This window comes from Lissotriton vulgaris, chromosome 6, assembly GCF_964263255.1.
Source record: "Lissotriton vulgaris chromosome 6, aLisVul1.2, whole genome shotgun sequence".
NCBI classification, from domain to species: domain Eukaryota; kingdom Metazoa; phylum Chordata; class Amphibia; order Caudata; family Salamandridae; genus Lissotriton; species Lissotriton vulgaris.
In genome coordinates this window covers 1,431,943,017-1,432,015,105 of record NC_141694.1, presented here as the reverse complement: position 1 = coordinate 1,432,015,105, position 72,089 = coordinate 1,431,943,017, and positions in this window count along the sequence as shown.

Below are 72,089 nucleotides of genomic sequence, written 5' to 3'. Positions count from 1 at the left end.
AGTTTTATTGGTGCCCCCGTCAAGTCAAAGGGAAATTGGTAGTTGCACTTGAGGTACGCCTCAGTGCTGTCGCCCCTCACAAGTGGGGGGGGTATTGGTGGTTAGGGATCTTGACACCGGTTACGACCTTGCCGTTGGCCCTTAAACGTTAGGATGTACAATTTCATAATTTCAAGTAAATGTTTGTAGGATGTTAGTTCGGCTAGGAGAACCTCTGTATTAGAGAATCTGTTAAGGTTAGCCAACATCGCAATGTGGTAATGAAATTGTACATAATATGAAAATGTTGATTTAATGTTTTAATTTTGTTTTAATAAATACGGCCGGGAGGGTCACTCCCTCCCTCTTCCAAAAACTTCAAGAACTGTTTCCGGTTTCCCTCCTTTGGGGATTGTGTTGAGAGGGGGTGGCGGGTATCTCAGCCATAAGAGATAGAGGCAGAGACAGACAGAGATAGAGAGACAGAGAGGGAGGCAGAGGGAGGAAGACAGGGACAGATAGAGATAAAAATAGAGGGTGACAGACAGAAGGAGGGAAACAGATAGAGGGAGGGAGACAGAGAAAGCTGAAAACTATAGGAGACAAACAGAAAGGGAGAATGAGGGAGACAAATGGAGGGAGGCACAGGAATATAGACCTGGAAATAAAAACTATAAAACACAACTTTGCCAGTGCATAGAAGCAGTACATGTTCTAAGGTTCACTTTCCACCATGAGTACTTAGATACTACCTGAATGATTACAATTCTACAAGAAGAGTCTCTCAAACCATTCTTAATTTTAAATCATAAATGTATTCCTCTAACATTTCATAATTTAATAGAACTTCTAACATCATTTCGTCTGAAATTTCATTTTCTGGATCATCAATTTCAAAAGTAATTTCATGAAACTCAATGTTGTCTAATACTTGAACAAAATCATCATCCAATGTTTTGTCTAAAGAATTGCAGGTGACATCTCCAGCAGCAATACCTTCATTTTCATTCTTGCTCCCCATGAAAGGTATTTTTAGTTCCTCAATCAAAATGTTACTCGTTTCAAAATGAATTTCCGTATTGATCTGTTCTTCTTCCATAGTGATTTTTTTAATGTTGTTATTCCTTGTAGTAAAACATAAACACTTCATTTTATCATTTTTCCTAAACCATAATACAAAACTAGGTTTATCAACTATTTTTCCATTTGAAAAATATTATGCAAAAACCATTCTCAACAACTTTATATGATTATACCAGTGAAATTGCTTATATGAATTTTTAGTTTTACATTTTTCTTACATTTTCAAACCAGTCACTTTTTATCACTATAGAGAAAAACTAGGGCTATTACAATCAAATGCAGTACTAAAATAATTACAAAATATATATACAGCTTACCAGTTTCAAAGGAATTGATGTGTTGTCGTTAAATGCAAAAAATACAGGTACACTCTGTACATATATGTTTTTTATTTTCTTGAAAAATGTTTAAAAGATACAAACCATCTTTTCAAACTAATGTACACCTTGGACGTTCTCTTACTTCAGCTCTGTAGAAGTACATCCCAACGATCATTTTTAACACTTAGTTATAATTACCTTCAAAATAATATATATATATATATGTTTTTTTAATAAATTTAGCATCTGTACAAGACAAAAAAAATACAATTACAATTCATCTTTTACAACACAAAATCATTTGTGAAGCATTTCAGATGCCTTTTTTGCTGTTCTCAGACTATATTGAAATTCACTAGAAACAGTGAGTTCAATAGTACTCATCACATAACAGTGGGCAAAAAAAGACAATCAAGAAGATTATCTAAAATACAAACAAACAACAATCGCAATAACTATCTCAAATATTTTTTTGTAAGACAAATTTCTTACGTAACTATGAGATATGGCAAACAATCTTGAAAAAACAAAACACCATCATTAATTTTGTGCCATTATAAATAATGTTACTTACAAATATATGCTGACAAAATTTATAACAAAAAGTCATTAAGAGTTTCATGAACTTTTCCCCATGGTCAAATAGTATGTGTGAAATTCTTAGTTTAAAAGTTGTTCAAAAGAAACTTTGAACGTCGGCCTCCCAGCGTTTAGATCCAAAACCACTGACATCATTTGCACCGTCTTCCACTGCTCATTCTTCAGTCCAACGCTATTCAACATCTATATGGCCACCCTTACACAAATGGCCCACCAACTGAACTACAATATTATCTCCTACCTCAAAGACACCCAGCTCATCTTCTTCCTCACCAAGGAGCCACAAACCACCAAAAAAAACTTCCACGACACAATTAAGCACCCCACCAAGTGGATAAGGAGCAGCTCTTTAAATATGATCTCACACAACATGAAGATGCTCTTTCTCAAACTCACCCCATTAACTTCAGATAACTCCTGCTGATCAACTACACTATAAACACTACCAACATCTACTGACCATGTACACAACCTATGATTCATATTAAACTCCTCCCTCTACAAATGTAAACAAGTCTACAGCATTTCCTCATACTGCTATAATACCCTCAACATTCTCCACAACATTTACAAGTACATCCTAAAAAAACAAGAAGAAACAGACTACATTGTTGCAACACACTCTACACAAGAATTACAGCCAAACACCTATAACGACTACAACCAATCCAAAGCACCTCCACCTGATTGATCTTTAATGTCCCCTGCTACAACCACATCACCCACGACATGATAAACTTACTCTGCCTCAACATCAACAAGAGGATTACCTTCAAGCTCCTCACCCTCACTTACAAAAGATTGTACAACACCAGACAAATCTACCTTAATGGCAGTAATTCTGAAAGGCCAACTTTTTAGATTAAAATTTTGGCTTTAAAAATATTAGGTAAGAATTTGGTAACTCTTTAGGCAAACGTTGCTTAAAAACTAATTGAGTATCATTACAATGTAACCAACCTTTCAGACATTTTAAATAAACAGTGTAATGTCCAGATGTTGTCGAAGGTCCATCATGAAAAATAATTGAAACAGCTCCAAAAGTTCTTCCTGATATTGAAACTTGACCAGCTACAACATTTTTAATTAAAGTTTCCAATTTTCTTCCATCAGCCCTACAACGTTGCAGCATTAAAATAACATATTGTCCATATCTTTGTATGAATATTGTTGATGAGATTTCTGATTTACATTTGCTACACTCCATTTTTTGCCTTGCTCCTCTAATTAGATTGTTAAAGGACACTGATTCACTGTCTGGTAAAGTCAAACATATGAATCTTTCACTGTCTATGTTAGTGTTACAAGTAAACAAACAATTTTGACATTCATGTTGCCATTTATAGGAACGGCCCAAAAAATGTTCTATACCTTCATCTTCCAGTACACCAAGCATAAACATTAACACCTTGGCTGCTTGAGATCATCTTCTGCTGTGCTGGGCCATAATGTTAATGGGTGTGGTCATGACGAGCTCAGCTCATCATGAGCACACGAGCACCGTTCAAAACATTTAGAATATCAGAAACATTTTGTATTTTACTTTTATAACTACTACATTTCTTATAAACAGAATACAACAATGAGCAGAATCTTTCGTCCCGATTTTCAAATATTTGCTGTTGCAAACTTTCAAGAAATAAAACAACATTAACTACTACATTAGCATAGCACTTGACACCACGACTATTTACAAACTGATAACCAACATTCTCTTCAAAACTGTCCTTTTTCTTTTTGCTTGCAGGCGAAACTTCATCTTGTTTTTTTCTTTCTCTACAGTTTCATTACAGATATTCTCAAATCTTTTTTTTCTAACTACCACACACTTTTCAAATACTGGATATTGACCTAAATTGGGAGCATATTCTCTTCTTAACCTATCATACTTTCACACAATTTGCATCTGCACTAACCTTTGTCTCATCAAAATCAATCAAGTACAAACCAGATACAGTTCTGACTCGGGACAAAGCAACATATGCCATTCCCTCTTTAAACACTGTACTTCCAATATTCACTAAAGCACTATCTACACATAAACCTTGCTTAAACCTTGAGATTTATGAATGGTCACCGCATATGCCAAACAAATAGGAAACTGTTTTCTACATACATACAAATCTTTCACAAGCCCGAACCGAGATAAACGACTTGTTGTATTTCAGAAATGTCATCAAATTTGATCTTTAAAAAATCTATTCCATCTCTATTTACATAATTAACAAAATCAACAATTTTACCCATTGCTCCATTTACTAAACCTTTTTCAACATTCAAATTACAGCGTAAAATTACCCTACAGTTTACACATGCATATAAATTATTTTCTAAACCAGCAGTTTTACATATCGACTTCTCCAAAGAATCCAATTTCCTCTTCAACTTTTCAGTCAAAATAATAGTGATTCTTTCATGCTCTATTTTATCAGTTTTATAATTTCTTATTTTTCCAACATTAACATTTCTTCATTGAATACAGAACATTCACGCAGTGTTGGCATTAAGCAGATAACAGACTTGTTTTTTGCAATTTTCATATATGTTTTTCTGGAACAATATTTTCATTTGGAAACAAATTGGGAAATAATCGTCTCAGTAAAGCTTATTAGACATGTTCTGTCACTTTTACAATTCTTACATCTTGAAGAATTTTTCCATAATCTGCATCATTTGCCTGACGCATATTTGTAATAAGTTCCTTATTCTCAAAATATGACCAAATATTAACATTTCCAATGCTCCCCAAAGACTTTCTGGTATCTTCATTTGCCAGTGTTTTAAACACTGGTTGTCCTTTTACAGGAGTAAGTTGTAGTAGATCTCCAAAAACTATAACGTGTTTTCCTCCAAATAATACATCATAGTCTGTTTTAAGAATTTGCAGCATTCTTAAATGTACAAAGGCAAGCATTACGTTTGATACCATGCTTACCTCATCAATAATGAGAACTTTAATTTTCTTCAAGACTCTTGCAACTTCAAAACAAGCTTCTACAGATAGCTTGTAGTATTCTAATTTGTTATCATGCTCTACTGGTAACATTAATAAACAATGTAAAGTAACTCCTTTAATATTGTGTGCTGCCAACCCAGTTGGAGCAGTGACAACACAAGACAAATACGAGTCAGTTGTTTTGTGTAAATAAGTTGAAATTACTTTAATTAAAAAACTTTTTCCCGTTCCAGCTTGTCCACTCACATACAATCGGATAGGTTGAAATAAAGAGCAAGAGCACTCTTACTTTTCATGAAGTAATCCATGGTTAATCTGTTCTCTCACTTGCTCATATATTTGTTTCTGCTCAACATTAAGTTCTTCTTCCAAATTTCCTAAATTTCTTACATCTTCTTGAGCTTGATATATTGCTGTTTCCACCTCTTCCATAGCAGTTGCTGCTTCATTTTGAATAATTGGTTCTCCTAATGGATCCTGACTTAACAGAGCAGAAGTTTGACTGTCTTGAGAACTGCCTCTAGCAATCTCAGCTGCAATTGTAGCTTCTTGCTCAATTTCATTGTTCAACATTTTCACATAATTAGAAAAAACAGGACATTCTACACTATATTTAGTTGCATTGAAAGAATCTTCATAGCTGTCAAAATCTTCAAGTAATTCCAATTCTGAACGCCATGGCTTGAAAGTTGCAAAAGAGCTAAGTAGTAAAATTCCCTTTTGTCAGGAGTGGCGCAACTCAGTTTACCGTGATTAATCAAATGTCCTTATCTTTGTTTTACCAAACATCCTTCAGAACCAGTCACAGCATATATACCATTATTGATGTTTTCTTTAATATTCCATTTAAAAATATAGTTTTGCAGCACTTCATAGAGACAAATGTTCTCCAGATAGTGACTTCTGTTTGGATAATATGTATCCAACATATTTGTTTTCACAATATCTGTACTTTCTGGCTCATTTTCAGCTAAATATTCAATTTCTTGAACAGATTTAAGTACTCGGTTTTGTGTTGCAGCAAGACGTAGACTCACCCAAATGATTCTTCTAGATTTGGAGAATAGACTTGGAGATGATAAGCGATCCGAGCATTCATATGCTTCAATCTCTCGATGAGATAACATCTTCAAACTGTAAGTATATAATTTCTTACTTAAACTCTTCTCGTGGGAAATCTCTTCCCGCATTTCATTCAATTCTGTCTTTTCTAATTTCATTATGTTTGAAGTTGCATATCGAGCAACAGCAATGTAATTCTCTGCAACATATTGAATATCCATGTTAGTATTACACATAGACAAAATGACTGGGTTGTAGCCATTTATATATTTTGAGTCTTCATTTCTTCTTAAATTGTAGGTATTTTTAGGAGACTTTCTTGTGATAGTATGTTGCAAAGATGACATAAAACTGTTCACTCATCCTTTCAATATGACTGGTCGTGGAAATCCAGAATGGCATTTGGTGTAGAATTTGTCTTTAGATTTGTACTTTCGACAACAGTATTTCCCACAACCATGGATTTGGAATCGTAAGAACTGTTGTCTTAAGTCCTTATCCTGTGTGTTTATGGGTATATCACATGTAGCGTATTCTTCAATAAAAGACATCACAGTATCATCTGACTCTGTTCCAAATTTTGGAACATCTTTGATCCATAGTAGCATGTGAATGTGAGGAGCACCTCTTGCTTGATACTCCTTTCTCCAAAAGAAATCCACAACCTTTCCAAGAGGAGGTTTTTTTTTTATTGGTGATAAAAGACATCATAGCTTCAAATCTATGCTTGAAATACCTGCATACATTTACTGAATCCAAATAGCACAATTCTCCAGGTGTCTGGTATTCAATATTTATTATATTTGGATTTGCCTCTCGAAGAAATGGAAGTAAATCAACCCAAACATATTCAGCACAGCTTAGGGTAAGGAACCATGTAGGAGTTCCTAAGTTCCTTTACATACATTTAAGTTCTCCATGACGACGGTACCAGTACTCATTAGTACCACGCTGACATGCCATGAGATTAATTAACTGAGATTCATTATCTTTCTGGTGTACTTTATCCATAAATTCCTTTGCCGAAATATTTTTCAGATGTACACCTGTTTCAAAATATGGTTAACTGCATAGGAAAGTCCAGACAAATCACTCTCAAACAAAGATGAAACAAATATGGAATACATTGTTGAAATCATGGATCTTCTGCATACAATCTTAATGTCCGGTAATCAGATGCAGGAATCTGCACAGGTCGGTCAACATATCGTCTTCCTTTTCCTGTAGGAAACAAATGAGGGAAACAACAAGCTTCCAAGCTTTTTTCCCATACACTACTGGGACTTCGATTTGCTTCTTTCATTTGGAATAACTCTATAGAATTCCCCATCACTTCTTTGGAATGCAATGGATGAACACTGTAATGTTCATATATTTCTTCAGTTCTGGACACATCCACTTTTTCAATTTGTCCAGATGGCAAGTCACTATCTTCTTCTACAGTACATAACTCTTCCCTTTAATCCTCTCTGTAAATTAGAAGGAGGCAATTTTCCTGTCTTAGGCTCCATACGAACATAGCCTGAAAAGGATGCACACATTGAATACAAATAGATTCATAAGTATTTAAATCCACCAGTTCAGAAGGAAATTTTATCAACTCAAAATTATTATGCACAGCTCTAGCAGGCATTTTATTTTTGTCTAATTTGTTACAACAATATTTACAAATACACTGATCACAACCCAAATCAAAAGTATTCTCTACCAACAAATAAGTTACAAATTCCATCTACTCCTTATTATTTTCCTTTTCACATTTTAACACCTTGGCTGCTAGGGGTTTTCACGCTGTACGCTGGAACTTGAGATATTCCATTGTTCATGACAAAGCCAGCTCGTCATAAGCACAGCGCAGGTAACACTCATGACGAGCTGGCTTTGTCATCAGCACTGAAGGGGTTAAATACAATTCAACAATTCTAGTCTGATTTTTATAATGAGTACGTCGACAACAAATACAAAAATAATTTGGTGTTTCACCTGAAATCACCTTGAACTTTGTAATTTCTTGCTCAAATTTTTCTGTACTGCAATGTTGTACATTCTCTTCTACATTTCCTTCTACTAACGTATCAATTTCTGCACTATCTTCTTCTGCACCAATGCAACTAACCTGAATTTCATCACAAACGTTCTTTACATCTGACACAGATTCATGCAAAAGAGCACTGTTAAACTTCTTTAACATTAGAGCTGGAATTTTTGCATAATACAACGTTCTGACTAATTTTCTCATTTCAGTATGATGTGTTGCCAACATCCTGAAATGGTGAAAAACACTTCTACATACTTTTTTAGGAAGACAAGCCAAAGAATGTCCTTGCAAACCAATATTTTCTCTCACTCTGAAAGGGTCTAACCCTTGCAACATCTTAATTTTTTGTTTAACACTTTTCTTAGTATAGTTACATAAGAAATTGCGTAAAAAATCAATAGATTCCTGCCGGACACTACAAATACTACTGCAATTCCAAGTGTACACTGGAGCTTTAGGCCTTCTCCCTAATACTTCCTCAGCTAATACCTCTTCTACATTTCTAGGAACAATTGTCTCTTTCTCAATAGGACAATCATTTTTAACCTTATAAGCACACCCTGTAGTGACAAATGCATGCTCCGAACTTGAACTATGTTTCCATTCACCCAAAACAACTTCAGAAAAATTACTTCTACTAATTACTCTTCTCCACTTACTTTTACTCTTTATTAAATGGATTGGCTTATCAAGTGATCAAATTCTATTGATTACTAAAACAAAATTGATTTTTTTAATTCAAAAGCTTTCTCAACTACATTTTCAATAAATTTTCTCTTCCTATAAAATGCGGTTTTCTTCTTACAATTCTTTATTAACTTAGTCAAATTAAACAAAATTCTATTATAAAACATCTTCTTCCTTATTTCCTGAAATTGGTTTTGCCTCCTTTTACTATATCCATTTTTTTACACGTTTTTCCATGGTTCTTGTCTTTTCTCTTAGTTGCAGAAACAGTCACAGTCTTTTTTACTTTGCCCACACTACTGTTACTGGTTGACAATCTTCGCAGAAAAGTCTTAGTTTTCTTACCATGACTTTTTTCTTTATGTTAACACATTGTTCTTCAGGTAAATGTTGTACATGAGATCTCTTTAAGTAAACTGCTTTATTTCGTCCTTTCTTCTTTTCAATTTTCGAAGGCATGATGATTTTTTTTTCAGAAAAGAATCTATTATAAAAAATATATATCACTTTAGAAAAATAAATATATCAAATAGACTATTATATTACTTATAAGAAGAGAGGAGATATTATGACAACAAACATAAGAGTATGACAATAAAGGACTTACAACAAGCGAAAGAGGACTATGAGACAACAGGAAATATAAATAAAAAAGAGGATATAAGCAGACACTACACTATAAGAGGATAAGTATGAAAACACTGAAAAATATGAAGAGATAATGAGCAGTATGAGGACAAAGATGTCAGTATGAGTAGAGAAGGGAAAGTATAAGAAGAAAAACATAGAGAATAAGGAGACAGGGAGGCAGTATAAAAAGAGGTTAGACCAGGGAGTATAAAAAGAAGTAGGACTAATAGGAGACACCGCCAGACATATTATAATGGGCCTCTATAGATGCCTTTCCGTAGCAGCGATGCCGCCACGGAAAAGCAAGCGGTCTTTACTATGAGGGTCCCCTGCGGGCCCCCGGAGTGAAGGTGTGATTGAGGTGGCAGCAGCATTGTGTGTGCAAATGCATTTATGCATTTTTAGCATTGTGGCAGGCGAACCTGAGAGCACCACCCACCACAATGTTAAAAATGCAGAATTCATCAGCCACTGTCCCAACTACCATGAGGATGGCAGGCGAACTAAGTCCACCCACCATCCTAATGACCCCCTAAGAGTACAGAAGACACTATGACAACAAGCAGTACTATAAGAAAATACAAATGAAAAAGAGGGAAAATATCACAAGAGAGGAAACACTGTAAGCAGAGAGAGGAAGACTGTGAGAATGACAGCAGACATTATGGAAAAAGGTGAAAGAGTAAATCTTGAATTTTCAAAGACGCTCAGTGTGATTCTAGACAAAAAAGTTTAAAGCATACATTTCACCAAAAAATATTTACGACATTAAAACATTTTAGTGACTAAACATATTCCATGTATATAACCACTACATTTCAGTAGACAATACTCTCATTTTGCAAATACATTTCCAATTTGCACTATTACTTTTTTGCCAACATTACATCCAAATATGAAACACAATAGAACAAGAAAGAGGCCCAAGTCGCTTGTAAATCTGTACAAGGATTTATTCAGCAGTCTATGTATACTGACTGAAGAATTATTAAGAGAGAAATATGATGAGAGAGAGAGGAATAAGAGGTCATAGGAGAGACTATAAAAAGAAGGGGCACTATTTGGAGACAGAAGGAGACAATAAAGACACTGAGGGATTAAAAGGATAGGAGGGAGTATGAAAAAAGTGGCACTGTGAAGAAAGACAAATTAAAATAAGAAAAGAAGGGACATATCAGAAGAGAGGGGACACTATGAGCAGAGAGAGTTAGACTGGAAAGAGACAGCGAAGAATATAGAAAAAATGCAAGTGTAAATCTTTAATTTTCACAGACGCTCAGTGTGATTCTAGACAAAAAAATGTAAACCATACATTTCACCAAAACACATTTACCACACTAAAACATTTTAGTAACTGAACACATTCCATGTATATGACCATTACATTTCAGTAGACAGTCCTGATTCATTTTGCAAATATATTTCCAATTTGCACCATTATTTTTTTGCCAACATTACATCCAAATATAAAACACAGTGGAACAAGAAAGAGGCCCAAGGGGCTTGTAAATCAGCATAACAATGTATGCAGCAGTCTATGAGATTCTAGAGAATTCTAGAGAATTATTAAGAGACAGATATGATGAGAGAGAGAGGAATAAGAGGTCAGAGGAGAGACTATAAAAAGAATGGGCACTGGGCTGGTACTTGGGCTCCCCAAGCACTCTCCCTCCGCTGAAGCCCTAAACAATCTTCACTGGCTAATAGTCCATAAAAGGATCTTGTTCAAAATCCTGACTATCACCTATAAAGTCATAAACGAAACAGGCCCAGAATATCTGAGAGACACAATCAGGCCCTACCACACTAAATGAACTCTGCAGTCCACAGAAAATCTACTCACCATCCCCAACTGCAAAATGAAAGCCCGGGGAGGTAAAACCTTGGCAGCCCTTGGTACTAAAGCCTGGAACACCCTGCCTATTCAATTAAGGCACACCCACAACAAACTCACCTTTAGGAAGCTCCTCGAAACATGGATCTTCGGTACTCCAGACCACCTAGTACTGTCACTAATATAATCCTCACCAATAGTTTCTTGATTCCCCCCTTTCTCTCCTTTTCCTCTGTCAAACCTTTTCCTGATGTCCTTAAAAGTGCCAAGATGCTTCCTGGAGTGCACGTTGTGCTATACAAAACCCCTCTCATTCTTTCATTCATTCACTATTAGGAGACAGAAGGAAGCAATGAGGACAGAGGGGGACTAAAAGGACTTGAGGGAGTATGAGAAAAATTGAAACTGTGAACAAAGACAAATTAAAATAAGGAAAGAAGGGAAATATCAGAAGAGAGGGGACACTATAAGCAGAGAGATTTAGACTAGAACAAGACAGTGGAAATTATGGAAAAAGGTGCAAGTATAAATCTTTACTTTTCACAGACGCTCAGTGTGATTCTAGACAAAAAAAATAAACCATGCATTTCACCAAAACACTTTGACCACACTAAAACATTTTAGTGACTAAAGACAATCCATGTATATAACCACTACATTTCAGTGAACAGTCCTGACTCATTTTGCAAATACATTTCCAATTCGCACCATTATTTTTTTCCAACATTACATCCAAATATGAAACACAATAAAACAAGAAAGAGGCCCAAGGGGCTTATAAATAAGCACAAGAATGTATGCAGCAGCCTATGTATACTGAATGGAGAATTATTGAGATACCGATATGATGAGGGAGAGAAGAATAAGAGGTCAGAGGAGAAACTATAACAAGAAGGGGCACTATTAAGAAACAGAAGGAGACAATAAAGACAGAGAGGGATTAAAAGGACAGGAGCAAGTATGACAAAAGTGGCACTGTGAAGAAAGACAAATTAAAATAAGGAAAGAAGGGATATATCACAAGAGAGGGGACACTATAAGCAGAGAGAGGTAGACTGTGAGAGAGACAGCGGATATTATTAAAAAAGGTGCAAGTATGAATCTTTAATTTACAGTGTGATACTAGACTAAAAATGTTAAACCAGACATTTCACCAAGACACATTTACCACACTAAAACATTTTACTGACTAAAGACAATCCATGTATATGACCACTACATTTCGGTGCACAATCCTGACTCATTTTGCAAACACATTTCCAGTTTGCACCATTATTTTTTTGACAACAGTACATGCAATGCCAACATTACATCCAAATATGAAACACAATAGAATAAAAAAAAGAGGCCCAAGGGGCTTGTAAATAAGCACAAGAACGTATGCAGCAGACTATTTATACTGACTGGAGAATTATTAAGAGAGAGATATAATGAGAGAGAGAGAGAGGAATAAGAGGTCAGATGAGACACTATTAAAAAAGGGGCACTATTGAGAGACAGAAGGAGACAATAAAAACAGAGAGGGATTAAAAGGACAAGAGGGAGTATGAGAAAGAGTGGCACTGTCAAGAAAGACAAATTAAAATAAGGAAAGAAGGGACATATCAGAAGAGAGGGGACACTATAAGCAGAGAGAGTTAGACTGGAAAGATATAGCAGAGATTATGGAAAAAGGTGCAAGTATAAATCTTTAATTTTCAAATACGCTCAGTGTGATTCTAGACAAAAAATTTGAAACCATACATTTCACCAAAACACATTGACCACAATAAAACATTTTACTGACTAAAGACAATCCATGTATGTGACCACAACATTTCAGTAGACAATCCTAACTCATTTTGCAAATACATTTCCAATTTGCACAATTATTTTTTTGCCAACATTACATCGAAATATGAAACACAATAGAACAAACTATAGGCCCAAGAGACCGCAAGGTGACTAAATTGCAGGCTGATATCGCAGTGGTAGAACAAGAAATAAAAGATCTTAATATACCCGAAGCGACAATGAAGAACTATGATATCCTTGACGACATTCTCCTTAAACAACAAAATGATATCAAAAGTAGAAAAGCCAGACAGATCAGACGAGATGAGATTGACTATCAACAAGGCAGGGGATTCACCTACGCCAGTAAATATGATTCACTCATCCCCAATACTAAAACAAGAAATACTAACAATCCACCTACAGCAGGAGCAAGCTCCGTTTCATCCAGCAACGCCTCAATTAGTACTGCTGGGATTAGTGATGGAGAACCAGAGACCTCAACCACTGGCAGTGTGGCAACTTTTTCTCAGGAGGTCCAGAGAATAAGAAGAGGCAACAGGTTTACGGTCCAGAGAGATCCACCCGATCCAAAACCCGCAGGGGCAGGAGACCAAAATGTAGGATACAGAAGCAAGCTCAGATCAGGAACGAACAGGAATTGAACACTGTTAACCAGACAGAGGTTCAAGTAATCAATCTTTCTTCCTATGATCTCACCCCGGATATGATCTCACTATTGAGCAAGGGTCTGAGTTTCAATCCTTTTGCTATAGTTGATCTCTGTAAACTTAAAATTGATCTTTTTAAATTTATTAGAAATTTAAAGCTCAAAAAACATTTTTCTGACAAAATTAGTACTGATGTAGGTAGTAGGAATATTCCTGTGTTGACGAATACAGACGATTTTTTGTCAATAAAAGATGTACAAGCAACACATTTATTGTTGTCAATTACTGATATGGAAGATTCCCCACATGACATGAATAGGCTTCTAATGGAACTTGACATAGACCCAGACTACAGTCTCTCTAGTGGTTTAAAGAGTAAATCAAGATGGATACCTACACTTTCAGGGGGTAATGCCATAGATCAATTTCACAAACGGGTGCTAGAAGACATTGATAAACTCAATACTAACAATTTGCTAAAATCGTTTAAGTACCATGACAACCTGACGATAGGAGAACGTGCAGCTCTCACATCTCCCAGTAAAAATGAACACATCATTATCAGAGAGGCCGATAAAGGCGGCAATGTAGTAGTTATGAATCGAACTGACTATGAAGGAGAAATCCACAGCCAACTAGCTGACGCCACCTTCTATGAATCAATATCCTTTAATCCTATAGGTCCTTTAACGACTAAGATCAAGGACAAATTGCTGATTTAGAAACAATCAGGTCTTTTAAATGACCAAGAATACCTTTACCTAAAAAATTTCAGACCAACATATCCCTGGCTGTACACACTCCCCAAGGTACACAAGAATCAGCCCTTCCCACCTGGCAGACCAATAGTCTCAGGTATAGGGGGTCCAACGGAAAGGATGGCAGAATACATTGATCTTTTTCTAGGTCCACTGGTACACAACCTTCCTTCATACATACAAGACTCCAGACACATCCTGAGCATTTTATCAGATTTTCAATGGCAACCTGATACATTTCTTGTTACTATGGACGTTGTGTCATTATACACAAGCATCAACATTGATTTGGGTCTTCTCGCTATGAATAGATTTCTACATAACCGACCAGCTTCACTGTATCAGCATACTGTAATGTTATCAGAAATGATGGAATTGGTTTTGAACAACAACTTTTTTGTTTTTGACAAGAAATGGTATCGCCAAAAGAAGGGGGTGGCGATGGGATCAAAATTTTCCCCATCGTTCGCCAACCTGTTCATGGGTAATCTGGAATCTGATCTTATCTGGGGGGAGAAGGGCTCTCAATACATTAACTCTATAATCTTCTGGGGACGTTATATAGACGACTGCATTCTCCTATGGTCAGGCTCTGAGGAACTACTTACAGAATTTTTCACCTATTTGAATAATAATACGTGGGAAATCAAATTTACAATGACATATAGTCAAACCAGAATTGAATTCCTAGACATTGAGTTGTATGTGGTAAATGACATCTTACACAGTAGACTATTTAGAAAATCTACCTCATGCAACTCCATATTACATGCTGACAGTTCACACCCCCCGCATCAGATAAAGTCTATACCGTATGGGGAATTTTTAAGAGCTAGAAAGCTTTGCAGTGAAGAATCTCAATCCAAAGACTGCGTACATGACATGAAAAACAGGTTCTCTAAAAGAGGATATGCCAGTAAAATTATCAAACAGGCAGAAACAAGAATTAACAAAACTGTGAGAACAGATATTCTGCAGCCCAAAAAACAACCTTTATCCACAGATAACACAATCAGGTTGATTACAGAATTCAATTTCTTTCATCATACTTTGAGAAAAAGCATGAGCAAACATAGGGGAATATTGAAAAATGAGAAATCCTTACTTCCATTTGTCACAGTCAGACCCCAGATCTGTTTCAGGAGAGGTAATTCTCTCAGAAATAGATTAAGTCCTACTGTACCACATGGCCTACATGCAACAGATTGGCTTTCTACACGAAGCAAGGGTTTTTTTAAATGCGGTTTTTGTGCCATGTGTAGATGGGCGAAACACAATACTAAACAATTCTGTAATCCTAAAGGCGAATGTTTTTCTATAAATACCAACATTAACTGTCTTACCAAATACGTAGTATACATTATAGAATGTAAGTGTGGCAAACAATATGTAGGGAGCACTATACGTGCCCTTAAGGACAGAATTTCAGAGCATATGAGAGCAATCATTAAACAAGATCCTAGGTATCCTGTAGCCTTACATGTGGCAGGATGCCAAAATTCCGAAAATGAGAAAGCTGTTTCCTTCTTTGGCATAGATGTAGTTAATTTGGGAGTCAGAGGAGGCAATAGAGAACTGAAATTGAGACGCACAGAGGCCATGTGGATTATGAGAATGTACGCAGTTGGCCTAGGTCTTAACTTCAACTCTGAGCTTCAATTTTTCTTGGGTGACTGAATTTTTGAATAATACTAGCAAATACTAGACTTACATATCTTCTCTACGCAAACCAGGATGTAACTTTTTGATGAATTCTATACAGTGACTTATCTCTATGGAATATAATGTTTGTTATGGAGGTATCCACAGAATATCAGGTTTGTGGTTAATATTTCATCAAACGAAAACTTGCTTGCACATATGCGTTGGTCAATTGCAATGTGAATTTTTGTAACATTATATATACCATATGTTGTCATGTCTTCAACTAAATCGAACTGAGCAATGTTCTTAGAATTGTAAGAGAGGTTGGGAAGATATCGTTTACACTTCTCCCACAACCTGTATGTCAAATGATTTTGCATGCGAGGCATTTGCAACATCTACTCGCACTGCATACTGGCGGTGTCACGACGGCATGGAGCATGTATCGATGCATGCGCGGTATTTGCGAGATTTTCTCGCAATCACCTACCACATACTGCGTACTGGCAGTGTCTCGACGATATAAAAGCATGTTTCCACAATATGATCTATAATTTTATGCCCCACTAGCATGTACAGTTGTCACTTTCTAAAGACAATAATTTTCTTTTTTCAACTATATGCGCACTTCTTTTCTTGGCTATACGCTACTGCCTAGATAATCTATTGAATTTTTTCTCATACTTTCGATATGTGCACGTCACTATCCCGGCTTCAGATCTCTTCTACTGTTTCTTTAAATCCTTTCTTCTGAGACGACGATCACGTAACCTATGGGGCCGGACGCTTTAAAAACAACAGCTACTTCCGGGTCACGTGTCCGCACTTCGAACACTGAGACCCGGGAGAAACGAAGGGAACAAGACGTCTTTAGGTAAGCGTAATTAGTTGGTGTCTCTAGGGGCTAGACTACCGAATCTTTTTCGCTACAGAGCATAATTGTTTGCTCTAATTGGTTGTATTACAGACGGCAACTTGCACAAGGCCATAGAGCGACCTCTATCAGTCCTCGTTTTAAGAATACTTGGGTAAGCAACTTGAGGTAGCATTTTTTACGTTATTAAAACGCATGCTTTATGCCACGTAATAGTATTTCACCCTAATACTATCCATGTATATCATGTTTCAGATACTGAGTGAATTGACACTATTTTATCGTTATACCATCTCCCGGGTGACCTATAAGAGCGCATTACGCTTATAAGGTAATTTGGTAATAATTTTTAACGTATTCATTTTTCCTCATGTGTGGGCACAATTTCCACATGAATTGAGGATGTTGTAAATAGAGTGGGATTTGGAAGATACAGGATTCCTCTTTCTCACTGGTTACTTCTATAACATACTCCATTAGAATTTTTACTTGACTCGGAGTTAGATGTTGCAAATTTTGTCTGGCACACAATTACCCATGTCAGATATAATCTATAGAATAGTGGAGCTTAGATACAACAATCACCTGTGGTTATAAGTTATTTTCGCCATCAGTACTAACAGCTATGAAATGAGCTTTACTAGTCTACTTTCCTTTACGCCTGAATCTATTTTCTTTAACTTTGTTACAGCCAATTAATTCAACTTGATTATTGAATTTATTACTGGTCTTGGGCCCCTCCGGGTCGGAAATATCACCGGAAGAGCGGTGAGCCTACCCCCCTTCTTTAACATATTCTATTTGCTACTTAACTATTAACTCAAGTTCGCCCTCAAGGCTAACATTATCCTTAATGCAATAGGTGAGATCAGACCCTGAGTCTGCGCTTAGTTACATACTTAGTTTTGATTTTTTCCTTGATTCCATTTTTTTTCCCACCTTTCTTCTGTTCTTCTTTCCCATGCCTCTTTTCCTTCTCCTGTCTTTTTCATTTACTTCTAAATTTAGACCTCTTGGTCCAAGCACAACCATTCAGAGGTATGTGTTGGAATTTTTCATATTTAATCACGGTGCACTCATTGTACGCATGATCTCTCACACTACCGTCGAACTAAATATAGCACTTCACTATAAACTGTCTCGGCATAGAATCACAGATTACTATACACATACCGAACACGATTTGTTGGGGTGTCAATGTGCATGAGTGCTCAATCAATCGCATGGAATGTGCACAATACCGGTATATAGCGAATGATGTAACTGAGGGCACCTTAGCACACCAAAGGATGTCTTCCTCAAACCTTCTCAAGGGTATAGACCTATGCATGAAGTTATCTCCCTTGATGCTTGTCTCGGTAGCCGGCCCTAAGTGGTATAGAGGCTATCATTTGCCATTTACAATTGTATATATTCCCAAGAATAGCCCTTTTTTCTGTATTGTTTCCAGCCCTGAAGATTCGCGAGATGCGATGAAACACGTGTCGGCTGGTTGTTCTCAAGCTGTGATATATTAAACAAAGACACCAAGACTTTTTTGCCAATATATGTCCATTTATTTGCATCAACTGCTTATCATTTTGTGTATTACTGTTGTTTCTCTGCACTCAATTGTAAATTTTGTTTATGGCCACATTGTGACCTTCTTATACTCACTGAGTGTGTGCATAGGGTATGTCTCTTTTTGTAACGATGGATTAGTACAGCTTACTGACTTCTCCTTTGAGTGGTTATATGGTTGTCCACTCACCCAGTTGCACCACCTTCCACTTTATCCTATAGTGCTTCCATACTGGCAGTGCGCCCATTCTCTGACCTCTAAAAACCATCTTTTCCTCAATATAGGCCCAAGAGGCTTGTAAATCTGCGCAAGAATATATGCAGCAGTGTATGTATATTGACTACAAAATTGAAGATTTAAAACACAAGCCTAATTCTACAAAAGCAACACTATTAAATATTCTGCAACTAAAAAAAGTGACTGCACACATTCTACATTTTTTAGTACTGCACTTTAGTACACAAAGGTGACTAAACACATTAACTTACCAAATGATTTAATCACAATAGTTATCCAAATGGAGAGAAACTCAGAATATGGTTCTACAAACTTTACAGGAATAAACACATTACTATTACTAAAAATAAAATGCAACACATACAGTCCCTTACAAGTAATAAACTCACCGTTCAAACTGATTGGAATATTAAGAAGAATGTCACTCACACAGCAGATAGCCTCTCACAGAATCTCTCTTTTTCAGTGCATGCAGCAGAACAAAACAAAATGGCACATTTTCCCTCTCAATTTACACATATACACATTATTAACAAATCAAATTCCTTCACACAATAATTCAAAACTAAAAACACATTTCCATTGGTTAAACATTTCAAACCTTTCCAACTGACATAACTTCCCCCCTCCCCCCAGCAGATCATGCAAAAGTTAACTGTCAACAGAAGTCAAAAGTTCAGCACTCTATAAAACACTGCTACTCAACAAGTTTAGACTATGCATAAGTACTTACATATAAGTACCAATAAATAGAAAAGGTTTAATTACAACCAACCAACACATAAACACATACAATTGATTGATATTTGTAAAATATATTTTTTAGTGAGTTTTTCATGCTGAGGTATGCTTATGGGACGTCTTACAGACTTTGCATCGTACGTCATACGTGCGAGCATGGTACGCGTACCGTAAATATATATAAAAAAAAATAGCGTCTATTACTAATTTTTTATAATCCCCGGGGACCCCATCCCCCGGGGATAAAATATAATGTTGGGGACTGTGGGGGGAGCCCCAAAGCCCCCACGGTCCCAGCCGGCTCCCCGCGTCCATCGTGAGCCGGCATTGCTTTTCGTCAGAGAGAGCAGCCAACATACTGCTCTCTCTGACGAAAAGCAGCCTGCTATGGTAGGGTGGGAGCCGCGAGGCTCCCACCCTATCATAACACACAGCAGTGTCCCAGGGGTAGGCACCCCACGACACTGCAGAAGCTGGCCCTGGGGAGGTGGTGGTCCCCAGGGCCACACAAGGCTCCAGGAAGGGGGACGCACAGCCCCCTCCAAACATTAAAAAGCCCCGGGGTAATGGTCCCCGGGGCTGGGGGGGCCATCACGGACACCCCTACTTTACATAGTAGTGCCCCGGGGAGGTGGCGGTCCCCGGGCAGTGTGGGGGGGTTAAGACCCCTACACAGGTTTTTTTTAAAGAAAGCCCCGAGGGGTGGTGGTCCCCGGGGCTGCAGACGGGCAAAGAGCCCCCCACAAACATATTCCTTAAGCCCCGGGTGATGGGGTCCCCGGGGATTATAAAAAAATTGTAATAGAGACTATTTTTTTTAACGATAGACTCTCTTAGGTCTGAAGCCTTGTTTCTTGCTGTAGTGCCCCGTGTGAAGAGAGCTCGCATCGGTGGTCGCTCCTTTAAATTATTAGCGCCTCAGCTGTGGAACAAACTGCCTGTGTCCTTGCGCAGCACTCCTAACTTGCTGGCCTTTAGGAAGGGGCTTAAAACTTGGCTTTTTACTTCTTAGTTTCAGGTCCTATTAGGTTTCCTCTTTTTTCTGTGTCTGTTCATTTTTCCCTGTTGTGTTATGAGATTAGTGTGCAATTCAAAGCGTCGGGACACTCTTTCGAGTAGCCGCACGCTATACAAAAAACCCGTATAACATAACATAACATAACATAACATAACATACAGTGCACGTACCATGCTCGTACGTATGACGTACGGTGCAAAGTCTGTAAGTCATCCCGTAACCGCACAAAACCAAGAAAAGAAAAAAAAATGGACAATGGGGATCATTGTAAAACCCCCTAACTAACCCAAGAGTGTCAGGAAGTCCTATAGCAAACAGCAAACATTTCCTGTCAATCTACACATTCAATCCACACACATATACAAATAAATAACGAATCACATTTATTCCCACATTAAATCAAAATGAAACACACTTTCTATTGCTTGAACCTTTTCCAACTGACAAAACTTTCAACCCTTACCCCAACCACATTCTGCCAGTTACCATAGAAACACGTCAGAGAACACCTTACTGACAACAAAGGTGAAATGTTCATCATACATTGTTGCAAATCGAAAACAGCAAGTGTGCTTGACTTCTTAATATACCAGCTTATCTTAAGTAAGGTTCTTTTGTACCCCTTTTTCTTAACCAATAAATGACAGGCTTTTAAAAAACAGAAAATTGCACCCTACTTTTCTACCTAGTAACACTTCAAACAACCAATCACGTCTTTGCTTTTTTCAAAACTCCACTTATCCAACATTTTAGAAAAAACATTTCTTCAAACTGCCCTTTCATTTACAGAGACCATCTGAGTGCAACCAGACCTCTCTTCAAGATGCTTACAGTGTGGATTGTGGGACACAGCTATATTTTCTGGAGTGAAAGGTACGCAAAACAGAAAGAAATTCACAAAGACCTAGGTTTACCAAATGTGGACATCAAATTGATTGGACAGAGAGGTTTAAAGTGGCACCAATTGATGCCATTGGTGAAATCCGTTATGCATCTCCAACACCCTAACCTCATAATTGTGCACTGTGGTGTCAACGACCTAGGCACTTTGACTTGGGTAGGACTAGAAATGTTTATGAAAGACACCTTTACAAAACTGATGTCACCTTTCCCCCAAACTGCCTTTGTCTACTCTAATATATGTCAAAGGCAAAAATGGAAATGGTCTAATCAATTTTGTCCACAAATTGAGAAAGCTAGGAAACATGTGAATAAATCTGTTTCTGCTTTTCTCCGAGACTATAGAATGGGGTCCATTTACCACAACAATCTGCGTTTCAATATACAAAACATCTATAGGAGAGACTGTGTACATTTTACAGATGAAGGGAACAGAGTCTTCCTCATAAACTTAAGACTCTGCATCGGTACTTACTTGTAGGTACTAAAATCTCCCAATAAACACAAAGGCTCTTTTTAGAGCCACCCAACATGTAAACACATACATTTCATAAATATCTTAAAATAATTTTTCTAGATTAGGTACTCTTAAGGGACGTCTTACAGACTTTGCCCCGTACGCCATACGTTCGAGCATGGCATGCATACCGTAAATCTAGTGTAAAAAAAATAATATTGTCTATTACTAATTTTTTATAATCCCCTGAGACCCCATCCCACGGGGCTAAAATATAACGTTGGGGACCGTGGGGGAGCCCCAAAGCCCCCACGATCCGAGCCGGCTCCCTGCATCCTTCAGAAGCCGGCATTGCTTTTCATCAGAGAGAGCAGCTAACATGCTGCTCTCTCTGATGAAAAGCAGTTTGCTATGGAGGGTGGGAGCCACGAGGCTCCCACCCTACCATACCAAACAGCAGTGTCCCGGGGGTAGGTACCTCGGGACACTGCAGGAGAATGCCCTGGGGAGGTGGCGGTCCCCAGGGCCAGCTCCAGCAGGATCCAGGAGGGGGCCTGTGCGGCCCCCTCCCAAAATAGAAAAGCGTGGTGGTCCCCTGAACTGGAGGGGCATGAGCCGCCCCACATACTTAGAAAAAAAGCCTTAGGGGTGGCGGTCCCCGGGGCTGCAGGGGGTTCTATGCCCCCGCTATCACAATTACTTTGCCCAGGGGTGGCGGTCCCTGGGGCAGTTTGGGGGGATTGGACCCCCCACACTTATTTTAAAATATGCAGACCAGGTTTTCTTTTTTTTCTCGGGGAGTGCGCGTACGTACGCGGACCCCGCCATTTAAAAAATAAATACATTTTGGTCCTTGGGGGTCCTTGTGGGACCCCCTGAGCAGGCCTAGGGGGTCACGGTGTGTCTACCCTGCCCCCTTTATGTGTTTTGCGCATTTGTATACTACTTTTTAGTACCTCGGATCTACCAAGGCACAAGATGGCTGCAAACAGTTCCTGGTTTGGAGTGTTGACAGACAGTTGACATCAAATCTCAATACAGCTCGTGCTTGGGAAGGTATGTGTACTGTACAGAGTACAGTAAGCTCCTATAGATAAACTTATTATTTTACTTAGGATTTTCTCGGGAACTACTGAACGGATTTACACCATTCAACAAAAAGCGTGAACTGCGAACACAACTCTACCTCTCTACCAAATTTGGTGTCATTCCGATCAGCCGTTCGGGCTGCAGCCCTGGCTAAAGGTCCTATTGAAAATTGCATGGGGAAAAAACGTTTTGGGACCCCCTTTTTTCTTGGCCCCCACTTCACGAATCACCCCCAAACTTTCAGGGATGGAGCGGAGCGGAGCAGGCCATTTTCCAGGAGAAATTTGCAAAGATTCGTAAACCGGCGCCAAAGTTATTCTAAATAGAAAGCTGCAGATTTCCTATGGAAACTGGTCCTAACTATAACTACCTACTGGCGGCCACCATTAGGTAATATATATATGAATATTTATATAGAGAGGTGTAATGAAGCCGCGCCCCTTTTTACACCTCTCTGCAACGCAGCCCCAGTGCATGTTTGAAGAGGGGGAACTAATTCCCCTTACATACTGGGGGCCCCTGGGGGCCAACTAGCCCACCTGGAACCTCCAGTATGCGCCAGGGGGCTGCATTGCAGAGGTGTAATGAGGCTATGCCCCTTGTTACACCTCTCCGCAACGCAGCCCCTGGCATGTTTGCAGAGGGGTAACTAATTCCCCTTGCATACTAGGGGTCCCTGGGGGCCAACTAGCCCACCAGGAGCCTCCAGTATGCGCCAGGGGGCTGCATTGCAGAGAGGTGTTATGAGGCAACACCCTTTTTTACACCTCTCTACAACGCAGCCCCCGTGCATGTTTGAAGAGGGGGAACTAATTCCTCTTGCATACTAGGGGTCCCTGGGGGCCAACTAGCCCACCTGGAACCTCCAGTATGCGCCAGGGGGCTGCATTGCACAGAGGTGTGATGAGGCTTAGACCCTTTTTAGACCTCTCTGCAACGCAGGCCACTGGCACATTTGCAGAGGGGGGACTAATTCCCCTTGCATACTGGGGGTCCCTGGGTCATATCTGCCCAAACGCCGATATTCCGAACGATTGAAAATTACTTTTCTTGAGAAACATTTGGATTTGGATTATCATGTCCTATACTTTGGAAATTTTGAAAGACTGACTTTCAGGATGCTATAAATTACTCAAGTCTGCCCGAATTGTGTCGGTAAAATTGATACCTAGTCACTTTGAATAAGAATGTACTTACATCTCGTCTAACATTTGGAAGAAACATCTAGTTATATGACAACAGGATACCGACATAACTTGAAGGAAATAAGAACGCCCTGAAGAAGTTCTGTTGTACAGAACGAAATGCGTCGGCTGGCTGTGGTACATAAACTTAAGGAAAATAAAAGTATTTGAATATACACCAAGATTCAGCGCTTAAATAAGGACTCTAAGTGATATGATTTGATTGGACTTATTGTACAAGTGGTGCTGTGTGAAATGTTGGAATATTCTCCACTACTCTCTACCACTTACTCTCTACTACTCCACTACTCTATAATACTCACTCTCTACTACTTATTCTCTACTTTTCTATCTCTACTACTCACTCCCTACTACTCACTATCTACTACTCTCTACTACTCACTCTCTACTACTCACTCTCTACTACTCTCTACTCTCTATTACTCACTCTCTACTGCTCTCTCTCTACTACTCACTCTTTACTACTCACTCTCTACTACTCTCTACTACTCACTATACTCACTCTCTACTACTCTCTCTCTACTACTCTCTACTACTCACTCTCCACTACTCTCTACTATTCTCTATCTACTTCTCTCTACTACTCACTCTCTACTACTCTGTCTCTACTACTCTCTACTACTCACTCTCTACTACTCTCTACTACTCACTACTACTCACTCTCTACTACTCTTTACTACTCACTCTCTACTACTCACTCCACTACTCACTCTCTACTACTATCTACTACTCACTCTCTACTACTCTCTCTCTACTACTCACTCTCTACTACTCTCTACTATTCTCTCTCTCTGCCACTCACTCTCTACTACTCACTCTCTACTACTCACTCTCTACTACTGTCTACTACTCACTCTTTACTACTCTCTACTACTCACTCTCTACTACTCACTCTACTACTTACTCTCTACTCACTCTCTACTACTCACTCTCTACTACTCACTCTACTATTCACTCTACTACTCTCTACTACTCACTCTCTGCTACTCTCTACTACTCACTCTCAACTCTCTATTACTCACTTTCTACTCTCTACCTCTCTACTTCTCTCTCTACTAGTCTCTACCTCTCTACCTCTACCTCTCTACCTCTACCTCTCTACCTCTCACCACACACACACATATACACATATATATAAATATGCATATATATGCATATGCATTTATATATATGTATGTGTATATATATATACATATATAAACATATATAATCTGCATATCTATATAAATACAAATATAAATGCATGCATACATATACATATATGCATACATATGCATGTTATTTACATGAATGTTTTAATAATAATAATAATAAAAGCAAAGCTAAGAAGCCACCTCATTACAAACAGAATGGCTTTAACTTAAACGAAGGTGAGATCTATTGCATTTTCAATGCTTTTTTACTTTGGTTCCATCAAGAAGGCACTCTAGTTGCTCATTAGATCACTGTAGTAAAGCTACTGCTCACCAGGGAAGTCTGCTGCTGGTATTCAAAGTGCATGTTTCAGTCTGCATGTCAGAATTTTTTTAATCAAATAGAAGAGGATTTGAGAAGTCTCTCAAAATGTGCCCTAATTTTTCTTTCTGAAGCACTAATCATACTTTCTATGGCAAAATGACCCCCCTCATTTTGTTCCTTTTTAAATTAAATGTTTTCACACTTACCACTTCATTCCAATCAAGATGGCTTCTGGTGTGCCATGCTTTTGTCATAAGTAAGACTGTTAGCGCTCTAGTTGTTCTTTGGAACACTCTGGGACATTCTGTCATTGGGCTATACTTGGGCTACATCTGGGTGATATTTGGGCTACATTTGGGCTCTTTTGGCTCTGGTGTCCATCTTGGGAGACTGCATGTCAGAATTTTTTAATGAAATTGAAGAGGAATTGAAAAGTCACTCAAAATGTGCCCTAATTTTTCTTTCTGCAGCACTAATCATACTTTCTATGGCAAAATATATCCCCTCATTTTGTTCCTTTTTAAATTAAATGTTTTAAGAGTTACCACTTTATTCCAATCAAGTTGGCTTCAGGTGTGCCATACATTTGTAATAAGTAGAACTGTTAATGCTCTAGTTGTTCTTTAGAACACTCTGGGATATTCTGTCATTGGGCTATACTAGGGCTACATCTGGGTGATATTTGGGCTACATTTGGGCTCTTTTGTCTCTGGTGGCCATCTTGGGAGACTGCATGCCAGAATTTTTTAATGAAATTGAAGAGGATTTGAGAAGTCACTCAAAATGTGCCCTAATTTTTCTTTCTGCAGCACTAATCATACTTTCTATGGCAAAATATATCCCCTCATTTTGTTCCTTTTTAAATTAAATGTTTTAAGAGTTACCACTTTATTCCAATCAAGATGGCTTCAGGTGTGCCATACCTTTGTAATAAGTAGGACTGTTAGCACTCTAGTTGTTCTTTAGAACACTCTAGGAGGCTGCAGTAGAACACAAAGGAATCAACTGACAGTCTCTGTCCTTGTTGGATGTACATGTTTTACTGAGAATGTCAGACTTCATTCTCACATGACTGAGAAAGATAATGTGAATTTACAGAAAATATGCTTTCAGTTTAGCTTATAGATCCCCTTCCAAACCACTGTGGGAAAAGCATGAGATAATAGTTTTCTTTCAAACATGATTCATGATATCCCAGCAGAAGGCTTTTTCACATGGTAAAATCACCTTAGAACACACCACAATTCCTAAAATGAGTATGGTACTATCCACAAATGATGTATAATGTAACTAAAGTCCTAAAACCCTCTATTAACTACAATGCTTTTTAATGAGGTGCTATCATGTATATTGGTCCCAAGATGGCTGCCAACAGTTCTTGGATGAAGTGCTGACAGCCAATCAGATCTCACAATGAGATATATATGTGTTTTTGAGCAATTTTCACCAAACATAGCAAAGGCACATCTGCGTACCAGTCCCTACAATTTTGCCAAGTTTGGTTTAATTCCATTCAGCGGTTCGGGCTGTAGACTTGTCAGACCGTCCTATGGAAATTAACATGGGGAAAACACTTTTTGGGACCCCCCTTTTTTCTCAGCCCCCACTTCACGAATCCGCCCGAAACTTTCAGGGAAGGAGCGCAGCGGAGCTAGCCAAAATTTTGGAAAATTACACGCAAATTCCTCAACCGGGGCCAAAGTTATTCCCAATAGAATGTTGCGGATTTCCTATGGTAGCTAGGTCCTAACTATATATACCTTCTTGCTATCGCCAGTAAGTCATATATATATATATTCACTGAAAAAACCATAGGTTATAGACCATATATAGTTAGGAATTAGCATTTACAAAACGTTATTTTACTCACACAAAACCATTGAAATTCGCATATATAGTTAGTTGCACTAACTATATATCGCGCACCCGCAATCCACTGCTGATGATGTCACATATTACATCATTCATGACATGGTCAGTGACATCACTGATGACATCACTGATGACATCTCAAATGACATCACTGATGACATCACTGATGACAACATCCAGTGACTGTATGTTTCTGTAAACTTAAAATATGTCTTACATATTGAAGAATGAGTGGATGTATAAGTGTCTGGATGAAGGATTTAGTAGGTGCATGACTGACTGTATGAGTGAGTGAATAAATGTGTCTCACTGAGTGCATGGGTTAGTGACTAAACTGTCTTAATTTGTGCATCATTATGTCTGTTGTTCTGTAAACTGCTGCATGTGTTGATCAGTAGCCATATGAGTAACTATATAGGTTATTGATTGGTTGCCCAAGTATTTGTATGGGAGACTGAGTGTGTGTGTGGGTGGCTGGGAGGTGTTTGACTCTGTGCATAGATGTGTGAGCAGTTGATTCACTAGATGTATGGGTTCAAAAGTGCATGTGGAAACAGCTGTATGGGCGGTTGACTGTGTGTATGAGTGTATTGGTGAGTGAATGGATAACTCAGTGCTACATGTCAAAGTAAGTACATATGTAAAACACAGTACATGTGAGAGTTGACATATATAAATAACTGTGCATAAGAGCCAGTGAATGTGTGAGTGACTGTTTTTTTGGATCATTGTGAACTTGTATCAGGGATTGTATAAGAGAGTAAATATGTGTTAGTATATGTTTGAATAAGTAAGGTGTGTATAACTGTATAGTTGAGGAAATGGAGGTGTGATTGATTCTTTGCATGACTGACTAGGTGTGTGAGTAACTCCATGGATGAGTGACCGTCTGTGAGAGTCTGTTTACACTGATTGTATCTAAGGTTATATTAGAGTCTGAAGAGGTTCATCGTATTATCACATGAATGATATCATCAGTGATGTGATCAGTAATGTCAAATGAGATGTCATCAGTGATGTCATCAGTGATGTCATTTGAGATGTCATCAGTGATGTCATCAGTGATGTCATTTGAGATGTCATCAGTGATGTAATTTGAGATGTCATCAGTGATGTCATCAGTGATGTCACTGACCATGTCATGAATGATGTAATATGTGACATCATCAGCAGTGGATTGCGGGTGCACGATATATAGTTAGTGCAACTAACTATATATGCGAATTTCAATGGTTTTGTGTGACTAAAATAAGGTTTTGTAAATGCCAATTCCTAACTATATATGGTCTATAACCTATGTTTTTTTCAGTGAATTTTCAAGGTTTTGTAAATGCTAATTCCTAACTATATATGGTCTATAACCTATGTTTTTTTCAGTGAATTTTCAAGGTTTTGTAAATGCTAATTCCTATCTATATATGGTCTATAACCTATGGTTTTTTCAGTGAATTTCAATGGTTTTTTAATTGCAAATATCAAAAGCTGTAAAATGTATTCTTCTTTTAAAGGAAAAATATATTTTTTATGTATTTAATATAATTTTTTCATGTATATAAATTTTTTTTATTTTTTTTTCGCTACCGGTCCGCGCACCGGGCAGCTTCCCGTTAGATCAATTTGGTGCCGCGACCCGATCCGTGCACCGGGAAACGTTCCGTTAGCGCAACTGCCGCATTCGAAAACAACATTGTGACGCGTCACGTAAGCGCGACGTATCGCGTTGCCGCGTAATGCGTCTTATGATGCGCCGCGTTAGCGCACTCGGAAGTGCTCCGGAGCGCGACCCGAGGCGCGAAGCGCAGCACCCCGGAAGCGCTCCAGGCGCGGAGTGGGACGCGTAACATAAGCGTAACAGGTCATGTGACCTGAAAATAACACTTTTCATTGGTTTAGAACATTTTTTTCCCAAATGATAAAAGCCCCCACCTTTTTTCCTTACTCTGACTTTCATCTTTGTGAGAGGAAGACCTGTTTCTGCTTGTTCAGTCATGGCATCTGTAGTAGCTGCAGCTGGTGGACCCCCACCACCACCACAACCACCTAGGAAGGAAGGACCACCTGCAAAGTTCCTTCAAAACCCAGAGGAAGAGGAAGAAGAAGAGGAAGAGGAGGTAGAGCCGAGGCAGTTCTTGCGTGAAGAGCCCCGGCAATCCCACCTCTTAGACCATTTTATATGGCAATTTTTTTCTTACCCTCGAGGGCAAAAAAAGGTCAATGCCTGGCTGTTGACATGCCTCATTGCGATGCAGTTCTGTCCCGAGGCACAGACAAAAAGTATAGTTTTGGAAACTATACTATGCACCGCCACATGCAGAGGTGGCATCCAATCAATTATAGCGTTGCTGAGGTGCGTCACCTCCAGGATAACCCACCAATATTATTTTACTGTTTCCCTTCGTTTTCCCCTTGTTACGCTTTCCGGAGCGCTACCCGGTGTGCGGACCGAACGCTAACCGTGCAAAAATTTGAAAAAAAAGGCTGTTTTTTTTTACATATATGGGCCTCCTCAGCCACCCTCAGAAAACCTAGGGGGTAAGGATATGTCTCCCGTGCCCCCTTATACCCATTCCCAACATTGTTTATCCTCCGTCTTGTGACTAAATTCGTCCGAAACACAAGATGGCGGACTCCCGTTACGCTATCGGTGAGCTACCCGGTGAGCGTACCGGGTAGCGCTTCCACTGCGAAAAATCCCCCCAAAAAATTCTTCATTTTTTTGCCCCACGGGGCCCTTTAATAGCCCCCACATCAATCCTAAGGGGTCAGGAGGGGTCTACCTTGCCCCCTTTCATTCATTTCCCCCTTCGTTTATTTCCACCTCTTGTCTCTCGATCCTACCGAGAGACAAGATGGCGGCCGCTCCGGACTGTTGACAGTCACCGGAGAGCCAATCCACTTCTCCTCGCGAAGTTCCGTTATGCGTCTGGTACGCGAACCGGGGCGCTAACCGGGACGCTGTCACAGATATATATATTTTTTTGAACGTTAATTTCTCAAAATCCACTGAAGCACATTTCTTGAGACCTAGCAACGGCACATCAGGCAAACAGTCTCTACAATGTTGCCAAGTTTCATAGAAATCCATTCAGCCGTTCGAGCTAAAAGTGAGTCCAACCGCCCTATGGAAAACTCAATGTTAAAAACATGTTTTGGTACCCCCCTTTTTTCTCGGCCCCCGCTTTACGAAACCCCCCCAAACTTTCAGGGGACGCTCAGAAACAAAATGTGCCATTTTCTTGAAAATTTCAGCCAATTCCGTTCATCAACGGCAAAGTTATTCAACATAGAATTTTCAGAAATCCCTATTAAAAAAAATCCTAACTATATATACCTACTGGCGACGGCCAGTAGGTAATATATATATATATATATATATATATATATATATATATATATATATATATATATAATTATATATATATTACCTACTGGCGGTCGCCAGTAGGTATATATAGTTAGTATTTTTTCTCTATGGAACTTTTGAAAATTCTATGTCTAATAACTTTGGCGTTTGTGGACGGAATCGGCTGAAATTTTCAGGAAAATGGCACATTTTGTTTCTGAGCAGCTCCTGAAAATTTGGGGGGGTTTCGTTAAGGGGGGGCCGAGAAAAAAGGGGGGTCCCAAAACGCGTTTTTCCCATGTTAATTTCCATAGGGCCTTTGGCCTCACTTTTAGCTCGAACGGCTGAATGGATTTACACGGAACTTGGCAAAATTGTAGGGACTGTTAGCCCGATGTGCCTTTGCTAGGTCTCAATATATGTGCTCCAGTGGATTTTGAGAAATTAACGTTTAAAACAAGATATATATCTGTAACAGCGCTCCGGGCTGCGCTCCGGTCCGCTTACTTTTCGAGTAACGGAACTTTGCGATGCGAAGCTGATTGGATCTCCGGTGTCTGTCAACATTCTAAACAGTCCGGAGCGGCCGCCATCTTAACTCTCGGTAGGATCGAGAGAGAAGAAGAGGCCAAAACAAAGGGGGAAATTACCATAAGGGGGCATAGTAGATCCTCGTTGACCCCCTAGGTTTTATGTGGAGGTTTTAAAAGGGCCCAGGAGGGTCCAAAAAAAAATTTTTTTTTTTTTGGGGTGGTGTGCGCCAAGTTCGCGAACCGGGAAGTGTTCTGGGCAGCGGACTATAAGGATAAAAGAATGATAGACTTTTCTAATACTGTATGTTAATTGTTTGTTGTTTTTGTTGTTTTTTTTTGTTTTCTTTATTTTTAAAGTATTTTTTTATTTTGTTTGTGTTTCATAATTCATTATATTTTCTAACATTTCAGTGTCAGAAATTTCAAAATTGAATATAGGGTGTAAATTGTCCTCATTTTGAAGCAGGTTATCCACTGCTTCAACACAATGTAGTAGTTCCTGGTCTCTACTTTGATCCATAAAATCATCAATTTTTTCTTGGCTGCTCTCCTCCAGTACAATTGTAAATTTAACTTGTTGCTCGCCTTCCATTTTGCCTGAAATTTTGATTAAAAAAATATATATTAGTAGAGATAGGGCACTGTTGGGAATAATTTTAGATAGGCAGTTTTTATCAGTGAATTTATCTTTTGGCAGTGTATAGTATCAGAGTAGAAATAGGACTATAAAAAAGTGTATGTGATTTAACCAAGACAAGCCTAACTCCATTCATAACTATAACAGAGAAGTCTATCTAAATCTATAACTACTATAGAGGGATAGTATATATCTATCAGAAAATGTCTACCATATTAAGTTATAGTGCACAATATACTTCAGTTTTAAAAATAACAACTTACCTTCACAAACAACTTGAATTGTTTGATAGCTATTCAAATGTGATGTACAAGTACAACAAGAAGTAGCAGTCAAAATGGCTGTGTTTTTTCTCTCCTCCTTTATATATATACAGGTATATAACCAATCAAATGTTAGATAATAAAAGTAGAAAATGAAAGTAACATTTTCATTGGTTGTCAATTCCAACACTTCAGATGTGTTTTGTGAAGTAATTTACCTCACGGTACTTAGAGAGGTCTACAGGCTTAATGGCTAAATGGAATTTCAATCAAATTTGTGAAAATGAAAGGGATTGTTATGTAGTATGATCTAATCTATATTTGGTGAGAGTGTCTCTAGTCGTTTTTCTGTAAATTACTTTCCCACCTTTTTTTTGGACCGCTTCCCAGGAAGAGGCTCGGTTCGCGAACTTTAAGCGTCACGGGGGTCCACCATTTTGTGTTTCGGTCGCATTAAGATACAAGATGGAGGACAAATAATGTTTAGAATGGGTAGAAGGGGTCATGGGTGACTTATCTTGACCCCCTAGGTTTTCTGAGGGTGGCTGAGGAGGCTTATATGTGCGGAAAAAAACATTTTTTTTAAAAATTCCGCGAGGTTAGCTTTCGGTTAGCGAACCGGGTAGCGCCCCGGGGAGCGTAATTTGTGGAAAATTAGTGAAAAAAGTTAGAAAAAAATAATAATTGTGAGTGATCAGATGAAGGGTAACTCTGAGAAGAGCTTTTGGGTTTATGGTACATTTAGGTACTTATAAGTAGGTACCTATGCACAGTCTTAAATTCAGAATGAAAATTCTGTTGCCCTCATCTGAGAAGTGAACTCCATCTCCTCTGTAGATATCTTGCATGTAGTAACGCAAGTTATTGTTGTACAAGGAGCCCATTCCATGGTCTCTCATGTAAGCTGAAACAGATTTGTTTACATGCTTCCTCGCTTTCTCAATTTGTGGACAAAATTGGTTGGACCACCTCCATTTCTGTCTTTGGCATATATTGGAATATACCAAGGCAGTTTGAGGTAAAAGTGCCATCAATTGCTCAAAGGTGTCCTTTAAAAGCATTTCCAGACCTACTCCAGTCAAAGTGCCCAAATCATTACATCCACAGTGCACAATTAACAGGTCAGGTTTTGGCAAATGCATAAAGGTTTTCACCAAAGGTATCAATTGGTGACATTTTAATCCTCTTTGGCCCAACCACTTAATTTCCACATCTTGTAAATTGAGGTTAGGTACATTTCTGTTCTCAGCATACCTTTGAGCCCAGTGGATGTAACTAGGTCCAACAATCCAGACTTTAAACATGGTGAGAGAAGGTTGTGCTGCAGTCAGATGAAGTGTGGTAATGAAAGGGCAGTTGAAACAGTAGGAGTGTGTAAAGAAAAAAAACTGTGGAGTTTCAGTGCTAATGATTCATTAGCAGTGATTGGTGGATTTCCATTTCTGAAAACAGAAGGTTAGGGTGCATGGATGTGTTCTTTTAAAGATGCAATTTGAATGGTCAAGGAAAAAACATTTAATGAAAGATTGCACTGAATACGCAGGTGCAGTGAGAGTTCAGAGTTCAATTGAAACATTGTTGTGTGAATTTGCAAACATGAGAGGTCTTCCAGGAGGTGGTTGCTATGGAAAAAAGGCAGAGAGGGCAGAGGGGGGAAGGGTTTTGATTTGAAAAAAGTGAGGGAAGAGTTATGATTGGCTAATATGAGAGATATGTGTAATTAATATCTGTATTTCTGTGCTTTCAATAGCTGCAGCCTCTGGAGTACATCCTGTTTGATCTGCTCAAGACAATTTGGTGTATTTCTGAGACTGTTTTGAAACTCAAAAAGTATTTGCTAAGGTGAAAAAAGATTTATTTAATTTAGAAAGAGAATAGTATGATTTAAGGAGAAAATGATGAAGAAAGCTGTGTTTTTAAAATGTGGCTTTGTCTCAAGTGAAATACAAATAGATTTTGTTTCTTTGAGAAATTGTAATTGCATATTCGGTTTAGCATTCTGGCATGCAGTAACACAAGTTATTGTTGTACATGGAGACCATTCCATGGTCTCTCATGTAAGCTGAAACAGATATGTTGTGTTTAAAAACGATTTTTGAAAAGAATTACATTTTTGGATATGTTCTGCTAGAGCTTCATAGGTGGTTTGGGTCATATTTATAAGGCATTTGAGTGTCTAGGGTGTTATTTTTCCCTTTTTAAATGGAAAGCGTTCTTCATGGGGCAAGTTTGTTGTAAATATGCTCCCACCTGTGCTTTGCAAATTTAGATTTTGATTATGGGAGTTACATAACCATGTTAATAATGTCCCAAAAATGGTGCAAGGGCATTCAATAAAACGCTTTCATGTGTCTCAAGGACATTTTCAGTCATTTCTTCTTGAATGCAGGTATACAATTGATTTATATGCTGTGTTTAAAAACGATTTTTTCAAATCAATTACATTTCTGGATATGTACTGCTAGAGCTTCATAGGTTGTTTTGGGTCATATTTATAAGGCATTTGAGTGTCTATGATGTTATTTTTCCCTTTTTCAATGGAAAGCGTTCCTCATGGGGCAAGTTTGTTGTAAATACGCTCCCACCTGTGCTTGGCAAATTTAGATTTTGATTATGGGAGTTACATAGCCATGTCATATTTATAAGGCATTTGAGTGTCTATGATGTCATCTGCAACCGTGTGTTGGCCTCACCTCAAACAAACAAAACAGGTGATGGACCGAATGTGGATCAATGACACCCATTTACCCCAGTCCAAAGATCTGGGCCCAAACAAACCTTTAGATAGGCCACACTTTATCGTCAACCTGAATAAATCATTTAAAATGTTAGGGAGAGATTTATGATTGTTGTATGCCTGTTTTATACCACTGTGTGTCATTTTTGTGACGCAGTGGTGCTGCCAAAGATTTGCTATGTTATATAATAAATAGGGTGTTAAGTTCGCGAACCGAAAGCGAAGCAAAAAAATATTTTTTTTAAAATTATTAATAAACATCTAAAATATATTTTTGGATTTAAAGAAGAATACATTTTACAGCTTCAGATGTTAGCTTTTAAAAAACCAATCAAATTCACTGAAAAAACCATAGGTTATAGACCATATATAGTTAGGAATTAGCATTTACAAAACCTTGAAAATTCACAGAAAAAACCATAGGTTATAGACCATATATAGTTAGGAATTAGCATTTACAAAACCTTATTTTACTCGCACAAAACCATTGAAATTCCATATATAGTTAGTTGCACTAACTATATATCGCGCACCCGCAATCCACTGCTGATGATGTCACATATTACATCATTGTTGACATGGTCAGTGACATCACTGATGACATCACTGATGACATCTCAAATGACATCACTGATGACATCACTGATGACATCTCAAATGATATCACTGATGACATCACTGATGACATCTCATTTGACATTACTGATCACATCACTGATGATATCATTCATGTGATAATACAATGAACCTCTTCAGACTCTAATATAACCTTAGATACACTCAGTGTAAACAGACACTCACAGACTGTCACTCATCCATGGAGTTACTCACACACCTAGTCAGTCATGCAAAGAATCAATCACACCTCCATTTCCTCAACTATACAGTTATACAAACTTTACTTATTCAAACATATACTAACACATATTTTCTCTCTTATACAATCCCTGATACAAGTTCACAATGATCCATACAGCCACTCACACATTCACTGGCTCTTATGCACAGTTATTTATATATGGCAACTCTCACATGTACTGTGTTTTACATATGTACTTACTTTGACATGTAGCACTGAGATATCCATTCACTCACCAATACACTCATGCACACAGTCAACCGCCCATACAGCTGTTTCCACATGCACTTTTGAAACCAATCATCTAGTGAATCAACTGCTCACACATCCATGCACAGAGTCCTACACCTCCCAACCACCCACACACACACTCAGTCTCCCATGCAAATACTTGGGCAACCAATTAATAACCCATATAGTTACTCATATAGCTACTGATCAACACATGCAGCAGTTTACAGAACAACAGACATAATGATGCACAAATTAAGACAGTTTAGTCACTAACCCATGCACTCAGTGAGACACATTTAATCACTCACTCATACAGTCAGTCATGCACCTACTAAATCCTTCATCCAGACACTTATACATCCACTCATTCTTCAATATGTAAGACATATTTTAACTTTACAGAAACATACAGTCACTGGATGTTGTCATCAGTGATGTCATCAGTGATGTCATTTGAGATGTCATCAGTGATGTCATCAGTGATGTCACTGACCATGTCATGAATGATGTAATATGTGACATCATCAGCAGTGGATTGCGGGTGTGCGATATATAGTTAGTGCAACTAACTATATATGGAATTTCAATGGTTTTGTGCGAGTAAAATAAGGTTTTGTAAATGCTAATTCCTAACTATATATGGTCTATAACCTATGGTTTTTTCAGTGAATATATATATATATATATATATATATATATATATATATATATATATATATATATATACATTTAAGATCAAGTTCCTCATCAAAGATGACACCGCGCACCACTTCATAGTTAGTTTTTGTGCTTTATTTTTCTGAAGGTTTCTCCCACCTACGCGTTTCGGGCTTTACCAGTCCCTGATCACGGTATATAAACAGTAGTCCTTTGTTTGTTTTGCATATTTATACTAGAAAGCCCACATGGCAAGTTACGATGCATTGTGGGAATCATAGGCAATTGCAGTTTTTAGTTGTTTTTCAACAATTATCATCATGTCTTGAGTCAGCAAGTTTAATCTTTGCATTTCGATTAGGGTAGATATTGGTGAAATTTACACCAATAGTGATCTGTTTCTACATCTAGTATGTAAAAATCAGTTTTCAGCGATGGACAGTATACATTCTTGCATGATGTCCATTAGTTATATTTGTGGCTGAGTTCCTTGTTTTAACTTGACCCAATGAGCAAATTTAACTTGCAAACCCTTGGCATTTTGATAAATAAATTTTACACCTGCAATTGCCTACGATGCCCACAATGCATCGTAACTTACCATGTGGGCTTTCTAGTGTAAATATGTAAAACAACAAAGGACTACTGTTTGTATACCGTGATCAGGGACTGGTAAAGTCCGAAACGCGTAGGTGGGAGAAACCTACAGAAAAATAAAGCACAAAACCAACTATAAAGTGGTGCGCGGCGTCTTCTTTGATGAGGAACTTGATCTAAAAAGTATAGCGAAGTTGTCCCAATCTCGCCGCCAGTGCCAGCTAGAAAACGCCCCCCCCGCCTGGGACATTAGCTCGTATATATATATACATATATATATCTATATATATATCCTTCTTACTTCGCTCGATACCGCTCTCACAGTATCAACAGTCACCTCCAGACCGTCGGAAAACGAAAAAGGCAGACCCAAGAGATTCCAGTGCAGTGTTTTAATTCATCTTAAAATTCAAAAATTCCAACCCAGCAAGCCCGCATGACGCGTTTCGCCTCCAGCCGGAGGCTTGATCACATGATACATTGCTTGTAATGGAAGAGGGTACTTAAGGAGTGGAGAGTATTAGGTGGGCGGTGCCAACCAGGTAAGAACCGCCCTTTCCATCGACCCCATGTTACACATAATCCATGTATATACATTTAACAGTTTGGATCCGTATTTACAAAAACCATGATGATTTATGTACAAAAATTAAGGGCAAGTGTCCTAGTTTAAAAATGGTCACAAACAGTCAAATCATTCTTATATCTGTAGATTGCCGGTGCAACATCCCGCAAATTACAAAACTGTACAAATATATAATCTATAATCTAGACCAAATGTTGGTAAATAGAAAAAAAAATATATATATATGTGTATGTACAACTCTCCTCTGTGTATATAAATAAATAAACATTTAGAACAATCCATATTCGTTGTCATATGTACATTATTTACAATTAAAAGACCTGCTACTGAGTATTCTAAGGTCTACAAAAATCTAACAGACTTGATTTTATCCATAAAGACTAGTTTGCAACTCAGATTGTCCTGTTACTCCTTATCTATATTTACAGATCCAACTGTGTTTTCTATCCATCACATCGAAAAAATGTGGAAATGGTTATAGTGTATACCCCTATCTAAGAGGTATCTAGGGGCCTAATTTTATCCTAGTAATTGTCCTCTCCAAAATCGTACATATTTTATCTCTTCCAGAAGACTCCCCTAATAACCTGGTGCAAACAAATGTGCAAAATAATCTAAGAAAAAATGTGCAAAGATTTCTTATGTGTGGTTTTAAAAAACAATTTCATGGGAAAGATTGAGGGAATTTGGAGTGGAAAAGCTATCAATTATTTATCATCTTTAGATATTATCATATACACTAAATTTCCTTGGCATATAGAGACCTAAAATCAAACGAATGGAAAAACCAACCTAGAAACGGAAACAGTAACAGTATTCAGAGTAATAGCCACTGGATACATCGTGTAATCATATCTACAGACAGGTATATAAATCTTCGCTCGCGTTCAAGCCCCGTGGGGCCTTACTATCGAGCTCAATTATATACCTTGTCTCCAACAGGCGAAGTTGAGCATCTCGATCTCCTCCCCTTTTAAGTGGCATTACACAATCAATGGCATAGTACAGCAATGAAGAAGGATCACTATTATGTGTGCTTTCAAAGTGGCGAGCCACTGGATATGCCTGATCTTTGCCCACAATAGCCCTAATGTGTTGTAATACACGTTTGTGAACTGGCAAACGTGTGCTCCCCACGTAGCGGAGATCACACGGGCATTGCAAGATGTAAACTGCAAAATCAGTTCTGCAAGACATGCGTTTCTTGATTTTTACGGGCTTGATTTTAAAAGGCACCGTGTATTCTGTCCTGTTACAACCATTTTTGCATGCCTTGCAAACACTACACTTTTTGAATCCTCCTCCAATAGCACCCCAGGTGTCAGACACTCGTTTTTCTAGGAAGTTGCTCATTAATTTATCTCCCATTGAGATAGACTTCCTAAATGTATGTCAGGTTTGCTCATTACAAATTTCCCTATCACAGGATCCCCTGTGATAAGGTCCCAATTCTTATAGAATATGCGTCGTAACTCCTTGTGCTGTCTGCTGTAAGTTATGATTACTCTCGGTTTTATCTGCTTCTCCTCTGTTATTTGTACATTCACTTTTTGTTTTACTGCTAATGCTTCTTGTCTTGTTATTGAAGCTGCTCTCCTAATGGCTCTCTGGATGGTATTGAGGGAATAGCCTCTCGATAGAAATCGTGCCTTGCTCTCATCCTGCGACTTGTTGCAATCCTCATATGTGCTACTTATACGTTTGATGCGCAGCATCTCCCCGAAAGGAATGCTGCTGATCAAATGATGAGGATGCCCACTGGACGCATGCAATATAGTATTGCCTGCGGTAGGCTTTCTGTGCAACCTAGTGGCTATCCCTGTATCTCTTATGTATACTTCCATATCCAGGAACACTACTGATGTCGCATCAATATTGGCAGTGAAACTCAAATTCAAATCATTATTGTTTAGTTCCTTAACAAAATCCTGCGCCTGCTCATGAGTACCTTTCCAGACCATGAACAGGTCATCAATATACCTTAAATACAGTAACATATGATTTTGGGTGATGTGTTTAAGGATGTTGTTGAGGACCCGCTCCTCCCACAGCCCCATGTGAAGACATGCTAGACTCGGGGAGAAGCAGGCCCCCATAGCAACACCCCTAACCTGTTGATAGATTTGATTATCAAACAGAAAATAATTATTCTCTAAACACAACTGAATCATAGTTAGCAACATTTTGTTATGAGCCGAAAAGTTCATTGGTCTTTTGTTCAAATAGAATTCAACTGCTCGTGCCCCATCCGAATGTTTGATAGATGTGTATAAGGACGCGACATCTAGTGTCATGAGCAAATAGTCAGTATTCCAAACCATACCATCAATTTTTCTGATAAAGTCTGCAGTGTCCTGTACATAAGATGGTAACCCTTTTACCCATTCTTGGAGAAAAAAGTCGATATAGCGAGATATATTTTCTGTCGCGCTATTGATTGCCGAGATAATCGGTCTCCCGGGTGGTACGTGTATGTCCTTGTGAACTTTCGGTATCAGATAGAAAGTTGGTATAACCGGATGTTCTTTCTTCATAAAATTATACTCATCATTGGATAGTAGTTTTGCACTACGCCATGCCATTAGTTTTAAGTTTTGATCTTGCCAGGCAGCTTTAATTGTCATTAAGTTACTTTTTTTGTAACATGAAGATATATATATATATATATATACACACACACACACAGTAGTTATAGTTACAACGTATTATCCATAGGATTAGTGTTTTTTGACTTGCCAATATCTTTGGCACCGTTTGACGAATCTTTGCGAAATTTTCAAAACTATTGGGGGCCTACAGTCAGCTCCTGTCCAGAATTCTCAGGATGATTCTTCAAGCGGGGGCTTAGAAAAAAGGAGGGCCCCAAAACGCATTTTGTCCATGTTAATTTCCATGGGAATTTTCAAACAGGTCACAGCCCCAACTGCTGAACGGAATTACACCAAATTTGACAAAAAAGTATGTCTTGGTCCAGAAAGTGTCCCTTTTTAAAATGGTGTAAATCCGGTCAGTAGTTCCTGAGAAATTGAAAAACGAAAACTATGGATATCTGAGCACCGAGGAGGAGACGCAACTCCTCCCGAGCATGAGCTGACTTCTGATTGGCTGCCAACACTCCAAACCAGGAAGTGTTGGCAGCTATCTGAGTGGAAAAAAGGTTGAAAAACAAGAAAATTGGGCAGGGTAGAAACACCCTGACCCCCTAGGCCTGCTCAGGGGGTCCCAGAAGGACCCCCAGCCATAGAAAAAAAGCATTACAAAAAAAGGCCAAAGTCACGCGTGGTAAATCCAGATGATTTATGAAGCGCTTCCTTTTTTTATAAGCCTCCGGGTAGGCCAGGTCCCGGGGGCAATGCCAAATTAATTTGTAACCCCTGCAACCCAGGGGACCGCCACCTCCCTGGGGCGTATTATTTTGAATGCGGGGGCACACGGCCACCATGCAGCTCCAGGGACCACCACCTTGTTGATTAAATGCATGGGGGGTTGTAAGTAACACCGCAAGCTGCCCATGGACCGCCACCTTCCAGAGCATTTGTAATTATAAGTTGGGGGCCTAGCTGGCCTCCCAAGCCCTGGAGACCACCAACTCCCTTGGGCTAAGCAAATCTAAGGAGGGGGCCGCACAGCCCCCCTCCTGGAGCCCTTGATGGCCCTTTAGACCGCCACCCCCACGGCTGGCTCCTACAATGTCCTGGGGTGCCCACCCCCGGGACTTTGCTCTTTGCTATGATAGGGCGGGAGACGGCTTCCACCTTGTCATACCAAACTTGCTTGCAGGATACTTGTTCTTGCTTCAATGAAGCAAAGCAATTGCTTTTGAGCACATGGAGCTGCATGTCAGCAGCTCCCCTTGCTCAAAAGCAATGCCGGCACCCTGCCTCCTGCAGGAGCCAGCGGGACTGTGGGGGTATTAGTGCTCCCCCACAGTCCCCAACAGTAAGGACAGGTCCCCCATCCTCTAATTAATTTTTTTAAAGAAGAGGCTAGGCCCCGGGGGTGGGGTCCCGAGGGCCAGTATTGGCCTTAGGAGGGGGCCACGCAGTTCCCCTTCTTTTTTTTATTACTGATAAAATGGTGGCAGGCCTCGAGGGATGGGGTCCCTGGGGTGAACACAAAATATTTAAAGGGGATCATTTTTTTTCTTTGTTTCGAGTTTGGAGTCACAACTCCAGGACGGCTCTCCGTCCAGCCCCCTGTGTAACATTGATTTGGCTTCACAAATCCACCTATACATCTAAAAGCAGTAGCAATGTGTTTCACAATTTGAAATGATCTACGAAGCAGCGTGATTTGTTACTTACATGTATTTGTTTTGAGAAAGAGAGTGGAGAAAGAGAGGGAAACATTGCCATTACTGGTTTTACCTTGCTGAGACTGGTGCATTATATTGATAGTGTGCAAAAGAAAATCATTTAAGAGTTTGTGATATTTTAAGTTAAACAAATCTATTTGGAAGGTGAGTTGTAAATGTATGAGGCTTATTTTTAAACTTTTAAAATTATTCAAAAACTGTTGTTTGAAATATATTATTAAATGATGATATGAGTATTGTAGTTTGTTTTATTGTATTTAAATGTTGCTTAAAAAAGATTCTGTATAGTATTATGTGTATTTTGCAAGATGGATTACTGAATATGGTATTTTGTTTTACTTTCTGGATATGTATATTTGTAGTATAACACATATTTTTAGTTGTTGCTTTAAATTTGGAGGTGGAGTCTGTCAAGTTTTAAGGTGTGCATGGACTTCTATCTCTAGTATGTTTCTAATTGTATATATATTTTCAAATGTCATACATTTTAAGGTTCATGATGTATAACAAAGAGCTGTTGTTGCTTTTTATGTGGTAGGGTCAAAAGTGTGAGTACTAGTAGAATGGTGAACATGCAGCACAAAAGTGTGATTTGAAAGATGCTCTTATAAGGTGTTATTAATTAGGCTTATTTTTTCTAATCTGTAGAAAGGTATAGTTCAATTATGCCGCATAATTTTAGACAGAAAAGAGAGGATGAAGCACAAAAGTGAGGTTTCAAAGATGCACATATAAGGTGTTAATAATTAGGCTTCTTTTTTCTAGTCTGTAGAAAGGTATAGTTGAATGTTGCCGCATCATTTTAGATAGAATGTTGAAGATGTAGCACAAAAGTGTGGTTTCAAAGATATTCACATAAGGTGTTATTAATTAGTCTTTTTTTTCTAGTCTGTAAAAAGGTATAGTTGAAAGATGCCGCATCATTTTAGATGTTTGGTTGAAATTGTAAGTTTGTTGTTTGATTTTTAAGGTTTGGATAGTGTTATGATACAGATATATTTATGTATGCTTTTAGTAATATGGTGAGACGTTTACTAAAGATATGTGAAGAATTATTTATTTGTGTTTGGGTAGATTGAACATCAGTAGTCCTGTCAGTCAGCCAGGAAGTACCCATGCATTTATAAAATCACCCAGTCAGTTGCTATCTAGTCATGTAAATCCCCAGACATTATCCCTCTAGTCATACAATTGGTGTTATCCATGTATTCCTTTAATCCCCTTTTCCTCTTTCAACCACATACTCACTTTTCTTATACTTATGTAATCATTCAGCCAGTACTTTTAAAATCACCCAGTCACTACCTTTGCACTCGTGAAATCAGTCAGGCAGTGTCTTAGTAGTTCACTAATGATGCAGGCACTACTCATGACCTTATAAAATCACCCGAGCACTTGCTATGTACTCCAGTAATTCACCAGATGTTACCCGTGCAGGCATGTAATCATCCAGGGTCTAGTTATGTACTTTCCCTCCAGTCATGCGATCCTGCAGGCTATACCTATGCAGTCATGTTATAACCTACATACTATACTTATAGTTGTAGAATCACCCATGCCCTTCAATTGCATTCATCTATTCACCTAGGCAGTACTCTTTGACTCGATGATCCCTTCATGTGCTATTTATACACTTATCCATGCAGTCAATGTGTATGTTTGCACTCATGCAATTAGCTAGTCACTATCCATCTTGTCCTGGAAATATCCATTGACAACCCTTGCACTCATATAATCACCCAAGCACTAACCATGGAATTTTGGAATCCTTCTGGCAGCTAGAGTACATGTTTTAGTTTCTAGGTTTAACTATATTTCAGAAATATTGTATACATATTTATTTTAGATATCATGATGATTTGAAAAGGTAGAGACAGATGTAGGCATGGTTTTAGGAATATGGACAGTCTTATAGTTGAGTCATGCAATAGTCTGCTGCTTTATATTTGGCTACGCCCAACTCTCATGCAGTTATAAAAACACCCAAGTACTCATCATGCACTCTTACAATGATGCAGGATCTACATATGCATTTAGGCACTATCTATGCAGTTATGCAATCACTAAGGTATAGCTTGTGTAGTTATATAATCACCCAGTCACTACTGTTGCACTCCTTGAATCACCGAGGCACTACCTTTCTACTCATGTAATCACTCAACCAGTAGTCACGCTGTTATGACATTACCCAGGCACTACTTTTGCAGTCTTTTATTTACACAGAGTCTACCTCAGTAGTTCTGCAAACATCCAAGAAGCATACATGCACTTATAAAATAACCCCTTTCACTTGCTATGTAGTCATGTAGACCCCCAGACATTATCCCTGCAGTCAACGAATTGCTGAGGTGTTACCCATGTAGTCCTTTAATCCTCTTGTACTCTTTCAATCACATAAGCAATTTTCTTGTATTTATGTAATCATTCAGCTAGTACTCTTGTACTTTAAAATCACCAAGTCACTACCTTTGCACTCCTATAATCAGTCAGGTAGTATCTTAGTGGTTCAGTAATCACTGAGGCAGTACTCATGACCTTATAAAATCACCCACTCACTTGCTGTTTACTTCCGTTATCCACCAGATATTAACCTTGCAGGAAAGACATCACTCAGAGTGTAGTAATGTAATCATGCAGGCTGTACCTATGCAGTCTTGTAATAACCTACACACTAACCTTGCAGCCGTAGAATCATGCATGCCCTTCTGTGGCATTCATCTATTGACCAAGGCAGTACTCAATGACTCATTTATGCCTTTAGGTGCTATTGAAACACTTATACAGGCACTTAAAGGGTATGTTTACACTCATGCAATTAGCTACTCACTGTTCATGTTTTTGTGCACTTATCCAGTGACTACCTTTGCACTAATACAATAACTCAAGCAGTACCCATTGAGTTTTGGAATCACACAGTTAGGTCTGTTACATGTCTCAGTTTCTTGGTTTCACCATATATTTTAGGAAAATTGTATACATATGTGTTTTAGATATCAAGATGATTTGTAAACGTAGAGATATATGTATGTATGCTTTTAACAATATGGGGAGAATCACTGAGGAGCAGTTGTGATCCTAGTCAGAGGTATGAGCAGGGCGACTGGAATTATGCAACTGTTTGGCTGTACCGACGTTCGCACAATTATACATTTTATGCATTAGCCACATAATTCATCATCCGCATTCTAATCTACAGATTTGAACAAAAAAGCCTTGTTTCGAACTCAAACGGCTCAAACGTTAACAGTGTGGTGAAAGGCTCTTTGTAAACCTAGAATCGTCACCTGTTACTTATTGCTAAACGTGGGTGTTAAATTGGTAATAATGGTGTGCAAGCCACTCGTGCTTCCGTCTGTGCCTCTCTTGCCTCTTTCTGTAATTCTGTTGCATCTGTGTGCAAATTTCTTTCTTTTTTTGCACTTCTCTTGCCTCATTTTGCAAATCTCTTGTGCTTTCTGCACTCCTCTTGCCTCTTTCTGCATCTCTATTGCCTCTTTTTTCAGTTCTATGTCTCCTTCCATACTTCACTTGCCTCTTTCTGTAACTCTCTTGCCTCTTTCTGTACTTCTCTTGCCTCTTTCTGTACCTCACTTGCTTCTTTCTGCACCCCTTTTGCCTGTTTCTGTACCCCTGTTCACTCTTTTTGCAAATCTCTTGCCTCTTTTTACACTTATCTTCCCTATTTCTGTACCACTCTTGCCGCTTTCTGTACATCTGCTCCTTTTTTCTTCACCTGTTGTGTCTGTTTCAGGCCCCTTTGTGCCTCTTTCACCACCTCTGTTGCTTCTTTCTGCAGTTGTGTTCTTCTTTCTGCACCCCTCCTGCCTCTTTCTGTAACACTATTGCCTCATTGTGTACCTCTCCTACCCCTTTCTGCACTCCTCTTGCCTCTTTTTCTGCTCTGGCTTCTTCCTGCACATTTGTTCCAAACTTCTGCATCCCTCTTCCCTTTTTCTGCACCCCTCTTTCTGCACCTCTCTTGCCTCACTCTGACCACCGGTTCCCTCTTTCTGTACGTCTTTTGCCTTTTTCTGCAACTCTATTGCCTCTTTCTGCAGTTCTCTTGCCTCCTTCTTTATCTTACTTGCCTCTTTTTGCACCCTGTTGGTTCTTTTGCACTGCTCGTCTTCTTTCTGCGCCTCTCTTGCAAATTTCTGTACCCTTCTTGCCTTTTCTGCACCCCTTTTACCTGTTTCTGCACCTCTCTTGCCTGTGTCTGCACCTCTATTACCTGTAATAGTCTGCTGCTTAATATTTGGCTAGGCCCAACTCTCATGCAGTTACTCATCATGCGCTCTTGATGCAGGAACTACATATGCATTTATGCACTATCTATGCAGTTATGCAATCACTAAGGTATAGTTATGTACTATCCTTGCAGTCATTTAATCATGCAGTCTATATCTATACACTCATGTATGTGCTCAGGTGGTATTTATACACTTATCCATGCACTCAAAGTCTATGTCTGCACTCATGCAACTAGCCCTCTTTCTGTACCTCTTTTGCCTGTTTCTGAAACTCTTGTGCCTCTTTCTGCAGTTCTCTTGCCTCTTTCTGCTCTTCTGTTGCTTCTTTCTGCACTTCTCTTGTCTCTTTCTGTACTTGTCTTCCCTCTTTCATCTTCTATTGCAATTACCCAATGACTACCTTTACACTCATTCAATCACCCAAGCACTACCCATGGAATTGTGGAATTACTGAAGCAGACCTATTACATGTCTCAGTTTTTAGATGTTATTATATTCCAAAAATATTATATATAGATTTGTTTTAGATATTATGATGATTTGAAAACATAGAGATATGTATGTGTGCCTGTAACAATATGGGGAGACTTATTGTTCAGTCCAACTCTCATGCAGTTATAAAAAACACACAAGTAGTCGCAATGCAGTCTTGAAATGATTTTTGTATTTTTATTGAGAGTTCAGATCATGATACAATATAGATGCATATAAACAGGATAAAGTGAAATGTGCACAATTGCTCAATATAGCTTACATTTAATAACACATTTAAAATATCTAAGCACTTCCTTCTATTGGCAATAGATTTATTATACTTTTTTTTAAAACACAGATTTTTATATATACACGTCAATGGGTATTGCACAGTTCAACGTTACACAATAAACAAATATAAAGTGACATGTGCATACATTAAATATAGAATGATATTCTAACACCTAGACCCATAGATCTGTATCAGACCACTTTTTCAAACCAAATGTAAGACAAACAATACTAATACTCAAATCTTTTTTATTAATTATTTCCTATAGGTCCCCAACATTTCTCAAATTTCCTAAGAGATCCTAGTCTTAGTGCATAGCGTCTTTCTAACTCTTTAACTTTACCCAATTTTGCTTTCCATTCATAGAATGAAGGTACATTTTTACTTTGTCAATTTTGTAAAATGGAAGATCTTGCCACTAGGGCAGATATATATAAGCACTTTTCTTGCATATCATTCAATGTTAAACTTGGGGAACATCCCAAAACTGCAATATAATTGTCAACAGCTATAGATTTGTAGGTCTATGGTACTTCTAAGGTATTTTTCAATTTCTCCCCATAGATTCTTGATTTTGGGACAATCCTACACGATATGTGCCTCCTCCTATTTTTGCACATCGGAAACATCTGTCTTCTACCTTGGGATATATGTTATGTAGGAATTAAGGGATTGTATAGAGTAACCATTTTTAATAAAATTGCATGCGTTTAAAATTAGCTCCTCTAATTGCAATGGCATTGAGTCTGTTAATTTTCCTCAAGGTTGTTCTTGGGATATGTATATTTTCTTTTTTACGCCATTTATCTTGCATTTTTTCATAGATAGCAATCAATGTACTCTCCTTAAAGATTTTTATCCAAGCACTTACTGGCCGTTTTCAGCGTTTTCTAGAGCTTCAATTATTCCTGAGGTTCCTACATCTATATTTACCAGAAAGTGCTTTGTTTTAATGTATGACCATTTGAGCATATCTTTGGAATGTAGAAGCCTGGTCTCTATCTCAGGCCATTTTTTCAAGGAGTCTAGGTTAAGAAAAACTTTTACTTGCCGGTATCCATTTTCTTCCAACTTTTTCAATAAACTGGGCTGTAGTAATTTAACCTCCCCCGAATAGAGAACGGACTGACTTGTTGTACCATTTATTCTTAGAATCCTATAGAAAGGTAACAGTTGAGCTCTTTGTTTGAGAATCCATTGGAAGAATTTGTACCGTACTTTCTTTGGATTCTTAACTGTTCTTGTTGGGTTCCTAATTTTGTATTCTAATAAAATGTTATTTATGAAAAAATTCTCTATTTCCAAAGTGTCCGATTGAGTAAAACATTGGTGTATATTGTGCGCAAAGTTTGCAAAATAGTATTCTCTTATGTTTGGGAGGGACAATCCTCCCTCTTCCTTCGGAAAATTTAAAGTGCCTAGTGCTAATCTTGGCTTCTAATTAGCCCATAAAAAGGATGAAAACAGACTATCTCAAATGGTCTAAATGACCATATAGCATTTCCATGTTAACTTTAGGTCATGATTTGCGAACAGCAAATGCTGTTTAGTTGTCTGTTACCTTGGTGCAGTGAATGGTGGTGCATATTTACCAATTGTTTAGTAATGCAAAACATCAGGTATTTTACAAACGTACACAGCTTTGCTACATTCTTGGAAGATCCAATAGGAACATAATTTTACACCATGTATGTATAGGCATTTATATAGCGCGCTACTTACCCGGAGGGTCCCAAGGCGCTTCCACCGCTGCAAAACCCTTCCTGGCTTCCCTGAGAGATGGTCCCTTAATGGGTATCTCCAGGGTGAGACCAGGCATCCCCGGCGGTCTGGTGGGGCCGTTAGTGAAGATGAGGCAAGCTAATGCCCAGAGTTGCCGAGTGTGATCGCTGATCAGAGTGGGCACCGAGGCGAGAGAATTATTGAGTCCGCTGACCCTGGTCCAGAAACCTGCCGCGCCGGGAATCGAACCCTGGTCCCGGGCCGTCCTCTGCTCTCGGGTCTGCCGCCTCTAACCATGAAACAAAGGCACATATAAGGGTTAGGTTATCACTATTTTTAATTTTTTATTTTCCATATTTTGCTAACATGGGAATGTTCAGGGTCATTTTTTTATTAATATCAGCTTTTTTAATACCTCTGAACACTCTATGGTACTTTCATTGTCAGCTATGGCTGTTTTTCAGTTCCGATCGTAATATACCGGAAAGTCTGTTGTTCATATCTCTAGCTCATGTGAGCACCTGACCGAACTCATTTAACCAATCGCCGGTAAGCAGGAAATAGATGTGGAAGTGCCGCCTGAGTTTGGCGTTCGGCATGAGTGATGAGCGCTTCGGAATAATAGAAGATATGTCACTTCAAATATCATGACCAGTATGTCTTCGGCCATATCACGCCAAAAAGTGATACCAAGATCAAAGCATTGCAAGTGTTTAACTAATGGCAAACTTTGAGTTTTTTGCTTTGCCGGTAATAGACAAACACGAACATTGAACAGAACGCCATGAGTTCATGTTTGGTTTTTTAGTTTACGTTGGGACACATGGGAAACGTGAGGGGAGCACACATAAGAACTCATGCACATTGGTTTTACACATTGAAGACAGCAAATTTCTGAGTTTGTAAACACATGAAACACTTTATTATGGTATATAAGGTGTATTAATGCACTGAAAATAACGTATGTGGAACAACATATACATTGCATAAACATTTGTGCTATGATTTCGGTTTCTAGTGATGCTCCCTGAGAAGGGCTTCCAGCTCGAAATGCATAGGAGCGATAAAAAGGCTATGTTTAAAGGATTTGATCTATAACGAAATTTTGAGTAAAAAACGAAATGAGGAAAATTTCATAAAAAAGCAACAAAAGTTGGAATAATAAAACGTATTTTTGAAACTACAAAAACAATTTTGGTGTCCGATTTCTCTTGAAGGAACCAAGGTGTGCCCAGGGGGATGCGACTGATTTAGGTTGGAAGCACGTTATTCTAGTTATATTTGGACATCTGAAGGATGGAAGACGCCACCCGCGGAGCACCCAAAGATTTGGATAAAACTAACGAGATTCAAGTAGTCGGACCCACAGGTTTCACCAGCAACAATACATTTTGAAGTAATTATCTCACATAATGTAGCCTTAAATACATCCCACACTATGTTTATTGGTGCAGAGTCTGTGTTATTGAAAAAAATAATAATAATCTCCTTTGCTATTTCCCTACACCACCTCTAATAGTTCAATTTATTAAGATACCATCTCATGGGGGGTTTCACCCGTGAACCTACTCCCTCTATTCCCATCCTAATTAAAGCATGGTCTGAGAATGTATTTGGGATATGATCGTATGTATTAAACCTGAGGCCAAACGAGGTTAAGAAAAAGTCTATCCTGGAGGCCGTATCATATTTTGGAGAGAAGCATGAAAAGTCCTGTTTTCCTGGGTTTTGAAAGCGCTATTGATCTATTACATCTAAGGACTTTTTATAGGTAGCCAGGGCCATAGCTACCAGTGGCTTGTTTTGCTTTTGAGCCTTGTTTGATGAGGAGTCTGAAGCGTTCTGAGGAAACTTAAAATCACCCCCCATATAACCGGGCCAGACTACACAAGATTGCCTGCTTCACCTGTCGGAGGGGTTGAGGATTATTAAAAACTGGGGCATAAATTGTGGCCAAGGTGAGACTTGATTGGTCTAGAGTTCCATGTATAAGCACCCACCTGCCCCATAGGTCTGACTGAGTGTTTTTTACTAGGAAGTGTACATGCTTTTCTATATAAATCCCTACTCCCTTCTGTGCAAATCCTGCATTCACTGAGCATTGGAAGCCAGCCCATTTCTGAAAGATTTTTCTTGCATCAGATGCGCTAAGGAAATAGGTTTCCTGTAAAAAATTACATCCGGATTGTGTCTTCTAAGCCACCCTTCAATTGCATGAGCTTTACATTTATTTTTCAGGCCATTAGTATTAAAGCAGAGAATCGTGGTTGTTTTTTCAAAAATTGGCTACTGACTCTGTGAGCTGCCCATGCGGAGACAGCTCCTGCCCTGTATATCTTAATGACAAGTAGCTTGTATTTGATACTGCCATTCTAAAATATAGGTATATATACGCATGCAGACAGAATTCACAAGTACAAGAAATAGCATACAAATAGGTACGACACAATACTGAAAATGTTTAAAGTGACAAGTGCTGATATGAATAGATAGTATCTCTTGGAGATAGCAATCTAAAACACAATACATAACAGATACATAACAATAACATTTATAGTGCCAAAATATATAAAAAGGTGCAAGAAATAACACATGGATAGCAGTAATGCATACAATACCTAAAATGTTTAAATTGATAGGTGCTAATATGACTGACATCTGTAGAAGATAAAGGTCTAAAGTGCTACAAATATAAATAGATAACAATAGTATTACAGTACCAAGGAGATAAAAAGTGGCAAGTGCTAGCATGAAATGAAAACCAGGAACAGGACATAAATATCTAAAATACCACTAATCATCAATTCTCTAAGAATCTAAGAATCTCAAGACTGTATAAAGTGCTCCGTGCTGAGTCCGATCATACCTGTTTTGTGATTTGAAACAACAACATACCCTAAAGTGCTGAAAAAGACTGTGCAAGATAGCAAAAGCAGTGTCTATGTATAGATTCTTACTAGAACTATCGCATGGTTGTGTCAGACCTGCTGGCGTATGCCATAATCGTATTAAGCCTGTATTCATTCAGAAGTTTGTACATATGTCACCGGCTATTGAAATATGGACATAGAACATTTTATCCTGCAGGAAAAATTTACTAATTGCGCTTCTTAATAGCTGATTGCTGGAATTCCTGCAAGAGCTTCCCAAAAACGTATGAATCAACCTATGGTAGCCGAAAGCATCTTGAAGGGCCTCAAGTTTTTCTGATATAGAGCACCAGCACCATAGGTCTTCCTGTGTAGTTTAACCCTTATTGAGATATTTATTACAAAAAGGCACCTAATGATCGTATGATGCTTAAGGTCAAAGACAATTTTTTTAGAATACACACATGAGAACTCTCTTCTTTTGTGAATGCTCTCCCTCTTCAACCTCCCTCCTGTCCCCCCTCCCTTGAAGGACAAACTTGCCTCCTTCCTCCCTTTTAGTTGGATGCCATTGTGTTGCATCCCTATGCACCCTTTGGCTGACACCTGTCCACCCCTAAAACAACCAAAGATCCAAATTAATTTACTATTTGCCTGCCCTTTTCTCGACTCTCTGTATAGGTCTAAGATAGTTGGGAGAGGGTCTTATACCCGTCCCTCAGACAACTCTGTAAGGAGTAATTGAGCTTCATTAATGTCTGAAAACAATATAGAATGTCCCTTTAGCCAGTACTTTGAGTTACGACTGCTGCACAATTGCTGCTTGAGCTCCTCTTCCTTTGAATGAGTCGATCATCTTAACAAAATCTTTCCGCCTGCGTGCAGAAGCTGTGGACATGTAGGAGAATATTCTGAACTGCTGAATCCCTGCCGTAGAAAAGGATATTTTTGCAATGGTTGCACTTACATTTTTTTCTTTTATTCTGCAGTCCGAGAAATTCAATAATATTGTACGTGGATTTTTAGCATTGGGTTGCTGCTGTGCTGGGATCCTCTGGGCCCTCTTAATGCTCTAGGCCATTCAACCACTTCTGAGCTTTCTGGTCCTTCCGGGATCCCCACTAGTAGTACGTTTGCGTGACTTTTATAGTTTTCTAAATCCTGGAGTTTCTGCTCTACTTGATTTACAGCCAAGAGTTTGACCTCCAAGTCTAAGATACGAGTTGTGGCCTCCTCCAATCTCTTCTGTGTGTTTGAAGTATTTTCTTCCAGTCTAGCCCGTCTTTTATGCTGCCTAGCAATCTCCACCACCTGAGATGCTTTAAAGTCCCTGATCTCATTCAGTTTGGTGAGTAGCATTTTTTGGATTGATGCTTCTTCCCGTTCCTGCTCTTCTCGCACCATCTCAGACCTTGATTCCACTGTACCCACAATGCTTTCAATACTTGCTTACTCCCCACTTGGTGCGGTCAGTGTAGTCAGTAAAAGGCTCCCTATACCTAAGGTACTTTAAAATAGAAGAGTGACTGTACAGGCATTTTGTAGAGAGTTGAACACACCTGTCCTACCAGGCAGGCTTCGTCTTTGTCTCCATTGTAGAGTTGCAATATATCTTTAGGCTTTGGGTTAAGTAGAGCTTTCATATTTGCTTCCATATTTACATTCTGAGTCTCTTCACTTATACTTAGGGCTGAACCTCTACGCACCCCAACTGACCAATTTTTTATGTAAACTGTTTTGTGTCTCCAGATCTGACATGCACTCCTCATCCTCTGATGGATCAGTGGGGTTGTTCTGCCCATGCTGTTTCCCTCTTTAATTTCTCTCAACTCGTGCCTTGGCCTTCAGTTCCATCTCCTATTGCGTAGTTCTCTGGCCTCTGACATATCTACTATTTGCTTTTCCTCTCCTGGTTTGGGTTGTTTTTTACACATTTTACTTTTATACAAGGAAAGGGCACAATCACTGTTGAGCCCTACTGTGGGTATACACCTTTAGCCGACTATAGGGGGCTAGTTGATATTGGGTGCTTCCAATCCTCCTTGAAGACCATTCAGCTTGTAAATAGTTACTCTGCTCGTGTTGTTCATATATTTATAATTCTCGCAATGGTAGAAGTGAATCTGCGCGTGATAGTAATAGTAATAGTGTAAAGCAATGCAGTAGCCTAAGAGTATACTGGACCATTAGGATAAGATGACAAAGTCACAATAGAATGCTGTAGAATGTTATGTGGTACTGGGCCCACTGTCGCTACAGTTTGCCATTAGATATTCCATTGGACCCACAATGACAGCTCCCTTGCAGTAATACTACTCCTCCAAAGTGCCTCTCATGTTGTTGTTTTACTAATGGCTGACTGCAGTTAAGTGTGCCATCTCCACTTCACTCCACTCCTCCCTCCTTCTTACCTCCTGAGCTCACTGACCTGTAAGGGGAGGGGAAGGTCTTCAACTGAATTTTCCCTAAACCTAAAAGTGATGTAGGGGTGGGGGCAAAGCAGAGGCTTGACGCACCATGCACCTTGTAAAACATAACCAGTAGGTCAAAGGCCCTTTGCCTCTAGCTGGAGAAATGGGCTGGATACGTCCATCACAGCAAGGTAAGGTGGCCTAAAGCTGTGTACCCTGCAGAGGTAGAGTGGTAGAGTAGAGTAGTAGTAGAAACCGCAGCCACAAGGAAAGTGGAGCTGGTACTCTGCCATTTCAGAAACCACGACGCAGTGGCACAGTTGCATGGCTGCACAGCGGGGCACAGCAGGACCCCGCGGGCCGACGCAACTCCTCCAAAAGCGTCATCAATGCGGGTAACAAACAGCTGAGCTCTGAGAATCAGACGGCATCAGAGACTCAAATACAGACCTGAAGCCGGAGCTGAAACTGGGGGTGGAGCATTGGGTGTGCCTACCGGTGCTAGCAGCTACGTGTGTAGGCCACACTTGCCATCCCCATGCAGTCTTACAATGATGCAGGCACTAGATATGTAGTGCTGTAATCATTCAGGCATTACTGCTGCATTTCTTTTTTCTGTTTCTGCACCCCTCTTCACTTATTTTGCAGCTCAGGTGTAATTTTTACCATTTCGGAAAACCATATATGCATTTGTTTGTAGCTTTTCAATAGAAGGTGTTTCTTTAGTAAAAGATAAGAATATTTTTATATAATTATTATAATAATATTACATTATTTTTTCCCTTTTTTTTCCTGATATTCTCCATTGTTATTAAGGAAGATTCACTAGGACAAAAAAGCACAAAATAATAGAGCCAAGAAAGTTTTTTTTTTTATTTGGGAATATTTGTAAATGTTTCAAACACCAATAAAGTTCAATTATTTTTTCATTCAATTCACATTTTTTTTAAAGTTGAGTTGGATCTCATACACAAAAATACCTCTGTATAGTAATGTGATTATTAACATTAATATGAATAATTATGTGTGGGATGGCTTTTGCTGATATCACCAGCACTATGTGGCACCAAAGATGTTTCCGCATTCTAAAGAGAACAGTTCCTATATCTGAAATACTTCTATTTCATTGGTGGAACATTTTAAATGGAACTGGAAATGTTATGGACCACAGATCCATAGCTAATGCAATACTGACAAACAAGAACTTTAGAATGTGGTAGCTGGTGTGCGTGTTGGTTAGTTATTTTAGTTGAACAATACCAGATTTGTGGAAAATCATTTATTTGGAGTCAAGGAGAGAGGGGTCATGTTAAAAGAAGCTAGTAATAAAATAAAATTGAGAATGGAGAGTAATGAAGCCCGTAAAGAACAGTAAACGTTCCTGTGGCGTTAAATACTTTAAATAAGCATTCACATTATATTGAAACAGATTGACACAATTTGGATTTCAGTATGTAGAGTGAACATGAAGTGGGAAGGCACACTGTGGTAAACAGTAAGATGGATAACCAAGTGAAATGAAGTAAAAAATTATATTTGCAATTGTGTGTAACTTAAAGACTTTTTATAATTCAACATGGTATAATTTTCTATTTTTTGACAATGATATTAAATTTTATGTGCTTTTAAAGTGGGAATGTGTGTAGTAAGTTTTGTGTATGACATTTCCATTTGATTCATGACAATGTGCAGAAGATACATTAGAAAGTGTTACTTTTTCAGATTTCTTCTTCCTCAATGAAGAAGCTAGGATTTAACAGCCAGTTGTTTTTGTTAATTTTGGTAATAATTTTTCTTGGTAAGCTCTTTAACATGTGTACTTACTTTTTATTGTCTACGTGTGCATCTTTTTAGTTTTTCTCTATCAGAGAGTGGGTTATTATTTGAGAGTGGTGCTGCACCAATTTCATAAAACATATTCTTGCTGAGTTGAAACAGAGTTTGCTCAGAAATCCCTGCTCAACCCCAGGTAGTTGTAACAACGGAATAGTTCATCCCCAGTGAAAAAGACATTAGTTTCAAGAAGTGGACACCAACATTAAAGCCATGAACATAGCTACAAAAAATACAATTTAGAAAGTGTAAGTAATATTTAATAATCAAAATGACAAGAAAACTGTTGATAAAGGTTTAGGGTAATCAAAAATATTAATGCCTGTTCATGGGCTGTGTTTTGTAATATGTATAATTGTACTACAATAGTACTACTTCCGTGCAACAAAATGCAATTCACAAACCCATCTTTCGAGACCTCTGCCCACTTTTATCATATCTTCTCTGCAGGGAGACCACATTTGTAGTCATACATTTTAGGTTTGAATCTTTTTTATTAATTTAACAACAAGCAAGGCAATTAATGGGATACACAGAGCCCGAGCTGACGGCAAGTCTCATAAATCAAACTGAGGATGAAACAGCAAAGGAAATGAAAAAAGAAAATGAAAGAAATCCCCCCTACCTTTTCCTCCCGCTCCCCTGTCCACTACTAGTTAGGGGTCGTGTGCGTGCACAGAGCGTGTCACTGTTGTTTCATGTCTTGTTGAGCAGTCTTGTCAGGCATGGTGAGACGTAGGAGCCGTAGGTACCTGGGAAACGTAAGTTCACTGAACTCGAGAGCAAGTATAGCTAGTAGTGGATGTCGGCGGTCCCTTATTGTCGAGCCTTTCCCTGACAGAGTGAGCAATATTTTCTCCATTCCCAGTATGTGCCACAGACACTGGAGCCAAACCCGGTGGGAGGGGATTCAAAGAGTCCTCCAGTGAAGCAAAATATTTTGAGTGGCTGTTCCTAAAGCTATTGCTATTTGGCAACCTCTTATGGACTTGCGGGGATATGTCAATGGATTTGGCACTCCCAGAAGGGTATATTCTGGGTAGCTCTGTGTCAAGGTGTTTCTCAATTTCATCTAGAATCTGAGTCCAATATTGTTGTATGTGCTCGCATTCCCATAGTAGATGGATCAATGTTCCGGTTCTCCCACATCCCCTCCAGCACTCTGGGCTTTGTGCGAGGTCAACTTAATGGATGTGTTCTGGAGTGTAGTACCAATTTTTGGCTATTTTGGTTAGTGGCTTGTTGAGGCCCATGTTGCTTGCCGTATGTCGTGCCCTGTAATAAATACCCCCCATTCTTTGCTTCTAAGTTCTCGCCCCATGTCCCTCTCCCAGCGTGCGCTGCTTGCGTTGTATGTCTGCATGTATTGAGTGAGCAGCAGCTTATAGAGGTCTGAGATCAATTTCTTATCTGATGTTTGTGTAATGAGGCAGCGTTCATAAGGGGTAAAGTGTCTCTGCACGTGCGGCCTGTTGTCAGGGTGAACTGCCCAGTGACTGAGTTGCAGATAATGCAGCCTTTCGGACTCGGGAAGTACATAGTCAGAACTAAGCTAAGGGAAAGAGATTATCCCCTGTACATCAAACAGATGCCCCAAGGCATGGCATTCGGTACCCCACCAGTGTGTGAAAGTAGTCCCCCCATCCCTGCCCTAAATTCTGGAATGTTGAAGAGCGGAGTGAGAGGAGAGGGGAAGGTAGTCAGCTCATGTCTCCTGAAAGTCTGGTCCCAGGTTGAGAGGAGAGTTCAAGTATTATGGGAGGCATATACTTTGGGTGGCCCATGCAGCTTCTTTAGACATGGGATCTTCCTAAGTGACATGCCCACTACTGCCCCATCCTGGAATAGCCAGTGCTTCTCTGATTCAGTGTGATTCCATTCGACTAGATACTGTAGCTGCGCTGCCTTGTTATAGAGTTGAATGTTGGGAATTCCCAGACCACCTTCATTAGGTGGGAGAGTGCTAACAAGTCTCTTTATTCGGGGTTTACGACCTGCCAAATAAAGAGGAAGAGTTCCGACTGCACTCGATTTAGCCAACCTGTTGGAGGTCGTAGGGGAAGCATCTGAAAGAGGTATAAGTTTTAGGAAAGATGGTCCTTTTGACAGCCGCGATCCTTCCTAGCCGGTTAATGGGGTAGTGCTTCCACCGCTGCTTATCTGAGTGGATTTTAATGTGTAGTTTAGCGTAAATAACTGACGCAGTGGATTGCAGAGTGGGTGTCAATTTAATTCCCAGGTATGGGACCTTGTCCCCAGACCATTGTATTGGATGCTGTTTTTGGAGGCAGGCTTGCACCTGTGGTGACAGGGAAAGTTTGAGGACGGCTGATCTCTTTATATTGACCTTGAACCCAGAGGCCTTCGCGAAGGACTCAAGCTCTATCAGGCATGCTTCTAGAGCCAAAGCTGGGTCCCTTAAAGTTACTTGGACATCGTCAGAGTACAGACTTATGGTGTGTACATCACCTCGGAATCGGATACCAATGATATGTGGGTGGACTCTAACCCTCTGTGCCATCAGTTCCATGTATAGTGCAAAGAGCAGGGGTGACAATGGGTACCCCTACCTTGTACCCCTACCTACACAAAATGCCGCGGAGGTATATCCGTTTACTCTGACTGAGGCCGTGGGGGACTAGTAGCAATTTAAAACTTGTGTCCTTATTTTCTCTCCCAGACCTACACGGATCAGTGCCTGTTCCATGTAGGCCAAGTGGACCCTGTCAAAGGCCTTTTCTGGTTTGATGGTGAGGAGCATAAAGTACCTGGGAATCCGTGATGCCTTCTCTATAAGAGGCAAGATCTGCTTGGTGTTTTCACTAGTCTGCCTCTGGGAGATAAATCCCGCCTGGTCGGGTCGATTAGTCCTGGCATATAGGTTGCTAATCTGTGCGCCATGATTCCAGCATATAGTTTCAGGAGAGAAATGAGGCGATAAGCTCAACAGCTGCATTTAACTGTACATGGCTTAGGGATGACCACTATCGCCACCTCAAGCATGGATCTGGGGATCGCTCCTGGAGACGCAAAGTACTAAAAAGCCTGATTTACAGTGGTGACAGAGTAGAACAGAATTATTTATAAAAGGCCGCAGTATAGCCATCTGGCCCAGGGTATTTGGCTAACTTAAGTTGTGATATGGCTGCTGTAACTTCTTCTACCTGGATGTCCCCTTCTAATTGCTGTGCTTGTTCCGGGGTTAGTGTGGGGAGGCGAGTCTCTGTGAGGTAAGCGTCGATGTCCGTGTCCACCAACCTCTGCCCTGTGTAAAGTTGGGCACAGAAGTCCCAAAATGTCTCGGCTATTGTTGCATCATCTGTGACTAGCTTCCCTGTCTGGTCTCGAATCTCCTGCACCCCCTGTAGCTGTTTAGTCTCACGCAGTTTTTGAGCTAACAGTCGCCCACACTTATCCCCCAAACATAAAACGAGTGTCGCAGGCACAGCGCTGCATATTCTGCTCTGTTGCGGTGTATGCAAAAGCAACAGTTGATGGACAGAATGCAGAACAATGTCATACATTCGCCCCAGTACAGAGATATGGGCCCAAATCCATTGTTCTTTTTGCACTCCACACCACCCCAGTTCAGACATGGCCATATGCAAATCAGTCTTTTTTTTTTTTGGAACATTCTTTTTATTGTTGCATCAGACGAATCATAATTGCAAAAAGACAAGACATCGCGGAGGAGCGTCAACATTCCGCTCTCCCCGTCATTTCGCAACTTTTTTATATCAAGACACATCGTATTCATCATGTTGAACTTATTTTGCGTTTTTACCCGAAACTCCCCCCCCCATCAACTGCAAGAAAAGACGTCAACTGTAGGAAACCATTTTGAAGACCCCCCCGCCCCTCTCCTCCCCCCTCAAGCAGCATGACACCCTTCTCCACCACCCCCCGACCCCCGAGTCCACTTCAGCCCTCTATTTATATGCAACATTTGATGTAGTCAATCCCGTGGCCCGAACCCTCTGAGAGTAGTTATACATGCATCACTAGGAAAACGCACCACCCCGATATCCCACCCGACATCCCGCCCTCCAATCCTGACAGTTCCTAGCCTCCTACTCCAACCCATGGTAGTGCCTCCACTTGGCCCATATTTTTCGGAATTTTCTAGGGCACCCTCTAGCTTTGTAGGTAACCCGTTCAGCTGCCATGTACAAATCTAATCCCCTTCTCCAGTCTTCCAGGTTAGGTTTCCCAGGCGCCCCCCAAAGTCTCGCTATGTCTCTCTTCGCGACTACCAGAGCCAACAGCAGGAAAATGAGTAGGTGGCGTGTGAGGTCCACCTCCGTTGACATGCCCAAAAGCGCCAGTTTGGGGTCCTTGGGCACATTTACCTCCAGAATCGCACCCAATTCACTGAAGACCTCATCCCAGTATTCCTGAATCACTGTACACCCCCAAATGATATGGAATAAATCGCCTGTGTGGTGGTGGCATCGTAAGCAATTAGTGTCGGCGGTCCTTCCCATCCGAAAGAGTCTCACCCTGTCAAAATAGGCCCGATGAAGAACTTTAAACTGTATGAGACGGAGCCTCGATTTTATGGCCACTTCTCGCGGGTGCATGAGGATGAGTTCCCAATCCAGGTTCTCCAGGGTGCCCACAACCGCCTCCCACCTCTCCCTAAGAGCCTGCAGATCACCCAACATGTTATTTGTCAGTGTTTTGTATGTCATAGACACCGCCCCCCTCTGTATCTGTTCCTGCAGTAATCGGCCCTCAAGTGGTGCAAACTGTGGTATGCTTGTGAGAGATATGTTCTGTGCCCCCCACGCATGCCGAAACTGTAGGTTTTTGTAGTATTGGGTTTTCTGGAGGCCAAAGTCGTGCTGTAGTGCCTGGAAAGTTTTTAATTCCCCCCTTGCTATTACATCCCCTACTGTGGAAATGCCGATATCGTCCCACCTTTGAAAGCCTCTCAGTTTGTTCAGCTCAGCCAGCCACCTACAAGACCATAGTGGTGTTTGGCGGGTGGGCCTCTCATTCCAGCCCATTCTTACAGTCGCTCTGCACCACGCCAACAGGGTAATCCTGGTCGCAGGGAGGAGCTGGTGGCCCCCCTTACCCCCATACAAGAAATGCAGCACCGTCTTATTCCCCCATTTGGATCTCTCTAGTGCATAGGTAGGGTGATCAGCCGGGGCATGTATCCAATCATTGATCGGGGTAAGGTGTTCTGACCAGTAGTAGGCCTCCGGATTAGGAAGCGAGATTCCCCCACTATATTGGTGGCGCTGTAGAGTCGTGAGTGCCACCCGGGGCTGCTTCCCCAGCCACAAGAAGGAGCGGAGATCGGCGTGAATTTTGTTCACGGTCATGGCCGGCAGGGGATAATACTCATTTTGGAGTGCATACAGGAACTTCGGTAGCAGGATCATTTTATAGAGGGCAGCACGGCCTAAGATGGTGAGCGGGAGCGGTCTCCACCGATCCATCTCTGCCTTCGCTGCCACCAATACTCTATTGACATTGTCTGCGTAGGAGCGTTGCCTATCTAGGGTGATAAAGACCCCCAAGTACCGAAAGCCTTCCGTGGTGTGTATGAGTAACTCGGGCAGGCACTCCCCCCGTGGAGCACCCTGCGGGTCGTAGAGGACCGATTTGTGCCAGTTTATAGTGTGTCCGGCTACTGCCCCAAAGTCGCCTAGTTCCTCAAATAAGGCCGGGATTGTCCTAGCCGGGTTTGTCACGTATAGCAGCACATCATCTGCATACAGCGAGATCTTCTCCTGGTCAGTGTCCGAGTCCCCCCAATGAAATCCAGCTATAGCTTGATTACGCCGGATACAGATCCCCAGGATCTCAATCGTGAGGGTAAAGAGGAGTGGGGATAGCGGGCACCCCTGGCGGATCCCCCGCTCTATCGCGAACTCTCCCGACATTCGCCCGTTGATCCGCACTCGAGCCCTAGGGTTCGAATATAAAAGCCGCACCCAGTGCTGGAATTTGGGCCCAAACCCGAAACGTTCAAGGGTCCCCGTCAGGAAGGGCCAATGGACCGCATCGAATGTCTTCTCTGCATCCAGGGAGAGGAACCAGTGCGGCTCACTTCTTTCACAAACTTCCTGGAGCCAGTTGTGGGTACACCGTAAGTTAAGTTTGGTGGCCCTGTCCGGTAGGAAACCGGACTGGTCCGGATGTACTAATTCTGTGATGACCTGCCGTAGGCGTCTCGCCAGGATAGTGGCCAGAATTTTAGTCTCAATATTCAGAAGGGAGATCGGGCGGTAGGAGGAACAGTCCTCCCTGGGCTTGCCCTCCTTGTGGATCGGGACTATGGTAGCTAAGACCAGGTCCGGCGGGAGACTCCCTGAGTCATACGCATCTGCGTAGAGCGACTTCAAGTGGCGTGAAAGGAGGTCTCCCGTCCGCTTGAAGAACTCCGCCGGAAAACCATTGGGCCCCGGGGATTTCCCCGGTTTCAGTGCAGCCATCGCCTCCGCGATTTCATCCAATGACAGGTCGGTTTCCAGAGCCTCACTATCTTCGGCAGTCAACTGCGGGACTTCCATGTCGCCCAAGTACGACTGCACCACCTCACAGTCCCCCAGGTCCCTAGCCTAAAAAAGTCCTCGAAATAGGTCGCAAATGCGTCTGCTATGGTCTCTCAACACGGTTTTCATGGCTTCCCACAGTGTAGCCCCGGACTGCACCGATCCCTCGTTTTCCGCCATATAGACTCTTATATCCGCTCTAATGCCCCATAGAATCTCAGGAGTTTGTATATCCCATGACGACATATGCCACTGTGCCTGTCCTCTCCCCCTTTCCCGCCCAATGTGTGCGAACAGCGGGGAATGGTCCGAAACACCCCTCGCCCTGTACTCTGCTGAGTCCCCCGCCGAGAGTTCCTGTCTGGAAGTGAATATATAATCTAGCCTAGAGAAGACTTTGTGGGCCCCAGAGTAGAAGGAGTACGCTTCCTGTGCAGGATGGAGCCAACGCCATACATCGGTGAGACCGATGGTATCCATTCTACACGCCAGAGCTGTCTCTGCACCCACTGTGTGAGGGTTCCCAGATCTATCACGTGTCGTGCACATCACATCATTAAAATCCCCACCCATGATCTGAACCGTGTCAGCCATGTCTAGAAGTATGTTCGTGATCTCCTGCATCGTTCGTGATTGCAATTTGGGTGGAGCATAGACTGACAACAGCGTGTACCTGCGCCTCCTCCATGTCCCCTGCACCCCGGCAAATGTACCCTGTGGGTCCAACCATGTGCGTGCCACTGTAAAGGGTGTCGTTTTCCTAATGAGAATTGCGGTTCCCCGGGAGTCCATAGTGTACCCCGCGTGTGCCAAGACCATGTACTGCCCGCGTGCTATAAAAGCACAGTGATTCCCCCTCAAATGGGTTTCCTGGAGGAAAATGATGTCCGGTGCTAAGCGCTTAATATAGGCAGTAACCAGGCTTCTCTTAATTTTGGAACCCAGGCCGTTCACATTCCAAGTTAGCGCCGTAACCCCAGCGCCATTCAGGCGTGGTTCAGCTAGTGTACTTGCCATTGGATTTTACGAGTACCATCGAGTACTGGACCCCAGGGCCAGGGTGTTAGCAAGGGTAAACTGTCTCGAACTCGCTGCTTCACACACAACTCCCTCTCCCCCCCCCAACTTCCCCACACCCCAGCATGAGGTAATAACAACACCAACTTACCCCTCCCGCTCCCACCCCACCTCCCTCCCCTTCCAGCTGCGCCCCAACATGGGACCAAACCATCAATGGGAGCAGGTCAGTCGCCCTCCCGCACATCCCTCCCCAACCTAAACAGCAGTTAGATCAAACACTGAGGAAAGAAAAGTGTGAGGGGGTTGTGCCAACTTGCGTGCTCCATTGCGCCGAGCTGCCATCTCCTCCGAGCTACACATAACAATGTTCATGAATGGGAGTCTTGTGTGTCTGTGGTCAGGCCATGGCCCGACAGGTCCTGTTCCATCTGACGGATCTCCTTCGCCAATGGGTGCAATGATTCGCTCAAGAGTTCCATATCTTCCTCACCGGACGATGGGCCTTCCGACTCCTCCACGTCGTCTCCCTCCGAACGTACTCCCTTCCGCAGTCCACTAAACCGCGAGCCTGGCGCAGGGTCATGGGACTCCGATCTGCCGTCCCTCATGTTCGCCGACCCCCGGGTCCTATATGGCGTAGCAGCAGCCTTGTGTTGGGTCCTCCGTGGCCTCTGTCTCTGTGGCTTCGGCAATACCCATCTCGACTTACTCCTCACTGTTTTGTCCATCGCCTCCCGGCTAGCCACCTCTCGGCTATTCAGGATGGGGCGCTCTTCCAGCCACTGCCATGCTTCCTCAGGATGGGTAAAAAAGATAGCTTTGTCTTTATAGATCACTTTCAACTTGGCGGGAAAGAGAAGCATGTACTTGATTTGCAGGGATCTCAGCTTAGCTTTCACCTAGTCATAGGAGCGGCGTTGTTTTGATACCTCCTGGCTGTAATCTGGGAAGATCATTATCGTTGCGTTCTCCAGACGGATCTCCCCCAAGGTCCGGGCTTCCCTGAGGATCAGGTCCCTGTCGGCAAAGTTTAGGAAGCGTGCGATGACCGGCCGAGGTCTCGCTCCCTCCGGGGGTTTGGCCAAGAGCGCCCTGTGCGCCCGCTCGATTATGAAGCAGGGAGAAAATGGCGCCGTCTGGAAGGTATTCTTGAGCCAACTGAGCAGGAAGGCGGCCATGTCCTTGCCCTCAATCCCTTCTCTGAACCCCACAAAGTGGAGGTTATTGCGCCTGGACCTGTTTTCTGCATCGTCCACCTTCCATTGGAGATGACAGTGCGCAGCCTGGAGTTCAGCCATGTCCTTCTTGAGCGTAATAATCGACTCCCCATCTTCCTTTAACTTGTCCTCCGCGGCCGTTACCCTCTCGTTCAAGTTCCGAAAGTCCTGTCGCAACAGCGTCACTTCCGCTCCCACTTCTCCAATCTTTGTCTCCAGAGCTGATCGCGACGCCTGAATGTCCGTTCTGGATGCTTGAATGGCCTCCAGCAACACGGCCATATCGGGGCGGGAGCCTGGTTGATCCGCCCCGGTTCGCGGAGCCGCGAAATTGTCCATGGGGCCCTGCCTCGTACTCTTGGGAACCAGATCCTTCTTCCCCATGGTCACCACGTGTGAAGGCCCGGCTGGTTTCGCTGAAGGGAATGTCCCAGTGCCTGGGGCCTATACGGTACAGGAGTGCCAGAGGGCAACGCGGTTGCCCACCGCTGTTACCTGTGGCAGCCTGCCGGCCAGCTGGGCGCGGACCGTTGGTTGTTGCGGGCGGGCGCCTACCAGGGGGAGTCCAATCGTATCTGGTCTAGGTATGGCTCCCCAGTTGCGCCGCCCCGGTCCTCGGCGTCCGGGCGACCTGTATGTCTCCGCCACGATGTCGTCCTCAGCCAGCCATGATGTGGGGGGGGGGGGCAGCTTCCGACGGCCACCGCACCTCCGGGATCAGAACACCAGTAGGGCTCATTCCACTACGCACCTCCGTCCCCTACCAGGCCAGCGCCCGGCCCGCCGAGTCTCGCGGTGAGCTCCCTCCAGCTCAGTACTCTCCGCCGGCCACCATATTGGGGTGGGAGACCGTTCCCCTTCGATCTTCCAGTTTGGCCCCGGTTTGCTCTCCAATGGTACGCTGTATGCCCTGACCGTGAGGGGGGTCCCAGGACGCCCTGTTGCGTGTCCCGTCGGGCAGCCTGCCTGGCGTAGCTTCAGGGATCTCGCTGTCCTCCGCGCCTCGCGGCCCCATCATGGCCGCCCTCTCTCCAATGTAGTCTCCGGGCTCGCCGAACGCCAGTAAAAGCCTCTCTACCACTCAGACGGCATTCGCTTCAGTAGTCGCAAAGGTTTAGCTTCAAGCTGGTGGGATTTCAAGCTCGATGTCGAGGATTTAAGGCGGATGATGGGGCAACTCGGCCGGAGCTCCGGCGAGGCACGTCTAGTCGGCCATGCTGTTGGCCACGGCCCCCCATATGCAAATCAGTCTTGACCCTGTGCCTCATGGGAACAGTCCAGCCCGAACTGCTAAGCCATGTCTATTCTGGACCGGAATCAAGCATCCTAGGACTGGTTTCTGGCGATCAGCCGTCATCAGCCAGGATAGCTTGACTCCAGTGGTATGGAGAGCCCAGGACTCACGTCTGGGCATACCCGTCCCACTCGGGGTGACAAATGCAAAAACAACAGTTGATGGACAGAATGCAGAACAATGTCATACATTACTGATGCAGTGTATGGCAGCTAATTGTGCCTGTGCAGCTGTCAGCTGGTGCCAGATTCTAGATGTTCCTGTTCTTTAGAGCATTTGTTCTAATTCCCTCGTTTCTTGCAAGAGGTCGTCCCTCTTCTGCCTGCGCTCAGCATTGTCCGCCATCGAAATGCCAATTAGTTCACCACTGATCATGGCCTTAAGTGCTTCCCATCGTGTGGACATTAGTGTTTCAGGGTTGGCGTTGTGTAATAGATAATCGTTAATGGAGCATTGTACCTGTATGACTAAGTCTGCTCATTGCAAGAGGGTGTCCCAAAGATGCCACTGTCATGTGGGATGTTGGATGGGCATTAGGGTTAATGTGACCACTACAGGGGCCTGGTCAGATTGTGATGCCACTGAGATCGCTTCATCTGATGTGATTTTGTGGAGAGCACAGAGTCTAGCATGCAATCAAATCATGCGTAGGTTTCAGGCTAAAGTAGTAGGAATATTCTATAAGGTGAGGATGGTGGCACCTCCAGAGGTCCACCAGGCCTAATTCCTCTAGCCTGGCCAACCCTAATGAGAAAAGCGTACCGACCTGGCTGGAGCATTGTGTCGAACTGTCAAGGCCATTGTTAAACACTAAGTTAAAATTGCCCCCTAGAAGTATCTTGCACTCAACTGTGGCATTGGCCTCAGTCAGGGTCTTGTGAAGGAATCTTTCTTGACCCTTATTCAGTGCATACAGCGACCCAATAACTAATATGTGCCCCCCAATCGTGAACTGATTAGACAGCAGCCTACCCCTGATTTCGGCTACTTTCTGTACTACCTTCCCTTGAAAGGTCCGGGAAACAAAGATCGCCACCCCTGCTGTCTTAGAATGGGCGAACAAGTAAAATGATGTGGGTGACTTACAGGATTTGAGTAGGTGGAAATCTTTCGAGAGCAGGTGTGTCTCATGCAACAAGCAGATGTCTGCTCCGGTACTTTCAATGTATAAGAGGATCGCCCTGCTCTTGATTGGATTATTTAGACATCTCACATTTAGTGTGAGGATCTTGAGGTTGGTGCGGGGCATCTAGAGGACTAAGAGCAAAGAACACGTGTGTGGACCCTGGACTGGGCCTGTGAGTTCAGGCCAGCATGCATTGTGATCTCTGCCTTTTTGGGCCGTTTTGGTCAGCGTCTTAGTCCCTGTTGCCACCATATTGGTTGTGTGTCCCTTACCCCAGGGTTAGGGCTGCGGCTTCCTCGTCCTCATCAGCAAAATCAATGCCCAGCAGCTAGCTTACTTCAGAGAGTGAGTGAAGTTAGTAGAGTTTGCCATCCAGGCCAAAATAGGTGACCCCAAGAGTATGGGATGTTGCGCTTTCGAAGGTGCATAGTGATGGGTTGAAATAGTTTACGTTTCTGTAAAGTAAGTGCGGCAAGGTCCTGATAAAAGATCGGGTTTGATCGCAAAAGGTGATGTGGTGCATGGATCTGGCCTTGCGTAGAATCTCCTCCTTTGTGCGATAGTTGTGTACGCAGACCAAGGTATCCGCTAGTGGGGCTGTTTCGGATCGGGGCGGGTCCAGTCTGTGAGCTATGTCCAGTTTAAGGTCTATGCCAGGTGGGTTGCCAAAATATATGATTGAAGAGGTCTTTCGCGTAGCTAAAGATGTTTCCAGCTTCTTCACAGGTTCGCACCCCTCTGATCCTGATATTATGTCTGCGGGAGCGTTTCACCAGATCCTCCAGATGGGCCTGCAGATACACCTGTTGGTCATGGATGCTGGTAACCTCCTGCTGCAAGGCTGTCATTTCAGTGTCCCTGTTGTCATTCTTATCATCCAGTGTGACTACTCGCTCTCCTATTTCATCCGCATCTCTTCTGATGTCTTTTATTTTAGATGTGACGTCTTGCTTAACTGTCTGCAGGCCCTCACGCAGAGTGGTGAAGAGGGATTCGAGGAAGGCCGGTGTCACTGGTTCCTCCTTGGCCCCATCTGTCTTCGAATTGGTGGGCTCGCCTAAAAGTGGGCGATCCATTGTAGCTTCACTCTAGGGTCGTGCGAATAGCTCCTTCAATGTTTTGTCCTTCTTACCCCGGGTAGAGGACATATTCTCGATGTAAGTGGTGGGGCGCCAGTACAGCTATAGTATGGGCAGTGCAATTCCCCACTGTAGGACACTCTGGGGGGGATGGAGTACAGGCGTCTCCTAGAATGACTCTGAGGAAATTCGGCGGGTGGCGGTCAGACCCCTCAATCTACTTGTCTGGGGCTGCAGGTCTCAGCCCTCCAGTGAAGCTTAAGGTCCCGGCTCAGTCTGTGGTATTCTTGGTTCGTCATGCACCAGACTGGTGATCACAGCAGCATAGCTCCTGTCTTGGCGGCGTTCCCAAGCCTTGTGTCTCCGTGCCATGTAGTGCGACCTAACCCCGGGCAATAGCTGCCTGTAGCTGGCGAGGGGAGTGGCAGAGACTCTCTAGGGTGTCAGCCCGGTGCCAGAAGTCGAGCGGGGAGCAGTATGACACACCCACAAGCCTCACCTGGTCATAGCTGGGCTGCTTCCATGGGGTGCCGGGCGTTGCTCTCAGCCACTGCCTCTTATGGCTCCAATGCTTTCTACCTTTTGGGGTCTTCTGCCCATGACCCGCAATTAGTCCACTTCCCCAAGGGAATCAGGAGGCTTCAGGGTGTGGGTCAGCAGCCGGGACACAATGCGGAATTTGCCCCTAAGTTGCAGGGCTGTGGGCAAAGCACTGATTCCCACTGGCTTGTGGCTGTGTGCTGGGGTATGTTCAGGCCTCATCTAGAACCCCGCACCGGTGTGCCCAAGGCCCTACAAGCCCACTCTCCTCGAGACTTCAGGCATCTTACTCACGCACCTCCTGTGTTCACTGGCTATATGCCCAGCGCTGGGTCCTGGTTTGCCTGGATTTCTAGCCGAGCCCGCAACTAGGCTGGCTCTGTCTTGGTGCTTCCCAGGGACCGCACTCCCGGCATGGTTGGGCCTTGACGGGTGTCTCCCTCTCTCCTCTGTCGCTATATCGCCTGCTTGATTTTGAGGCAGACACCCAGAGGCACTCCCCCTTCTGCTTACCTCTGTGCCAAGGTTTTTGTGGCGCCGCCGCTTCAACTGACTTGGAGGGCCTCCAGTCCTATGTTGCCCACTAGGCCTCCCCTCTCCGGAGCCGTGCCTCTCTATTCTCTGGGTGTGGCGTGTGCCTGTACCACCGCCTGTGAACTAGGGTGACCAACTGGCATGGGTGCAAATTCAGGACAGTGAGTCTAAAAATTCAGGACAAAGGGTCAAAATTCTGGACAAAAATTCAGGACAGAAGGTCAGAATTCAGGACAAACATTTGGGATAAAAGGTACATTTTACAGACACATCAGAGGATGTCGCGCAATATTACATTAGCAAACAGACAACAAACACAAGTACAAGTCAAAATAAGTTTATATTAGGTTGAGAGAACCTTGCACTGCATCTGTTGTGTACTGGAGTGAAACTTAAATACCTGTGTTTGCATATTGGATGCAGCTGGGTAACATTAGCCAAAATGATACCATCACCCGCCCAGAGCTTGGTCCCTGGTGAGGTGACAGGAGCCCATAAACCAAAACAGTTTGCCATTCCTTGGGCTCCGCAGGAGCAGTTGCTGCTGGTTACATTTGACAGTGGTGGGCATAAAGGTTTGTGAGGAGTGCACAGTGGCGAGCGCAGGGAGCGAGCCTGAACATCAGTAGGAGAGGTGGTGGTGGTGGTGGGGGTGGGGGAGGCGGTTCTTTCCTGGGAAAAGCTTGAAAAAGAATGGGCAAATCGTGCCTTTCCAAGAATATTTGAGAAAGCAATAAGGTTAATAAAGCAATTGTGAAAGTGTAGGTACTACATCAATAAGGAGATCTGACGTAGGGAACCGCTTATTCAGTTTAACCACATAGCTGTTAGTTTGTCTGACATGGCTGCCCATCTCTCTCTGCCCTGGCTCCTCTCGAGCCACAGCCTCTATCCTCCTACTGTGCTCCCCCTTATCTCCACCTAATTCCTAGACAGTCAATCCCTTGTGCTGCCTGTGTTCCCTCAGTTCCAGCACATTGTTTGTGTGCTAGAAGTCTCCTGTGCTATTGTTTCAACACCTTTACATTGCTCGTATGCTCCCTTTCCTCCTGATGCTCTTTCTGGGCCATCAGCCTCCTGTGGTTTCCTTTGACTCCAGTGTTTTAGACCTGCAATCCTTCCTCCCTGAGCTCTCTACTTCAATGCACCCACAGCCTCCTCAAATCTCAGATCCAGAACGTTACGGTAAGTGAATTCTCCAGACCAGTCTAAAATACTCTGTTCACAACAAAGGCACACTAAATCTTGTACATGGAAAGAACTATCCAGAGAACTGTCAATCCAACAAACCTACAGAACCATTCCTACAGTGACATAATTGATCCACATTATCTTTAAAGTTCTCTGTTCACAACTCCCTTACTCCACACACGTATTCAATATCATGAAATTCGAATTTGTATACAGTAATTGAAACTATAATTGTGTTTGCTGTAATACCAACTCTTTATAATAATCTGTATGTCCAAAACTTCACGTTTTAAAAAAAAATGTCTTTTATGATTTTATTATCGAAATAAAGACTTTAAAACCTGAAACCTGAACCTGATTCGCAGGGTTTGCAATCGCAAAAATGCCTCATACGTGAGGCCTTTCCACACCTTTTGCTAGTGGGATATGCTACATGCACTGTGGGATAGACTACCTTAAATCATTCCTTATGTGAGTCTGTCTTCTTTATGTAGCCACACAAATGAAGGCAACAGAATGGTAGGCAACAACAACATCAAAATATAAAGAAGAGTAAAATAAGTAAAAGCAACATAACTAAGGAAACAAGACAGTGAGTAATCTAGCTTCCCATTACGCATGCCAGATGACATATTAACCCGCTCTGCTACTTTGATTAAATTGTGGGACTTCACAAAAAGATTTCTCTCCAACAAATGTGTTCACCTCCAGAGTTCTCTTGCTATTCCCTGAGATTTACTGGGCACCTTTACAGCAGATGCCTTAATCCATAAAATATTTCAAAATGCAGATTTGCAACCAATTAAGCAGAACGGATCTACTGTCATGCTTCTCCTTGTTGCCAATTTATTTTAGATAGTGTTTAAAATCATAAATATATTAGTTGAGGCCCAGATTTTTCATCAGGTTGCACCACTTGTTTGGCACAACCCCGACACCAAATCTTATTTGTTAAATCTCATAATGTGCTGAAATGTACTCGTTATATACCTGATAAACATGTATGAGGTCTTAATATCTGATGTCACTTCCAGTTATGTCACGTGCAATGTCCCGCATCGTGACATGTGGATCACTGAAACAATATCGATGTAAAGAATATCGAGTTACTAAAAGTTCGAGGTAAAAATATAGAATACCAAAATATCGACCTCCTATATCCAAACAGGTAAGTACAAAAATATTGAATCAAAAATATCGATGTAAAAAATATAGTTAGTCAAAATATCGAATTTTTTAAAATGCTTTAAATTAATTAATAATTAATGAAATCATTAATATAATTAACTTAAACATACTTAAACTACTTAAATAACATGAAAATTATTAAATAATTAATGTAAGTTAAAAATAATTACAAAATATTTTGTTAATACATATATATATATATATAAACGTAATATTAATAAAATATGTACAATATTTTTACCGTAGGATAGCGGAAAGTGTAAAATTTACTATAATCACTCCATTAAGTGCAACAGTAGAGAAAGCGTTGGATAGCGTAGGGGTAAAAATT